Raw genomic sequence first — 60,236 nt, forward strand, 5'->3', positions numbered from 1 at the left:
ACAACTATAGGTCACCGTACAGAATTAAACTATGAACAACACCCATTCTGTTAACAACTATAGGTCACCATACAGCCTTAAACGATGAACAACACCCATTCTGTTAACAACTATAGGTCACCGTACAGCCTTAAACGATAAACAACACCCATTCTGTTAACAACTATAGGTCACCGTACAGAATTAAACAATGAACAACACCCATTCTGTTAACAACTATAGGTCACCGTACAGCCTTAAACGATAAACAACACCCATTCTGTTAACAACTAAAGGTCACCGTACAGCCTTAAACGATAAACAACACCCATTCTGTTAACAACTGTAGGTCACCGTACAGCCTTAAACGATGAACAACACCCATTCTGTTAATAACTATAGGTCACCGTACAGCCTTAAACGATAAACAACACCCATTCTGTTAACAACTGTAGGTCACCGTACAGCCTTAAACGATGAACAACACCCATTCTGTTAACAACTATAGGTCACCGTACAGCCTTAAACGATAAACAACACCCATTCTGTTAACAACTGTAGGTCACCGTACAGCCTTAAACGATAAACAACATCCATTCTGTTAACAACTATAGGTCACCGTACAGAATTAAACGACGAACAACACCCATTCTGTTAACAGCTATAGGTCACCGTACAGCCTAAAACGATAAACAACACCCATTCTGTTAACAACTATAGGTCACCGTACAGCCTTAAACGATAAACAACACCCATTCTGTTAACAACTATAGGTCACCGTACATAATTAAACGATGAACAACACCCATTCTGTTAACAACTATAGGCCACCGTACAGCCTTAAACGATAAACAACACCCATTCTGTTAAAACTATAGGTCACCGTACAGAATTAAACGATAAACAACACCCATTCTGTTAACAACTATAGGTCACCGTACAGCCTTAAACGATGAACAACACCCATTCTGTTAACAACTATAGGTCACCGTACAGCCTAAAACGATAAACAACACCCATTCTGTTAACAACTGTAGGTCACCGTACAGCCTTAAACGATAAACAACACCCATTCTGTTAACTACTATAGGTAACCGTAAAGAATTAAACGACGAACAACACCCATTCTGTTAACAGCTATAGGTCACCGTACAGCCTAAAACGATAAACAACACCCATTCTGTTAACAACTATAGGTCACCGTACAGCCTTAAACGATAAACAACACCCATTCTGTTAACAACTATAGGTCACCGTACATAATTAAACGATGAACAACACCCATTCTGTTAACAACTATAGGCCACCGTACAGCCTTAAACGATAAACAACACCCATTCTGTTAAAACTATAGGTCACCGTACAGAATTAAACGATGAACAACACCCATTCTGTTAACAACTATAGGTCACCGTACAGCCTTAAACGATAAACAGCACCCATTCTGTTAACAACTATAGGTCACCGTACAGCCTTAAGCGATAAACAACACCCATTCTGTTAACAACTATAGGTCACCGTACAGCCTTAAACGATAAACAACACCCATTCTGTTAACAACTGTAGGTCACCGTACAGCCTTAAACGATAAACAACACCCATTCTGTTAACAACTATAGGTCACCGTACAGCCTTAAACGATAAACAACACCCATTCTGTTAACAACTATAGGTCACCGTACAGAATTAAACTATGAACAAAACCCATTCTGTTAACAACTATAGGTCACCATACAGCCTTAAACGATGAACAACACCCATTCTGTTAACAACTATAGGTCACCGTACAGCCTTAAACGATAAACAACACCCATTCTGTTAACAACTATAGGTCACCGTACAGAATTAAACAATGAACAACACCCATTCTGTTAACAACTATAGGTCACCGTACAGCCTTAAACGATAAACAACACCCATTCTGTTAACAACTATAGGTCACCGTAGAGCCTTAAACGATGAACAACACCCATTCTGTTAATAACTATAGGTCACCGTACAGCCTTAAACGATAAACAACACCCATTCTGTTAACAACTGTAGGTCACCGTACAGCCTTAAACGATAAATAACACCCATTCTGTTAACAACTATAGGTCACCGTACAGCCTTAAACGATAAACAACACCCATTCTGTTAACAACTATAGGTCACCGTACAGAATTAAACTATGAACAACACCCATTCTGTTAACAACTATAGGTCACTATACAGCCTTAAACGATAAACAACACCATTCTGTTAACAACTATAGGTCACCGTACAGCCTTAAACGATAAACAACACCCATTCTGTTAACAACTATAGGTCACCGTACAGCCTTAAACGATAAACAACACCCATTCTGTTAACAACTATAGGTCACCGTACAGCCTTAAACGATAAACAACACCCATTCTGTTAACAACTATAGGTCACCGTACAGAATTAAACGATGAACAACACCCATTCTGTTAACAACTATAGGTCACCGTACAGCCTTAAACGATAAACAACACCCATTCTGTTAACAACTATAGGTCACTGTACAGCCTTAAACGATAAACAACACCCATTCTGTTAACAACTATAGGTCACCGTACAGCCTTAAACGATGAACAACACCCATTCTGTTAATAACTATAGGTCACCGTACAGCCTTAAACGATAAACAACACCCATTCTGTTAACAACTATAGGTCACCGTACAGCCTAAAACGATAAACAACACCCATTCTATTAACAACTATAGGTCACCGTACAGCCTTAAACGATGAACAACACCCATTCTGTTAACAACTATAGGTCACCGTACAGCCTTAAACGATGAACAACACCCATTCTGTTAATAACTATAGGTCACCGTACAGCCTTAAACGATAAACAACACCCATTCTGTTAACAACTATAGGTCACCGTACAGCCTAAAACGATAAACAACACCCATTCTATTAACAACTATAGGTCACCGTACAGCCTTAAACGATGAACAACACCCAATTTGTTAACAACTATAGGTCACCGTACAGCCTTAAACGATGAACAACACCCATTCTGCACAGTAAGAAAAGACCAATGTAAAACATATCAAAAGAGAAAACTAACAGCCTGATTAATGTACAAAACAATAAACTAAAACAAATTTGAAAACAACAGCAAACTACAACCACCTAATTACAGGCCCATGACTTGGGACTAGCACTTTAAATACATACTGAGTGGGGTAAAACGTGTTTACTGGAGTCCAACCATCCCCTATCCTTGGATAGTTGTTTTTCAGTGCAACATTAGAACAAACTATGAAAATCGATGTGTTACGTGTTTTTGTTTGAAGTTTAGGTAAACATTTTCAATACCTTCAAATATACAGAATGGGCATTAAGCTGAGATGTGGAAATGAAAAGAGTGTTTACTTTAGAATTTCTGTGGAGTACACGGACCTCAATGTAGAAGAATCTCTACTTTTTATAAACTTCCGTATAGTAGATAAATTTCGTAATACCACCACCACATTATATATCTGTTTTGTCGGCCGGTATGAACACAGCGGCTTTGCGAGTACTCGTTGACGTTTGCTTATTATTCTAGAAGTATAAACTTATTATGCACCCTTTAATTTATTTCTAAATTATTTCCAACATGTGATATTCGAATATCTACAATATGCATACATTTATCTAAATTAGAATTAAGATATTCAATGTTTAACCGTTTTTCCCCGTTTACACCAATTTTACATTACGATGACAGAACGTGTTTAATTATGTAAATAAACCGTATATGATTAAAAAAAATCTTTGACTGGATTTTATACGTCCGCGTTGTCCACCGACATTTCTTTTCCGGTCAAAAACTTTAGTCAATGTAAATAAAAACTTTGAAATTTAAACACAAGGTTTATAACCGCAAAAGGAAGGTTGTGATTGATTTATAGGGTTAAGGTCCCAACAGTTGATAAGGAATAAGGAGCAAAAAGGTGCCCAAAATAAGCATTTTTCTAGTTTCCAGACAATAACTTGTGGAATGGTGTGTGGGTCTCTCTGAAATTTACAACAGCATATTGTATTGCACAAAAGCAAGAAATTGAAGACAAATTATCATCCTATAACAAATTCTTAGTTCCTGGACAACAGTCAATCTGTGTCAGAAACTTATTATGTGTCAAATATTTATTACAATTCAAATTTAGACCTGTATAAAACGTGAATATTGTGTCCGTTTTTTGCCCCAACTGTATGGTTGGACCTCTACGGTCGTATCCAGCTGCGCTCAGCGAAGTTATTTATTCAATTGGTGATCCTGTGTTATCAAAAACGGGAGTATACAATAAGTTTTAAATGGTAGAATCATTAAATATGTTAGATATGTTGATAAAAAGGAATATCTCTGTTAATGTGTTTAATTTCCACAAAATGTAGTTTATAAATGATCTTCAGGATCGACGATACGTGGGAACAGCATATGCTTGCTGCCTCACTTAAACTTTCATTTTAGTAAGTTGCTACCACATAATTGATAACTTTTGAAAAATGCATTTGATAACAATGATTACAAGTAAATAGCAATTAGCAACATGCAAATTTAAATATATTTGTAAATGATCTTGTTTTTTCCATCATAGATGGCCGACTTTTTGGATGTGCCGACACCTTAGGGAGAGGTGATGGTTATGGTAGTAGCAGTGACGACACTAGTGATTTCTTCAGTGATAGCTGGAGCAATGAATGTCTAGACTAGCTGTCATTGTTATACGTTATGTGATAGGCGGAGAAATGAATGTTCTGACTATATAGCTATTATTATTTTTGTCATTCATAGTGCATTATTCAAATAAAGGTAATTAGAATGAATTTTGGCCACGTCATTTTAACTGAACGTTTTGAAAAGAAGAATGTTTACAATGGAGAGTAAATTATTCATTCTTAAACTATTAATGAATAATAAGGAGCTTTGGTATGATTTACAATGAGACAACTATAAGACCAAAGAACAATGATAGTTTAGTTAACCAATTGGTACGGTAAGGTTTCCGAAATTTCAGTAATTGGAATATTATGTTACTTCATTGTCAGTATATAGAACAATAATCTTGCATCACTAAGGATATAAGGCATTGCAAAGTTTGTAAACAAATATTTCAGAGTAGGAGAAGTTAGATTTCAATTCAGTGCAACAATTGTATCTGATATTAATGTTTGTTATCTGATCAGATTGTTTATGGCTTTCAAACTTTTTACATCTGAACATACTTTTGTGTTGACGTAGCGCGCGTCTGGCGTATAAAAATATTTTTTAACCTGTTACTTTTTGACGACTATTATTCGTTTGTTTCTCTGTCCTATATTTTCTCCCATTTATCTGTTTATTTATTGTAACCCTGTCGTGTAATGTTGTCATTTTAATGTTATAATTTAACACTGCCATTAAAGCGGGAGGTTTGACATGCCACAAAACCAGGTTCAACTCACCATTTTTTTTTATAAAATGCCTGTACCAAGTCAGGAAAATGGCCATTGTTACATTATAGTTCATTTCTCTGTGTGTTACATTTAGCTGTTGTGTCGTAGTTCTCTTATATTCGATACGTTCCCTCAGTTTTAGTTTGTAACCCGGATTTGTTTTTTCTCTGTCGATTTATAAATTTTGGACAGCGGTATATTACTGTTGCCTTTATTTATGTAGTTCAATAGAAAACAATGCACGTTTGATTTCTCATAGGGTTCAAATAAATTCATAAATTTAGGATTCTTTATAGTGGGTTTGTCATCCATAATTTGAATGATTGATTGATTAATTGGTGTTTTATTTGATGATGTTTGCTTAACGTCTAGCTGCAAATATTTCATGCTTAGAAATTTGAAAATAGCTTCGGAGGAAAAGAAATTTGAATTTGATCAGTTTATCTTTAAGAGCCATGTTTCGTCTTATTGGAACACAATTATTAATATGTACAAAAGGCTTCATTGTTCTAATCGTTTGGTTCTGACTTTTCTTGTGTTCCTAGAGAAAAAGGGAACCTGGGTGATACCATTGTCATTCATTACAAAATAAGTTGCTCAGTTTTGTCTGTCCTTTCGTCGGTTTTGTGCATAGTCGTATTCTCTCTTCGACTTATGAAGTTTTGATTGCCCATGTAGCGTCTTCTGCCTGTACACGATCGTCAGTGGAATAAGCAAAAGGATTTTAGTAGATTATGTCGAAGGTCTCTAAGGCAGTAGTGCAGATTTCATGAAATTTAAGTAAAGGTAATTATTCAAATTAGATATTTCAAACTGATATTACTTCTATACATCTATATCGAGAGCGACAGACGAAAGTCGATTAAATTCCAAAGTTATATTGAAGGGGAAAACATGTTATATGGTTTAAGAATTATAAAATTATAATAATAAGGCTGAGTAATACTGAGTTATAGTGTTTTCAGATATAAAAAGTAGACCCACCTATAAAATAAAATAGTTAATATTATTATAATTTGTGTCTATACCGAACGAAACAAACATAATCTCTATTGAGCTTTTTGACTACAATAATAACCATTACAATATATTTAATATCAAAACTTGTATTGTTACAACACTTTTAAAATACAGAAAATCTGACCATTTGATTTTTTTAAAATAGTTAAATTTGGACATAATATATTGCTGATAGTCCTGAGGTTTCATTAACACTGAATATGTGAAACTTAATAACACAACAAGAATCAATCATAACTTCATAAGTCGACGAGAGACATACTAAACTATGCACACACAAAAAAACCGACGAACGGACTGAAAAAACTGAGAACTCATTTCGTATTCATCGGAATGACAATGGTACCTACCAAGTTTTCATTTTCTCAAGGAACACATCATGCACATGAAAAGTCAAAATCAAACGATAAAAACAATAGAGACTTTTGAAAATACTAATTTTTGTGTTCCAATAAGACAAAACATGGACAGTCAATTATCAAATTTCAAAGCTATAGCAAGGATTTGTATCGTAAGACTTACTTTACAAATCCTTGGCTAGAGTGCTAGTATATGTCTTCACTGAAATTTCATAGCATGAAATATTTGCAGTTAGACGTTAGGCAAACACCATGCAATCAATTAATCAAAGCAATAATCGATTAATTAATCGACTGTAATTGAAATATTACTGACAACTACAACAAGAATAACACAACAATTATCTCGCTTAACAAACGGATTGATCAAACCTTAAACCTTTTAGTGGCTTAATAAAGAGCAGTGTAATGCATTTGTTTTCCTTTCATATCACCATGTAGTTTCTTATTTACATTTATTAGTTATACCTGTACTGTTGGAGCAATTGAAGTGTTTTATTTTGGGTCTATTGAAAAATGGTTTATGGTGCTAATGAAAAGCACCTTTCATGTCATATAAGTCAACATTTTATAATTTTTCGTTGAAATTTTGACACATGATCTCGTAAAATGATCCAATCCAGAATAAACACAGGTGAGAATATTCATATTACTAAACCTTGAGAAAATGTTTCAATATGTAAGAGGTCAACGGACTTGCATATTATCAAAAAGTCCTTTTTAGCTAACCTGACCCGAAGAGGCAAGTGAGCTTTTTTCATCACTTTGCGTCCGTCGTCTGTTGTCTGTTGTCCGTCGTCGTCCTTTAACTTTCACAAAAATCTTTTCCTCTGAAACTACTTGGCCAAATTTAACCAAACTTGGCAACAATCATCACTATTGTACCTAGTTTAAAAACGTGTTCGATGACACGGCCCGCCAACCAAGATGACCACCATGTCTAATAATAGTACATAGGAGTAAAATGGCTTATATCTTTGAAGTTAAAACTAGGAATGTCAAAAGATCTGAAATTCGATACTCAGATACTCAGTCATGATACTCGCGAGTACTCGAGTACTCGGGTGAATCTTAAACGTCTATTCAAAAGTTAATATTATAAGTGGGATGCGGCGTTTTTGTTACCATCTTTTATAAACATATTTTAAACAAAAATAACTTGATCCTCGGTTATGTGTATCGGTCCTCCTTTTTTGTGTCAAGTAAATAATGAATTACTGACAGCCGTTTCTACAAATAACCTATTATAAATAGCTATTATTGTTTGTGTACGTGTTTATGAACCAAATCAGTAACATGCCAATAAAACTATAAATATTTGCATATAAAAGTCTTACAAAGTAGACAATATATATCATCTGTTCCGGTTGAGTATTTTTTATATTACGACTTGTCCATTAAATTGTCAACAACAATATTGGACTTCAAATTACTTGTGCTTGTTGGTATTGCTTACTCTTAAGTTTTCTGTCTTTTCTTTTTTGCACTATCGTTTGTCTGTTTGTGTTTTTCCTGTAATTTTATTCTAAAAAGACGCCGATAAGTTTTATATGGTAAATAATTATTGAATAATTTTGTTGTATAATTTTATCATTCATTTTTAATATTTATTATGTACAAACTTATTGTTTTAGTTGATTATCGTCTATCATAAATCTGTACAGATTGGCTGATGTATTCCAAATATATCTTCTATAAACGTGTGGTGTAATTTTATACAGATTCAATATTTTATTAAAGTCTCACCATTTGTATAACATATAATACACACATAAAAAATTGCGTATAACATGAAATATTGAATAACATATACAAAACATATTGTATATTAAAACTAACAGTAAAATATCATTAGCCATTCTATCAAGAATTATGAGAGACCAATATTTAAGGATTAATTATGTACAATATATTAAAACTACATATATCTAAGATTTAAAATACATCATTAGTTATATACAAATAAAAAAATGCTCTTCTACATAAAGTATTAAAGCAGGTTTTAGCAACTACCTGGCATAAAAAAGGACGAAAGATACCAAAGGGACAGTCAAACTCATAAATCTAAAACACACTGACAACGCCATGGCTAAAAATGAAAAAGACAAACAAAAAACAGCACACATGACACAACATAGAAAACTAAAGAATAAACAACACGAACCTCCCCCCCCCCCCCAAAAAAAAAAACACTAGGGGTGACATAAGGTGAGACGTAAATAAAATATTGAATTGAATTTCCCTTATTTTTTAGCTATGAAATTGTCAGTTTATTTTTGACTAATGAGTATGAGTGTTGCTCTCGTATATGTCGCCTCTCTGTAACTTGTAAATTAAACAATAATTAGGTTCAAATAAAGAGTAATTAAATTGATTTAAACGAAAAGATCATATAAATAGCGTTTACATAGAAGTCTTGATTAACAAACAAAGGTAAGTTTACGGCTTTTGGTGTGTTATTAATCCAAGGGGCGATATCTTTTTGCGCCACAACTTGTTTGTGCCAATACTACTTCTGTTCCACTTCATTTAAAAAAAATATAGGTATAATTTGCGCCAATTCAAAAAATCATCGCATTGCGCCAATTTTATCAACTTATTTATATTTATATATATCAACTAAATAATTGACCTTCCTCTTTTTTCTAGGCTTAAGTCCGGCAGTTTACAGACTACAAAAATATGCTGTATTAAAATGCTCACTCACAATATATATACAGTTAAAACTATAAAATGTCTCATTTCAACATTAAACCACTAAATTTTGTTTAGGTTTTTCCGAGATCTACATCGGATTTCTTCGTTTTTCTTTACAATTAAATGCCTGACAGAAGTTCATCTTCTATAACGATTAAAGGTTTCCCTTATCAATGGTATTAAACTGATAACCGTTACTTGAATTACGACTATCCCAATATGCAACGACAGATATAGGTAAAATCTTTTAAGTCATTTTTCTCAAATGTAACATGTTTTTTTCAATAGTTACTCAGCTGCAAGGTTTTATCATATTTGAATCGTAACGGTGAACTAGAATTGTCTAAGCGCTTTGAAAATTGCCATTGAAAAATTCGCCGTGGATGATAATCGTACCTCTATGTTATTTTTCTGGTTTGATAATCTTAATTTTTGTATCAGATAATAGTAACTGAAAAATAATAAATGTGTCTTTCAGCATTTTAATGGTATTTTGTGTGTTAAAATGCAAATGTCCAGTTAAACGATGACGCAAAATAAAAATAAATATCTAGGAAAAATTTACTTATTATATATCTCGATTTATATGTGACAACAATATGCATAACCTTTTAATATATACATGTACCTGTTAGAAATATAAAAAAATGAAGCAGCTGTCGAGTCAGTTATTGTGGTAAGTAGATATTGTAGTTTCTTTCAAAGTTTCATGTTGTTTGCGCGTTTAAGGGTTTTTTTTTGGGGGGGGGGAGAAAAGGGGAAAGAAGCAATATCCCATATCCCCAAACTGCAATCCTTTCAATTCATTGCTCAAAATAGAAAGTCCCGTATACCTCATTTTAAAATGCAATATGTTTTCCCTCCAATATCACGTATATACTAAAGTTTTGCGCGAAAGGAACGTAAAGTTTCCATCAATAACTATACAACTGCATTATCGTATTTAACAGTGGATATTATAATCGGTGGATATAAGTGTTCATATTGCCCTTTTCCTTATATTTTAAAGTCATAAGAAACGAGTGACCGCGACAAATAATGTTCTTCCAATTCTTGAACCAATGCATACATACATCATAAACTTAGTCTTCTGTTCAAGAATTTTTCATGTTTTTCGCATAAATTTCGTATAATCGTCAATTTTTTTTTTCAATCGGTCAGTGTTGTTGTGAAAATATGGCAGGTAATTAAAGTTCGTGTTTTGAAGCCGAAGTTTAACGATTGTCACCTGTTTGTCAACAATCAACAAACAATCAACAAAAAAGAATGGAAATTGAGCACGTGTTTAACATGTAAATTCAGATAATAGTTTATTTTAAGGACATCCATGCATATTGCGATTTTTACGAGATGGGTCACACTGAGGTCACTATGCATACGGAAAATATGTCGGGGAAGGAAGCAATTAAAATAAAGTAAACTTTATCTTAATATGAATAAATTAAAGAATTTTATTCAGAAAAAAGTATATGTACATAAGTTTTATAATGTAAACTATCCATTGAGTTATAAAAAAAACATATGCATTATTTTTTTTAATTTGAGGTTTCTTATGACTTTAATTAAAATGCATATAGTTTAATTTTGAAGGTGAAATGTATAATTCCGGTTAAAATAATCGTTCATATGTTTTCCCGTAGATTCACGTTTTTTCTGTTTTACACTGATATAATATATGATTTTAAAATTAAATTCAAACGCTTTAATCAAATACCCATGTATTTTAGGACGTTTCTTTAAACAGTGTGGATGGTAAAGGATCTAGAATAGTTACAAGTTTATTGTTACTATTGTTTATTGTTATTTTTGTTTATTGTTATTTTTGTTTATTGTTTTTTTGTTTTTGTTTATATTGACGTTACGCACGATATTGCGTCCCAATTGGTAACGTCAAAATTTGACGTTTTACGTCGGTAATCGAGTATACTTTGTTCGTTTTGTTTGTAATCATTTTTGATCGATATGGATACTTCAAAGTCTTGAATATGCATAGGAAATATTTCCTACTGGAAGTTACGCAAGCAAAAATAAACAATACAAAATAGGAATTTGGGTGAGAAAATAGTGCCTATACATGTAGTTTATTATATAATGCGTTAGTCCCGTTAAAATTTAAGAAGAGAGGGAAGAGAGGAAGCAAAGGGTGTGTGTGATTATAAGTGAAAAGATTTTAATGAAAAAGACTTCTCAGAGTCTATTGTTTACAACGGAGTAATTAAATCAAGAAAGAGAATGATTGCGTGAAAAATAATTATATTCATCTGATATGTTTACAAGCTTTTTATAGTATCGAGGTGTAACTCCTCAGGTACAACAATTTCACTGCCTCTTTCAATTTCAGCACAAATGAACCGTATTGCAGATGAAATTCAAATCGCAGTTTTACGCTTCACAAGTTTGAAAATAAACGGTTGATCTTTTATCCTCTAGTAATATAGCCCTTTCACAACTTTAGAATCTTCGTTAAATGAACAACCCCAGTCATCTGAAATATTTTACCTATTTATTGACAAATTACCATATGTTATTTTCTTTCCATTTAAGATAATTATTCATTTTCTATTTGATTATGACTACTATTATTATATTACAGTTCTTATCGTGGTTTCTATGATTCTATCTATTTTCGAAATTTGTAATTTTGTTATTTTGTTTTGTTCTCTGATCTTAAAACATGAAATCGAACCGTACTTGTTGTTTAAAAACAATGAAATATCGTTCATATATCATATGATAATACGAACTGCCTTCAATTTCGATGGCCAAGGAGGGTGATTGACCTAATGAGTTCATATAAAGTGATAAAAAGCCTGCGGCGATTTTAAGATACGCTCGTGGCGAGATTTGTTCGACTCCGATCCTAAACGACAGTTATTGCAAATATTTAAACTTAAGTTCCCTTGATATCCGGCTTCTCCTACCTATGATGACATGTCAATAAAATACAACAAATGTCGCTTATCCATGTAGCCGTGTTTAACACCAAAACAAAGAACAAACTTTTAGAAATAATTTGAAAACATATATATGTAAAGCGTCCCGAATCGGAAACGTTCAAAACGTAAGAAAATTGTTCAGTGGACAAACTTGCAAGACATTTGATTTGTTAAAAAACGAAGGCATTTCGACTTCACAGCTTATCAAAAAGTATGTTATCGTATTGTGGGGTGAAAGCACAATTACGCAAAAGCACTATTTTGTATGCTACAAATTGAACATTTAATATAATGACGTTGAAACTGACAGTGTTTTGGTAAAAAGCGTCGAAATTCGACATTGGACAATCTTGCAAGACATTTTCCCGAAGCCAATGCGTTTTTATTTGTGGTGTGAGTGCTGTAAAATTCCAGATTTGAAATGGTCGATCTGAGCACTTTTGTAGGAATAATTTATGAAAACAAAATTTTATATCTTCTGATATTTTTAAAAGCAGTAACTTTTGATAACTTACCATTTTCCGAAACCTGACCATGGCGAGGATTATTCATTTTTGAAAAAAATCAGCTTGACCGTTCCGTCAACACAAAAAACAGCAATGATGTCATAAATTATATATGACGTTTATCATTCATGCGAATTTTCGCGGATTTTAAACTCTTTTTTAGACCACAAAAATTCCCGCAAAAGTTATTTTGTATCATTATTTGAATCTATTGTGAAAAGTTAAAGAATATTTTTTTATATTTTTGGAAACAGTAATACCTGCCTAATCTATGGATATAAATTTCATAAAGCTGCACTATTTAGATTTCATAGAAGAGTTATTTATCAAATTGCTCTGTCGCATTCCACGGCATTGACGCAATAACGTGCTTAACGTTTCTGTTATTTTTGTTTATAGTTATTTTTGTTTATTGTTATTTTTGTTTATTGTTACTTCTGTTTATTGTTGCTTTGATTTGGCGCGTATAGTCAAACGAAGCATTGGACGGACTGAAAAAAACACTAATATATATTATATATGTATATTGATAAATTATCTTAGAAGGCATAGCATGTAGATCATCACAGTCGGAACTGGTTTAATAACAAAGATTTATATAGATTATAAAACAAATTTTTTGTGCTTCAGAAAAATGCATGACAATTAGGTAAGGCTAATTTTTGTTTTTATTTAATAGAAAAGTACTAAGTATATGGCAAGTATGCAAGTACAAAAATGTTCCTTGTTTAGTACCTTCGATATTTTGTGACATTCCTAGTTCTTGAAGTTTTCTGTATTTTAGCATAGTTCGTGTTCTCCCTATTTAAATTTTTAAAGTGTTTTCCCTATTAAAAAATTTCTTGAAGCTTGTTCACCCTTCCAATTTTATGATATACTAGTGTGTAGCTCTTTTCATAGAACTGAAAATAATATATGGACAAAGATGTTGGAACGTTTTCGTGATTATTTCATCACCATAATTTCATCATATGCTATCAGATATACGTTTTTAGTATCAATATCAATAAAACACTATCCAGTTACGATTATCTTTCTCATTTTTTGATACCATAATTGCGAGTTACGATTATCATCCCGAATTTTTCAATAGCAATTCCAGACACCGTTACGATTCAAATATTACCAATGTTATTTCAACTGATCGGGTGGAGCTTATGATTTAATTTTAATAAGGACAGTCTATTTGAAGATGTGTGTGATAAGAATGATTGCCGTTATAATTATTACTGATTTCTAATCACCTTTCACTGTCATTAAAGGAATTTACAGAACAGTGACTGGACTTCATTGATGAGTTTATCCTAAAACACCTATCTATAGATGAACTGGTTTATTGTGAGCGAATCGGTTAAACTCCGCCCAGTCAAATGAAATAAATCGAGTAATACGATGTAATGGTATATAAAAACATTGCAGCTGAGTGACTATTGACAAAAACATGCTACATTTGAGAGAAAAAAATGACCTCCGACTGGGTTTTATCAGCTCGGAATAGACGTTACAAACTTACAGTAAAATGGACACCCGGGAAGATAGCGGAAAGAGAGAGGTCGACATTACCACCTAATAGTTAAATTGGCTACATTTCGTCAATCTTTTGAAAGCTATGTTATAGGTACATTCCGAAGTAATTTTTGATAAAACGTAAATTACAGTTCCTAAAGTACGATGAAACAATACATACATGACGAAAAAGTGACTTCCGGTTCCAAAATGGCGGCAAAAACGTTAAAAAATTCCAATTTTTTTTCCATTTTCTTCTAATTTACAAGAGATATCACTTACTTTGTTAATGTGAAATACTTTGTTTGGTTAGAAAAGACAGGTTGCGTTTCTTATAATTATCTGACAGTTGCCAATGCACAAACCCGTTCATAGAATGCCAGAACGGTAGCGTTTACAATTAATAATACCGCTGGATTTTCTGCATCAGCATTTCAAAAGTTACTGATATGAGGGTGCAACGGCAGCCAAAGAAGTCCATTAGGTTTTCAACTGTCATTGTTTTCTTTCTTTCATCCAAACCCAGTGTTCATGACTTCGTACGTGTACCTGTGGAATGCATACATCCGGTTGAGTCCACCTTGATATGCTTCTCTTTTGGTGTGCTTTGGAAGAGAACCTCTGGTAGGCGGAATAGCATCATAAGGGCACTGCTTCCTGACAAATGATTCAAATCGTGCCTTGTTAACAGCAAATGTTAATGTTGCCGTACATAATGCAAGCAAATGCTTCAATGATGTCCATGTCTATGTCTTCATTAAAAAATTAAAACAAGCAAAACAATCCGTTACATCTGGAAATACTTCCCATGGCTGCCAAGCTCACCTCTTAATTTTCCCACAAAATGCTGATACTATGTCACATTCACAGAATGCATGAAAGGAAAGAATAGCACGAGTCATATACATGAAACCATCGAAAGTCGTTATTCCTTCAAAAACCTATCCAGAATTTGTCAACACCTTAAACTGCGAGAGCTGCAATACCTAATACCACTAAGTATGTGCCAGTACTACTTAAAACTACTTTTATCAACCATTTTCAGCATCAAGCTTGTCAATTACAAACATACGTGTATCTGCTTGTTTGTGGTTATAATGGGATAGCTGGTAAGTATCCGTATTGAAATTGCAAAGAATATCTGACCTTCAGTTACATAAGCATTTTTATAAGTCTCTAAAGAAGCAATTCTGTCGGCAAAAACTTGAACCAATCTGTTTTGTTGTCATCTTCACAGAGACTACTCCAAACGCTTGGCATTCTACCAGAAACAATAACTTTCCGTCTAGCACCAGTACCTTGCCTTTTCTCGGTTCAGCTTTTGAATTACTCATTTAGTAAACATCTCATGCAATGTATACACTTAAATACTTATCGGTGCAAAATTTTATGAAAGGAAGTATGACCCCTTTTTCTATAAATCATCAAACATTTTTGCACGTATTGGCCTGAAATTAACCATTGTTGTCTCACCAACGATTAGGGCGGCAGAATTTGAATTAGTTGATGGCAAATCGCACAATATTTCAAGTATACCAATTTGCTGCCATCTAATAACACTGTTTAAAGTGACATCATTAAACAAAGACAGAAGAGTAATTTGGGTTTCGTGGATAAAGAAGTCTTTCAAGTCAAGCTGTCAACTTTGACAAGAAATGAAAAGTATAGAATAGAGATTGCAATCATTTTTCATGTTCTTCAGCTTTGTTTTTTGACAAAGATACTTCCAGTTTCATTTTACGGCTATACATTGTAATAGGAAATAGTTCTTTTTTATCTGATTATAAAAAGCAGATTCTCCGTCGTTTTGTATTTGCTTCAAAAGATTTTTGTATTGTTCAGACCCTATATCTTGGAGTTAATATATATATCTCAGCTGCCTTGGAGTCAACAATTTCATTAAAAGAGTCAATTTTGTACAAATCTGGCCACTGTTCTAGAAAAAAGAAAATGGATTTCCAAACTCCTTCATCACTTTAGAAAGCCTTTGATACTTTCAAAAGAAATCCTTGTGTGTTACGTGGAGTCTTCATGATGTCGTTCATCTGTTTTAGACCACCAGATCTTTCAAATTCATCTACCAGTTTACTGACTTCCATCCATCCATCCATCGTCTCAAAGAGATCTTCGGTGGCACCAACATCGACCTTCACAATTTCATTATTCTGTTTTGTGCCTGATCAATTGTGATGTAAGAAAACAACTTGCTGGTCTTACGTTTTTAACATTTGAAAATTCCTTTGCCACCTTGTGAAGGGAAGCCATATTAGGCGAGTGACTTTAACCATAAAATTTAATTTTTAATGCACCTACCTAATACACGGCTAAATTATATATCATTTGAAAGCTACACATCTGTACTATCTGTTTTGCCCGGTCGTAAAAAAATCGTACGGTGCAATTTCCGTCAAATCAAGATGAAAGGCCAAGGACGAATAAGTGCATATTTTCTAAGATTTCAGCCTGATTGCATAATATGACTTTTATATACTAAATTCACATATGCAAACAATTTAAACTTTTAGCAGAGAGATTAACAGTCATTATTCAATCGATTTTTAATATTTAAAGCGTGTTTTTGACAGAGAGCACATGTTTTCTGAAATTCGAGTAAAAGTTAACAAAATGTATGAAAACCCAAATTTTTCTTTCTGGTGCAAATGCTAATCAATTAAAACTAAGTAAAACCCTGTAATGACTATCAAAGAAGTTTTTGACATCATAAAATTTCCTAAAATTATGCTTACTTCTAATCAAACAGCAAATCATATCAACTCATACAGTTGCCCAAAATACCGCCATCTGCGAAAAAAACAGCTTTTAAGCATTTTTTCCTATTTAAACATTGTATATGGTCAATATAAGATTTAATAAACAAATTCTTAAGAATCTGAAAAATTTAGAGTAAAAAAATATGTGCGCGAATCATCTTATTGCTTGAAATAAAGGGGGTGAAACTAAGAGATTGCACTCTGCATTGTAACTACCAGACTAGTTTAACGACAAAAGAGATGAGCATAAAACAACCCATAAAAACACCCCTTACTACCAAATTATAAACTTTTCATTTCTATGTAACAACATTATAGCAACGCCTGCATATCTATACTACTAAAGGAGGAGACCCATTTCATTGAGCCTCAACTCCTCTGAAATAAAGGCAACTATAGTATACCGCTATTCAATAGTCATCAATCGATTTACTAGTAACTGAAATTAATCCAGGTTACAAAGCAAAAACTAGGAAAACGCATCAACTATAAGAGGAACACAACGATATAACAGAAACACAGAACTGCTACAAAAACAAACGCCAACATACAAAGAAACAGATTGTTCGATACCAACTGCCATATGCCTGACTTGGTACAGGACATTTGAAGAAAAATGGTGGTTTAAACATGTTTTAAACCAGAGTTCAAATGCAAAGTTGAAATCATCCCTTTGAAAATTTCATGGACGTCACTACGAGTTGGTTGACAATTATGAGATATCTGTTTCGCCAGATGACGACCGATAAGTTCCATCGACGTAACCAAATTGCCGTCATTTTTGCCGTGAATGTCACCAACCGAATAAGGCTTGGCACCGAGTTAGGAAATACATGAGCCACAAAACGGGTAAAAGAGTGCCGTGGTGTAGTGGTTAGTGCATCGGACTGAATTTTCGGCTCTTCCTTGACATCAATTGTGAGTATGGTCTTGAGGAAACGGTAAAAGTCCGTCGGAAGGGGACGATAAATGGCTGACCCGTGTTAAGAGAGAGCCATATCTCTTGCACGTTAAACACACTTTTGTAGATTTCGAAAAAGAGCAGGCTAATGCCGCTACAAGGCAGCACTCGCACCCGCAAAGTGGAAAGCGATTAATTTAAGTTGCAAAACTGTAGTTTTATATGTTGTTTTGTATACGGTTGCTTGTCTTGTTTGTTTTTTGCCCGGCTTTGTCAGTTCGTTTTTAACTATGAGTTTGATGTCCCTTTGATATATTTCGTCACTATTCAAGTAGTAAAAAGTTTAAAAATTATAGATCAGTGTAGCTAAATGTATCATGATAACGATTTGGTTCTATATATATATCACCGTGAGCAAATTAAGTTATTTTCGCGGATATTTGTCTTATTGCGTTAATCTTCTTCACTTCAATTTGAGGTGATTTTTTGGCCGATTTTCATTACTGCAAGTTAATGTCTTTAAAGTAAAATAATACCAAAGGGACAATCAACATCACAAACCATGAATCAATGTCATTGTGTATGTAGAACACTATAAAAGCAGTTGTGAAATAACAAAATGAAAAAGTCAAATACCCTTCCTGACCTCATAAGATCATTCGCTGTTAGGAGTGTTCGTTTTCATGGTATGCTGTGTTTTTTGGACTGGTGTTCGTCTCTTGGACTTTAATTTTATTTTGTTCATGGTTTTGATTAACTTTATTTGTTTCTTACGGAAGCTTATAGGGGCCTTATGCTAGTTACTTAAGGCCCCTATAAGCTTCCGTACATTTGTATTTTTAAAGCTTATGTAGAAAATACTCAAAGCATCTTTTATTCAAATAATTAAAGCGATTAAACTTCTAAACACATTGAATATGACTTACTATAACACGATTTTAAACTAAATAGGAAGCAGCCGCATTTTATTAAGTTCGTTTACATCCCGCTTTAGACAACCAAGTGTTTCTAAACAAGTTTACTTATTTCAATGTTGCCTACGATTTAGTCGCAAAGTAATGTTTGCATTTAAACATGATTATAAAAAGTAAAAAAGTTTGACTTCGTAAAAAACATATTTTAACCTCAATTACCCTGCATATATTCTTTTCTTACGTTAAATACCCCTTCTTTTATTATGGAAAATCATTCTCCTCCCTGATATTCACAATTAGCGATGTGCTATTTTAACATAGGTTAACAAAATGATCGCTATTTGCAGATGGCAGATTTTTGGGCAACTGCAAACACTTCAATAGAAGGCTTACCATGAACAATAATTAATAATTGCATCTTAAAATTACAAAACAAATATTCCATGACCTAAAACATATACATTTATTCATTTTTTTTGCATACAAATATCGATTCCCCAAGATATATTTTGCTTTTTGAATAATTTTTTAGTTTTTTAGGATTTGTGATAAATTTCAATTTTCGGGAAATTTTGCGCATCGAATCTCTTATTTTTTGTTTGATTTGGAAATTATGTATCATGTTCCATAAAGTTCATATGATCTTTTGGAAAATTTTATGGTACAAGAATTAGAAAATGGCGTTTTATTTAGTAATCGCAAAAATTGGAATGTTTTTCCATGACCTTTGACCTTGATTTAACAAAAATTGCACCGTACGATTTTTTTACGACCGGGCAAAACAGAAAGTACAGATTAACAGCTTTCGAATGATATATGATACAGCCGTGTGTTAGGTGGGTGCATTAAAGTCGTTAACTAAGCGTCTTTTTGAAATAAATCACTCGCCTTTATCTCGCAGATGGATCAGAAACCACCGAGAACAATTAATACCATCTGGACCAAACAATTACGGTATCATGCTTGGTATGTACTGTTCGTGAGGTACTTTATCTGACTCATTAAATGCGTGTACGACTGAAAGCACAAGAAGTTCTTATAGATTAATAATTGAACGCCAAAAATTAAACTGTGGTGAGATGACTCTCTTTCCTTACACCTGTCTACCAAATAATCGAAAGACACAGATTCATGAGCTATATTTTCTGCGTTTAGATATTCAGATTGATTCAAGCAAAGCGCATGCAGTTATCTGATGAGCATTTCTAGTCCTTGGTACATTTGAATATGCATGAAAATAATATGACGTTCTATGTGTTGCAATATCGGCTTCAGTTAGGGCACAAGTCCATCCACTTTCATGCAATATATCACCAAAAATATTAAAACAAGCAACTTCAATGTATTATCCACCAAACATAACGATAAACTTATCTTCTCGGTACAAATTTGTCCATTCCCACGGAATATGCTAAGCCAATACTTAAAGTGGTTGATCTTCAGCTACAATTTCATTGGCCGGGGAATTTTAAAGTTGACCACTTTTTTCATCCTTATCCATCGAATGCTTGATCAATTCAACTAAATGGGCATGTTTTCAAACAGTGGCATCATAGAAGTTACACTTACTTCGATAGAAGAGCATGATTTTTAGAGGAATTAAATGACGACCAAGATATGTTTACGAAATTCAAATCATTGTTAGCGAAATTCAAATCCTTGTTAGATGAACTACGATTTACATCATAAAATTGTCCCCTGGTAGTGGGTACAAATCACTCTGTATGTCTATAAATAGTTTGCGCATGCGTAAAGTTGATAAACGCATTTGTTTCCAGTGGCGGATCCAGAACTTTTCCTAAAGGAGGGGGGCGCTAAATGACCTAAGGGGGGCCGCTCCCGTCACGCTTCAATGATTCCCTATATAATCAATCAAATTTTTTCCACGAAAGAGGCCCCCCTCCCCGGATCCGCCTATGGTTTCATAACATAAAAAAATGTTATCAAACCAATTCATAATATCATTAAAGATCCAAAAGCACCAAGAAAATAGTAAATAGTTCAAATGTGTATGTGTGAATTTTGTTACATTTTCGCGCATGCGCAAACCCTGAGAAGTCAAAGATTTATTTCTATTAAATACGTCAAACGCAAGGAATTAAGCCACCAAACTGATAATATTTTTTACAATTGACCCTTTAAGGAATTATTGCCCTTTAAAGTCAGGTTTTAACAATTTTTCGTAAATATTTCTAGTCTTTTACAAAAATATTCTCCTCTGAAACTACTGAAACAAAGGCCACAATCATCATTAGAATATCATGTTTTTGAAAATGTCCCTCATGACCCCGACTGCCAACCATGGCTGAGATGGCTAAAAATAGAACAGAGGGGGAAAAATGCAGTTTTTGTCTTATATCTCTAAAACTAAAGCAAAAGTATAATAGTTGCATTATTCCATACATCAATTGTAAACAAAACTATCACGTGAGCGAAAAGGCTCTTTAGAGCCTCTAGTTAATTATTTTCACAGATGAAAATCACACGATTTTTTTTACTTTATCGCAATGTGTTTCGTTTTTTTATTATTATTTCTGATAACACAATTCATCATAATTTGTTTTCATGCGAAGAATAGATCAAAGGTAAAGTAGTAAGTTATGTTTTCTTATGACAATTAAAATGTGTTTGTCCAAGAGACATTAATTAATGTGACTTAGTGACTTTACCTTGACCTCCAATTAATAGACCAATCTAAATGTGGGTCTAGCACTTATTGTTCAAATGTATATTGCCAGATTCCGTTATTAATAAAACAAGGTTATTATATCAATCAAAAATGTCAGACTGTGATGTTTTGTTACTAGTCGTATCTAAATTCGACATTTAATAGATTTGTCCAAACCATGAGGTATTTATATAAAAGGAAACCATTTCGGTGTTAAACAGGATCGTCTTAACGTGACTGTATCAGTATTAGCAGATTCGTCTAGAAGCCCGAAAGGCAGCGCAAGATGAACAAACAATTATTGCTTGGAGTATTGGTTGTTGCTGTACTGTTGCAGTGTGCACAAGGTAAGATGCTGATAGTTATATAAGAAAAAAAAAACAACATTTAGATAAAAAAAAAAAAAAGATAAACCATTAAAAAAAAGCAAATATCACAAACAACAGTATAATTTATGTAGGCAGGATCAACCTGCTTCGTGGTCGGAAACATCTTTTTATCAAGATAACCTTAAGCGTTTTTATTATTTTTACAAAAAAATATATTTGCAATAAAATATATTCTAGATTCTCATCATCTATATATCCCGATATTTGAAATGTTTTATTTGGTCACTAGAAATAAACATGTTTGACCTAAAAGGGTAATTTTACAATTTATTACTTTTTTCTAATAGATATTTCATGCACTATTTAATATCTTATATAAAATTTTCATGTACCATCATTTCTTTAAGTGAAAGGCTTTGGCTCACAAACACTCAAATTGATGCTATCTTAGCAGTTTACGAGTGGGAAGCATGGTTCCCGTAATAATCTATTTATCACATATTTTCCAGCTGGTAAAAAAGGAAGCATAAATATTAAATTATTTTTTTAATAATTTCAACGAAAAGAAAAAAAGAAAAAAAAACATTTGAGGAAAATTAAAAAAAATATATATCACAGTGAGTTAAATTAATGATGGTGTTATTGATTGAAAGGTTACCGGGAGTGAAAGTCGGGGGCACGATATATATTTTCGAGGGCTCATATGGATTTTCCAGGCCAGATATCGATATTGGCACCGAGGGACAAATAACTTATCTTAACTTACGATTATTATTGGCCATGCAAAATCGTACATAGCATAATACTACGCTATAGCCAAAAAATAATTTGTAATATAAAAAAGAAGACGTGGTATGATTGCCAATGAGACAACTGTCCGCGAGAGACCAAAATGACACAGACATTAACAACTATAGGTCACCGTACGGCCTTTAACAATGGGCAAAGCCCATACCGCATATTCAGCTATTAAAGGCCCCGATAAGACAATGTAAAACAATTCAAACGAGAAAACTAACGGCCTTATTTATATAAGAAAAACAAATATGTAACACATAAACAAACGACAACCACTGAATTACAGGCTTCTGACTTGGGACAGGCACATACATATATAATGTGGCGGGGTTAGACATGTTACATGTTGTAACACCGTTTAAGAAATGAGTATACTTGATTTATGTCTTATAAATATGTGAGGGTGTTATTTCGTAATTTTTATTCTTTTTTTTTATTTTGAATTCATTGGATTAAAATAGTAATATTACTATTCATACTCTCATCTATCCAAAGATTGCTTTAACTTTAAATAATGTTATTTGATAGACTTGAACGCTATATATATCACCCGTAACTTATTGTTTACTATAAATATGTATCTCTTTTGTAGGCGTGCCACATGGAGAAAGACCTTTAATTGAAATTAGTAAGTTTTACATTTTCGTTCGATAATCACAACAGCACAACATTATAATAAACGTTATGAATCATTTGCCGAGACATGTTACGTTTTGTGTGTGTGATTTTGATATCCAATACTTGCAAACATTCAAAAGAATCCTAAAGCATTGATGTGCTAAGATGATAAGATTGGTTAATATGCGGTTTTCAGTGGAGTACTCGAACCTGAATGTAGAAGAAATTATTTCATTCTTGTATACTTCCGTATATAGTAATTTCGTCATACAACCACCAGCCTATTATATCTGCTTTGACAATTACGAACACAGACCGCTTTTCGAGTACTCGTCGAAGTTTGTTAGACGTTTGTTTATTACTCTGAAAAAATAGGCGTATTATGTACCATTTCGTTTTTATCTAAATGTCATATTCGAACATTGAACACAGGGATGACACTGTTTTATGGTCCTCAGCCTTGTCGTTACAAGTGCACACAATTGGTGACGAAAGGTCAGGATGCAATTATTTAAACGCGTACATTGATAGAATTTGTATATTATAGATCATATACCGGTATATCATATGTACATCGTCGACTTCTCAGAACAAGTGAAGGGGGTCCAACGCCCTCATTTCTTAAATAGCTTTGCTTTATATTATAATAGAATTCATGTTCATGCACCAAATTAATTCATTACTTAGGAACCAAAACTAATGACTTTTAAAGGTGTACGTTTAACAACATGCAAATCTAAATATATTTTTAAATCATCAGTGTTTTTTCTTCTCCATTGTAGATGGCAGACTATTTGGATGTGCCGACACCTTAGGGAGAGGTGATGGTTATGGTAGTAGCAGCGACGACTCAAGTGATGACTTCAGTGATAGCTGGAGCAATGAATGTCTAGACGACTAACTATTTTCGTTATTCGTTCAGTGATAACTAGGGTAGTGAATGTCTAGACTAGCTGTTATTGTTATTCAAAGTGCATTGTTCAAATAAAGGTCTAATACGTGAGTTAATCTCATGGAAAATATTCGCAGATTGTTTCTGACAATTGGGAGTGTGAATAATAAGGAGATTTGGTATGATTGCGATAAGACGTGTCACGGTACTTGTCTATCCCCACCACAAAACCAATATCAATTGTGTTACAATAAGACAAAACATGGTCATTAGGAAAACTGGTAAATGTTCTCCTCTGAATAAACTCATCATAGATACCAGGACTAAATTTTGGATATACGCCAGGCAACCATGTATTTGGTTTTGATGTTATATTTGTTATTCTCGTGGGATTTTGTCTGATGCTTGGTTTCTGTGTGTGTTACATTTTAGTGTTGTGTCGTTGTTCTCCTCTTATATTTAATGCGTTTCCCTCGGTTTTAGTTTGTTACCCCGATTTTGTTTTTTGTCCATGGATTTATGAGTTTTGAACAGCGGTATACTACTGTTGCCTTTATTCCAATGAGACAATGATAGTTCAGTTAACCAAGTGTGAAGGTTAGGTTTCTTAAGAATCAGTTATTGGAATCTATGTTGCTTAATTGTCAGTATATAACACATTAACCATAAACCATTAATAATATAAGGCATTGCAAAGTTTAAAGAAAAATTCAGAGTACCAGAAGTTTGAAATATTTCAACTCACATCAACAATTGCCACTGGTGTTAATGTTCCTCATCTGATCAGAATGTTTATGTAGTTTTATAGAAAACCTTGCCCCTGTAATTCCTATCATAGGGTTCCAATTTATAAATATAGTATTCTTTATAGTGGGTCTGTCGTTATCATTTGATTGATTGATTGCATGATGTTTGCCTAACGTCAAGCTGCAAATTGTCATTCCATGAAATTTTAAAAAATATATAGTATAGCCTCAGGCATAGATTATCTTAGCTGTATTTGGCAAAACTTTTAGGAATTTTGGTCCTCAATGCTCTTCAACTTCGTACTTTATTTGGCCATTTAACTTTTTTGGATTCTAGCGTCACTGATGAGTCTTTTGTAGACGAAACGCGCGTCTGGCGTATATCCAAAATTTAGTCCTGGTATCTATGATGAGTTTATTCAGAGGAGAACATTTACCAGTTTTCCTAATGACCATGTTTTGTCTTATTGTAACACAATTGATAACAAGTTTAAAAGGCTTTATTATTATAATCGCTTAGTCCTTACATTTCATATGTACCTAGAGGAGGGCTTTTATGGTACCATTGTCATATAGTACAGAATAAGTTGTCCAGTCTTGTCTGTCCTTTCATTGTTCTTGTATGTCTCTCTTCGACTTATGAAGTTTTGTTTGTCCCTGTAGTGTCTTTTGCATGTGTCCGATCGCCAGTGGAATAAGCAAAGTGTTTTTGTTGATTATGTCAAAGATCTATCAGGGAATAGTGCGGATTCTACGAAACTTAAGTTAAATATAAAAAAAGAAGATGTGGTATGATTGCCAATGAGACAACTTTCCATAAGAGACCAAAATGACACTAAAAAAATAACAAACATAGGTCACCGTACGGCCTTCAACAATGAGCAAAGTCCATAACGCATAGTCAGCTATAAAAGGCTCCGAAATGACAATGTAAAACAATTCAAGCAATTCAAAGAAGAAAACTAACGGCCTAACTTACATGTATGTACAAAAATTGAAAGAAAAACAAATATTTAACACGTAAACAAACGACAACCACTGAATTACAGAATGTGGTGGGGTTAAACATGTTAGCAGGATCCCAACCCTCCCCTTACCTGGGACAGTGGTATAACAGTATAATATAAGCAAAAACTATAACCAGGTGCTCCGCAGGGCGCAGCTTTATACGACCGCAGAGGTCGAACCCTGAACAGTTGGGGCAAGTATGATACAGCTTTGAATTTGGATTGTGATCAAATAACTGACATAATATGAGTTTCTAAAGCCTCGGTCACACCTTACCGGATAAGACGAACGGACGCCTAACGGATGAAAATAAAAGTTGTCCGTTGACAAAATTGTTATCCGTTGGGCGTCCGTTGATGTACTGACCAACTAAAACGGACGCCTAACGAATGCATAACGGACATGCAACGGATATGCAACGGACGAGAAACGGAGACGTAACGGACAGAACGGATGTCGAACGTACATCCAACGGACGAGTACCGCATAAAACGGACACCTAACGGAAGCGTACCGGATAAAACGGATAAACAAGATATACGAAAAAATTAAAGGCGACAATATTAATACATGTCAATCGCATTAATATTGAAAATGTTCCAGTTAAGTAATTAAGTAAGTTGATTTTATTTCGAGTCGGCATATATATACATAATAACAGACAAAACATGAGCTCTGATGAACTTTTTAACCGACTATCACATAAAAAATCATGCAAATCCTACCAAATAAAACTGAAAAAACATGCAATATAATGAAAGCAAATCTATTTGTCAAAGTTCTGTGTAACTGGTTTTTGTTTGTTCTTCAAAATGCCGCTAAGGGTAGTGTCTGACCTGAATAAGTTTAACAGCTGATTGATTGTGAAGATGTGCCCTTACTCTAAGATCGATTATGAATAATAAGAATTCATGAACCTTAAGAAATATTTTTGGCATTTCTGACGAGAAATTTTCAATTGGCATCAATTTTATCCGTTTCAGATCCGTTCATCATCCGTTATGTCCGTTATACGTCCGTTATACGTCCGTTTCTCATCCGTTTTATCCGTTAGACGTCCGTTAGAAGTCCGTTGGTGAATTTATCTGCCAGACCTCCAACGGATGTATAACGGACACGTAACGGATACAAAACGGAAACGAAACGGACGAGTACCGTACAAAACGGACGCCTAACGGACGTCTAACGGACGTTCAACGGACATTTTATCCGTTAGACGTCCGTTCAAAGTTTTGAACATGCTCAAAATTTTCCACCGGACAGAACGGACGTCGACGGATAAAACGGACGCTTAACGGACATGCAACGGATAAAACGGACGCTTAACGGACATGCAACGGATATGGACGGACGTCTAACGGATTGAAAAAAAGTTATCCGTTAGGCGTCCGTTCGAGCTATCCGGTAAGGTGTGACCGAGGCTTAACACAAAACAAATGTCAAGATCTTACAAAAATATTATGCAATATTGTGCAATTAAAGATTTCTTCTTCAAACTTTTAAAAGATTTGGAACTTGAGAAACCTGGAAAAAAATGTGAAAACTACTACAACCCCCCTTTTTAGCTCACCTGACCCAAAGGGCAAAGTGAGCTTTTCCCATCACTTGGCGTCCGGCGTCCGTCTTCCGTCGTCGTCCGTCGTCGTTAACTTTTACAAAAATCTTCTCCTCTGAAACTGCTGGGCCAAATTAAACCAAACTTGGCCACAATCATCATTGGGGTATCTAGTTTAAAAAATCTGTCCGGTGACCCGGCCAACCAACCAAGATGGCCGCCATGGCAAAAATAGCACATAGGGGTAAAATGCAGTTTTTGGCTTATAACTCAAAAACCAAAGCATTTAGAGCAAATCTAACATGGGTAAAATTGTTCATCAGGTCAACATCTATTTGCCCTTAAATTTTCAGATATATCGGACAACCCGTTGTTGGGTTGCTGCCCTGAATTGGTAATTTTATGGAAATTTTACTGTTTTGGGTTATTATCTTGAATATTATTATAGATAGAGATAAACTGTAAACAGCAATAATGTTCAGCAAAGTAAGATTTACAAATAAGTCAACATGACCGAAATGGTCAGTTGACCCCTTTAGGAGTTATTGCCCTTTATAGTCAATTTTTAACCATTTTTCGTAAATCTTAGTAATCTTTTACAAAAAATTTTCTCCTCTGAAACTACTGGGTTAAATTAATCCAAACTTGGCCACAATCATTTTTGGGGTATTTAGTTTTAAAAATGTGTCCGATGACCCGGCCATCCAACCAAGATGGCCGCCATGGCTTAATATAGAACATAGGGGTAAAATGCAGTTTTTGGCTTATAACTCAAAAACCAAAGCATTTAGAGCAAATCTGACATGCGTAAAATTGTTTGTCAGGTCAGGATCTATCTGCCCTTAAATTTTCAGATGAATCGGACAACCCGTTGTTTGGTTGCTGCCCTTAAATTGGTAAGTTTAAGGAAGTTTGGCTGTTTTGGGTTATTATCTTGAATACTATTAGTCTTATGTAGACGAAACGGGCGTCTGGCGTACTAAATTATAATCCTGGTACCTTTGATAACTATTATAGATAGAGATAACCTGTAAACAGCAATAATGTTCAGAAAAGTAAGATTTACAAATAAGTCAACATGACTGAAATGGTCAATTGACCCCCTAAGGAGTTATTGTCCTTTATAGTCAATTTTTAACAATTTTCATAAAATTTGTAAATTTTTACTAACATTTTCCACTGAAACTACTGGGCCAAGTTCATTATAGATAAAGATAATTGTAAGCAGCAAGAATGTTCAGTAAAGTAAGATAAAGTAAAGTACAAACACATCATCATCACCAAAACACAATTTTGTCATGAATCTATCTGCTTCTTTTGTTTAATATTCACATATACCAAGGTGAGCGATAAGTCCAAAACCTGACAATTTTTCATACATTATTTACAAGTAGTGTCAGGGAGGTAAATCCAAACATACCAAACATTGTTTTTTTAATTACCTCCCTTATACTGCTTTTAAATTGTCTTAATTGTCCATTGACCAGAAAAATCTTGTTTCCTCCTTGTTTTGTCCCTAATTCCAAACCATTTTGAGCAATAACCACCCAAAGTCATTACTTACCATTTAGAGCTTATTTTGGGTCCCTTTTTGGTCCCTAATTCCTAAACTATAACTCCCATAATCAATCCCAACCTTCCTTTAGTGGTAATTAACCTTCTGGTAAAAATTTATAGAGATCCATTTACTAAATCTAAAGTTATTGTCCGGAAACTAAATACGTCTTCGTACGACGCAGACGACGACGACATGATACCATTATACGACGCAAAAAAAAAAATTGGCGGTCGTATAAAAATCAGTTGAAAAAGGCTTAACTCATCAGATGGATAAAAATACAAGTGGATGTGGACGGGTACTTGACCTTCATCCAAACAAACTAGAGGCTCTAAAGAGCCTGTGTCGCTCACCTTGGTCTATGTGAATATTAAACAAAGAAAGCAGATGGATTCATGACAAAATTGTGTTTTGATGATGGTGATGTGTGTGTACATCTTACTTTATTAAACAGTCTTGCTGCTTACAATTATCTCTATCTATAATGAACTTGGCCCAGTAGTTTCAGAGGAAAATGTAAATAAAAATTGGCTACAAAGGACAATAACTCCTTAGGGGGTCAATTGACCATTTCGGTCCTGTTGACTTATTTGTAAATCTTACTTTGCTGAACATTATTGCTGTACACAGTTTATCTTTATCTATAATAATATTCAAGATAATAACCAAAAACAGCAAAATTTCCTTAAAATTACCAATTCAGGGGCTGCAACCAAACAAAGGGTTGTCCGATTCATCTGAAAATTTCAGGGCAGATAGATCTTGACCTGAAAAACGAATTTACCCCTGTCAGATTTGCTCTAAATGCTTTGGTTTTTAAGTTATAAGCTGCATTTTTCCCCTATGTTCTATTTTTAGCCATGACGGCCATCTTGGTTGGTTGGCCAGGTCACCGGACACATTTTTTAAACTAGATGCCCCAATGATGATTATGGCCAAGTTTGGATTAATTTGGCCCAGTAGTTTCAGAGGAGAAGATTTTTGTAAAAGTTAACGACGACGGACGACGGACGCAAAGTGATGGGAAAAGCTCACTTGGCTTCGGGTCAGGTGAGCTAAAAAAAGACACTAGGTACAGATCTGAGAGTACTCGCAGTTTACTGACAGCTAGTTCAAAGCCTCTCACAACTAATCAAAAATATCATGCATCTAAGACTAAATTATCAATCGGTACACATCCAACATTAAAGTCTATTATTCAAATTAGCTATTTCAAATTAGTAGTTTATTTTTATTTATCATATACTTAGCATTGATGTGATATGTAATTAGTGGAAGGACACAAGCCATAATTTCCCACCCGGTCTGATAACCCATATCAGCCCGGGCTGATAACCCAGATCAAGGGCGTCTCGTGCAAAAACCCATAACAGTGCTTTTCGTGCAAGTTACTTCCGTTGTTTCTGGTATCGATTGTTTACTTTTCCATTGTGACGTCAGATATTTTTTATGACGACGTCAAAATTTACGGGAACTTTCAAGAATCATTTTATAGTACAACAAACATGGAGTAATAATGATCATAAAACTCTTCCAAATTTTCAATGTTTCAAAATGCCTCTATAGGAAATGTTACCATACATATATATGGATGTAGTGATGCTGTTGTTGGACAATTATAGTAAATTTGATTCATAATTTAACTTCTTTATAAAGTTTTTGACTGTTTTAGTTATTGCATTTGTTTATTTGCCTTATCTAGTCCTGGTATCTATGATGAGTTTATTTACATAAAACTATTGTCGGAAGTATATGATAAAGCGATTAATCCGTCTCGGGCTGATATTGGGGTCTCGGGATGATACCCAGGCTGATATGGAAAAGGCCATGTATTAATCTCTATACATTTTCATGCTACTTAGTTGTTACATGTATAGCGAGAGCGACGGACGAAATTCGATACAGTTCCAACATTGAGGGCATCAAGGTAGATTAGCGAAAGCTAATTGAGTCACCCTCTTTAAATAAAGTCATTACTTACTTACTTACATTATCAGAAATTAATCATAATAAAGCTGAACACACCTGAGTTATAGTGTTTTCAGATATAAGAGGTGGACAAATCTCTAAGAATAGAATGGGAAAATTCATTTTAAGTCGGATGTACATGGAACATGACAAACATATATAAGCTCTGTTGAGTTTTTTACGAAACATTAATAACAATAACAATACATATAGATATACATGCAACTTTAAAACTTACACTGTTGCAACATAGAGATGTTATGTTAAATTTGCAGTTAACAGACTATCTGTGCATACAATTTAAATAGTTAAATGAACAGGACATTTTACATTGATGATAGTCTAGGTTTCATAAACACTAAATATTTCGATACTAAATAACACAACAAGAATGAATAAAAACGTCGAAAGGACAGACAACATTGATACCCGTGACCAAAGTTCTCATGTTCTCTATGAACGCACATAGACGGTCAGAACCAAACCGGACAAGATCCATTAAAAGCCTTTTTATGTACATATTATTTATAGTGTTCCAATAAGATAAAACATGGGCATTAGAGGCAAATAACTCATCATAGATACCAGGACTAAATTTAGTATATACGCCAGACTCATCAGTGACGCTCGAATCCCAAAAAGTTAAAAATGCCAAATAAAGTACGAAGTTGAAGAGCATTGAGGACCAAAATTCCTAAAAGTTTTGCCAAATACAGTTAAGGTAATCTATGCCTGAGGTAGAAAAGCCTTAGTATTTTAAAAAATTCAAAAATTTGTAAACAGTAAATTTATAAATATAACCATATCAATGACAATTCATGTCAGCACAAAAGTGCTGACTACTGGGCTTGTGATACCCTCGGGGAAATAAATCTCCACCAGCAGTGGCATCGACCCAGTGGTTGTAAATAAACTCATCATAGATACCAGGACTAAATTTAGTATATACTTCTGACGCGCGTTTCGTCTACAACAGACTCATCAGTGACGCTCGAATCCCAAAAAGTTAAAAATGCCAAATAAAGTACGAATTTGAAGAGTATTGAGGACCAAAATTCCTAAAAGTTTTGCCAAATACAGCTAAGGTAATCTATGCCTGAGGTAGAAAAGCCTAAGTATTTCAAAAAATTCAAAAATTTGTAAACAGTAAATTTATAAATATAACCATATCAATGACAATTCATGTCAGCACACTGAAAAGTGCTGACTACTGGTCTTGTGATACCCTCGGGGAAATAAATCTCCACCAGCAGTGGCATCGATCCAGTGGTTGTAAATAAACTCATCATACTCGGATACCAGGACAAAAATTTGTAAACAGTTAATTTATAAATATAACCATGTCAATGACAATTCATGTCAGCACAAAAATGGTCAGATTTCTCCTAAGCTATAGCTATACATTTTTTTTTTCGAATTTCACAGGCTGCATAAAATATTTGCAGCTAGAAGTTAATCAAAAATATCGCCGGGATCATCCAATCAATAAATCAAAGCAAAAATTGATTAAAAGGCGATCAATCAAATGACAGACCCACTATGAAGAAATTTATTTGGACCAGGGTATTTCTATACCGAATTTAGATAAAAAAAAACAAAAAAAAAAAACTTTAAAACAGACTGTTCCTGTTAAAATTCATATATGCAATTTTTTTTTTTTTTTTTTTTTTTTTTTTTTTTTTTTTTTTTTTTATAAAACTACATAATCGGCTGTCACTGACTATTTGCATAAATATTGTTTTCAATAGTTCATAAACTTCTCAAAAATTTAATTTGTCTCTCTATCGCTTTGATGTCGTTTTCTACATAAAAAGCACATTAACGCGGGAAAAGTTGTTATCTCCCTTGGAATAATCCGTTCGAGTTACTGTTCTTATTGAATGGCGGATGTCCAAAAAATGTTTACATTGACGACCTTGAAAGAAAGTGCGATGATATTTATTTGATTAATTGTTGGATATGTTGCATTCAGACCAAAACATAGTATAAAGTATATATTTTACAAAATACAATCATTCATTCATAACACCATTGTGTGACGCCAATCATTACATGATTATGGTTCACTAATATTTTGCGCACCTGAAAAAATTATATACTATATAGTCTGTAGTATAAATGTGAGTTCGTGGTTTAGTGGTTAAGACCGATAGCTTCAGTGATGAAGGTCCCGAGTTCGATTCTCACTAGGGGTGCTAAAAATATCAGTACGGTGCAATACACCTTATCGCTAATCCCGGCTGACCCGGCTGCTTGAACAGGTCAGGAATAACCACCAATTGGTGGATTATACCTCAATTGACGTATAATCCACCAATTCGTCAATTGAGGTATAATCCAACAATTGACATATAATGTTTTTCAAAGCAAATTATTCCACCAAAATGGAGCATTGTTTTCTTAAAACCATATTATAGTATGAAATTAAACTTGTCAAATATTCTTAGTTTATTATAGTCACATAACATATTGTATTGAATCAATAATTGTATTTGCAGTTTCTTCTATTGTTATCTTGTCAATTCTTGATTGGAAAGTTAACCACTAATCACCTGTCAATGGACATCAATACTGTGTGCAGTCATATGACCATGAGTACAACTCCACAGGTGAATGGAGCTCTTTGTTAATACTTGACTTTCATTATCAAAAGTCAATCATGGTCAATAGTACAAATGTTTCAACAAAAGAATTGTTGTACCCATGCATTCTCAAGAGATGCAGCAGGCTTTGACAAAACTGAAACCTTTGGAGGACTTAATAGGGGTCATAAAATAGGTTGCAAGTTGCAAAATCATGCTCCTATCTCACACTAGCATTTTATTACAAAAAATTATACGTCAATTGGTCTATACCAATATACCTCAATTGGTGGATTATACGTCAATTGAGGTATAATCCATCAATTGGTGGTTATTCCTGACCTGTTGAACTTTTGATGCACACAACAATCACTTTTCAAATGTGGCGTCAGATGTTTTGCTTTATGACGTCAAAATTTAACGGGAACCTGTGTGATTTCTAGTAATGGTGGACAAATAGCTATAAAGTGTATCCGGTGTATCGCGCATGACTCTACTTCATTCAACTGATAAAACCAATAATTAGATGATATTGTGTGAAAACACTCAAAACATATTTTTATTTCATAAAATCTTCTGTTTGTATGGTTTCTTCCCTAGATTTCGTGTAATGTGTGTCCAAATTTACGGAAATCCCTGTTCTGAGAGTTCCCCCAATGTCCAGTGATTTTGCGCATGCCTTTTAAAAATAGCTTATTTTGATTAACGGAAAGTTTTTGTACTACGAAATATAGCTGAGTTTGAACCAAGCACACTGCCAAGGATGCAGAGAAAAAATAAGTTCAATCTGATATAAATTTGAATTAAATAAAACAAATTTTATCTGATGATGTATTTTTTTTTAATGGAAATTGGTCAAATAGGGTTAATCACGGGATTGCAGTTATTAATTAACTCTTGAACTTATCAATTTTATTCTTTTTTATCCCTTTGGAAGGTTAAAACAATAACAAGATCGATTTTATTCGTGTTACTGTGTTGATATGACGAAATCAGATAATACGCGATATCACGGGACGCGCAGACACCGGGGACTCCACTGTACATCAGAAGGGTAATTTTCATCCTCTCGCACACATTTCTGGTACCCAGACCTGAGTTTTAACTAGAATGGATACTTTGAGAATCTCTGTAGGTTAAAGTTGCTCCCAACTTTGGCCTGGAGATCAATTTTCCGATACATTGTATCTCTCCGGTTTGTCTGTTTCTGCCGAGTGGTCCATAATCATAATTTAACAGAAACTGTCCAGTGTTCGAGCACTTGTAGAAATGCATAACTTTTTTGTTTTAAAAAAGATAAACACAATTTGTTTTTTGTTAAATTATTTGTAAATTTATGTGTTACATGTTTATAAATAGTGCATAAATTTGTACATTATTTTTACAAATAAGGCCAAATAAAAAAGTATGTGTGGTTCCAGTTACATCTGAAAAAAAATTAGGGTAGGTAGGTAGGGATTTTTTTTTATTTTATGTTTTTTTTTTACATTGAGTCTATGGGAGCAACATTCTGACGTTAACAGTGCTTAATGAAAAATGACAATAAAATCTTTAGGGTAGGCTATTTTTAAGCTGAAGAAATAGGGACGGTAGGGTTACTGGAACCACACATATATTTTTATTTGGCCTATCTCAAATTTATCAAATGATCATGAATGTAGAAAAAAACGGTCATTTTTTGCTGTACATACATATATATTAATCAAATTTTAAAAAATTGCACTATTCACATTTTCATGAAAATTGGTACACATAATCTTCTAACGTAATCAAACCAAATGTCATTTTAAAAATGAGGTGTCCATGAACTTGTTTTCAAGTTACAAAAAAAATGTAAATCAGTTTGAATGATAAAAATCAGCTGAAAACTGCATCTTTTCCCAATAAGTCTACGTTTGACGTTAGCAACGACATTACCTCCCCTGTAACCATGGTAACTGTATCGTATGCCCTTATGGATGTTTTGGAATTTTTGTCAGATTTTCCGAATCCTCTGGTTTTATGATCCACATGAATGCCTTAAAAAATTGCCCATTGACCCCCATTTTTCTTTTTATAAATCTTTTACATGTCTAATTATAAGCCATCTGTAAAAGTCTTAAAAAACTTTGTTGTTTTTTAATAGTTTTTGAGAGCTTAAAGTTGTCACTGATAAAACTAAGAAAAGTCGAGAGAGAACATTCTCCCACCTAAATTTCAATGGCTAATATCTCGAAAACAAGCAGATTGACCTATATATTTTTTTTGCTCTTTTGGTTCCTTTATTTATCCTCTATCAATACATTGGCGGATCCAGCCATTTTAAAAAAGGGAGGGGGGTCCCGACCAAGAACAAAGTGGGGGGTTCCAACTATATGTCCCCATTCAAATGCATTGATTGTCCATAAAAAGAGGGGGGTTTCACCCCCGGAACCCTCACCCTGGATCCTCCACTGCAATATATATTAGTGTTATGAAAAGCTAGTTATTTTGAAACTGAGTAGGGAGCTTCTTTAAATGTTCATTGTATCTGTCATATTTTCTTCAAAAGCAAATAAAAGCATTTTACCAAAATGTTCCATTTTAGGCATAGTGTTTATGTTTCTTGGTGTACAAGGAAATAAAATACAAAATTCATACAAGATTCATTTGTGAAGATTTTTAAAGTTAAAAAACCACAAAACAACATGTGTAAAATTGTCCTTACAGGGCAATAACTCCTGAAGGGATCAATTAACAAATTTGGTCATGAATTTTTTTTTGTAGACCTTACTTTGCTGAACACAATTTTGCTGATTACAGTTTATCTTTATCTTCAATAATATTCAAGAACTGCAAAATTTCCTTAAAATAACCAATTTAGTGGCAGCAACCAAACAATGGGTTGTTCAGTTTGTCTGAAAATTTCAGGGCTGATAGATCATGACCATTTGAACAATTTAACTCCTAGTCAGATTTGCTCTAAATGTTTATATATGATTAAGTTTCTGAGATACAATGTATAAGCCAAAAACTGCATTTGACCCCTATGTTTTATTTTTAACCATGGCGGCCATGTTTGTTGATGGATCAATCATTCAAATACATTTCATAAACAAGATTCCTTAAGGAACATTCTTTAAAAGTTAAAAAGTATTATGCATAATACATAAAATAGTTTCAGACAAGAAGATTATTAGCTCACCTGGCCCGAAGGGCCAAGTGAGCTTTTCTCATCACTTGGTGTCCGTCGTCCGTCGTCGTCGTCGTTAACTTTTTACATTTTGAACTACTTCTAGAGAACCACTGAATGGAATAAAACCAAACATGGCATGAATGTTCCTTATGAGGTGCTGCCAAGTGTTGTTACTTTGTAGCCCATCCATCATCCAAAATGGCTGCCAGCGGGGGACTTAGTTTAACATAGGACCCTATGGGGAAATGCATACAAATGACTTCTTTTAGAGAGACACTGGAATGAAACCCATCATGGCATGAATGTTCCTTATAAGGTGCTGACCAAGTGTTGTTACTTTGTAGCCGATCCATCATCCAAGATGGCCGCCAGCGGGGGACTTAGTTTAACATTGGACCCAATGGGAAATGCATACAAATGACTTCTTTTAGAGAGCCACTGAATGGAATGAAATCAAACATGGCATGAATGTTCCTTATAAGGTGCTGACAAAGTGTTGTTACTTTGTAGCCGATCCATCATTCAAGATGGCCGCCAGCGGGGGACTCAATTTAACATAGGACCCTATGAGAAATGCATACAAATGACTTCTTTCAGAGAACCACTGAATTGAATGAAAGCAAACATAGCATAAATGTTCCTTTCTTAATGAGGTGCTGGTCAAGTGTTGTTACTTTGTAGCCAAATTTTATCTTTTTATATGATTCCAAAAACCCATCAAACTTGATGAACAAATTTTGTAAAATTGTCTTTAAAGGGCAATAACTCCTTAAGGGGTCAATTGAAAATTTTAGTCTTATCAACTTTTTTGTAGATCAAGAACACTTTGCTGAACATTATTGCTGTTTACAGTTTATATCTATCCATGATAATCATATGATCATGATAATATTCAGGATAATAACAAAAAAATGCAAAATTTCCTTAGGATAACCAATTTAGTGGCAGCACCCCAACAATGGGTTGTTCAATTTGTTTGAAAATTTCAAGGCTTATAGATCCTGACCATTTAAACAACTTCACCCCATGTCAGATTTGTTGTAAAAGCTTTAGTTTTTGAGATACATTGTGTATTTATAAGCCAAAAAGTGCATTTTACCCCTATATGTTCTATTTTTAGCCATGGTGCCCATGTTTGTTGATGGATCAAAACTCTGATACAACTTATAAACTACATGTATATACCCTAAGAAACATTAAGATAAAGTTTGAAGGTATTTGGCCCCGTAGTTTCAGAGGAGAAGAATTTTAGAAGTTTATGACAACGGACAACGACAGATGCCAAGAGATTGCATAAGCGCACATAGGGCTTACATGTAAATGTACTCAGGTGAAATTGTTCCAAGTGCTCTTTATTTTGATTGGCTAACTTGTTACTTGGGTATAGGAAGCTCATATATATTTCTTTGTTTCCGGATTATTAGTACATTTGAAACCTGTAGGAAGACAAACCGAACAACCCATTGTTAGGTTGCTGCCACTAAATTGATGATTTTCAGGAAATTATGAAGTTTTTAAATATTATTGAAGACAAAGATAATCTGTAAACAGCAAAATTGTTCAGCAAAGTAAGACCTACATACAATTTTTATGACCAAATTTGTCAATTGACTCCTTAAGGAGTTATTGCCCTGTAAGGACAATTTTACACACGTTCTTTTGTGTTTTTTTAACTTTAAAAAGCTTCACAAATGAATCTTGTATAAATTTTGTATTTTATATCCTTGTACGCCAAGACTCATAAACACTATGCCTAAAATGGAACAACAAAGTTTTTTAAGACTTTTACAGATGGCTTATAATCAGACATGTAAAAGATTTATAAAAAGAAAAATGGGGGTCAATGGGCAAATTGTTTTAAGGCATTCAAATGTATAAAACCAGAGGATTCTGAAAATCTGACAAAAATTCCAAAACATTCTTAAGGGTATACGAAACAGTTACAGGGCAGGTAATAACGTTGCTAACATAAAATGTTAATTTCGAGACATCAAACGTAGACTTAGTGGGAAAAGATGCAGTTTTCGGGTGATATTTTACCGGATTTTTGTGTCAAAAATGTCGGTTATTGATTTGGGGATGTACGGCTGGCGGCCGGGCGGGCGGCAACCAAATGTTGTCCGTGCATTTACTCATGAAGTGTTCAACCAAACTTTTAAAATTTTGATATGTTGTTACTGACAACAAAATGGAGGTCAAGTTCAATAATGACGATTTTGATTTTTACCGTTCAGGAGTTACGGTTCTTGAAAGTTAAAAAAATGTTTGCCATGCATTTACTCATGAACCATTCAACCAAACCTTTTAAAATTTTAATATGTTGTTACTGACAACAAAATGGAGGTCAAGTTCAATAATGACGATTTTGACTTTTACCGTTCAGGAGTTACGGTTGTTTGTCCTGCTAGAGGGTCATTTTTGTCGAGCCTGCAACTTTTGTTGCAGAAAGCTCGACATAGGGATAGTGATCCGGCGGCGGCGGCGGCGGCGGCGGTGTTAGCTAACTTCTTAAAAGCTTTATATTTTAGAAGATGGAAGACCTGGATGCTTCATACTTTGTATATAGATGCCTCATGTTACGAAGTTTCCGTCAGTCACATGTCCAATGTCCTTGACCTCATTTTCATGGTTCAGTGACCACTTGAAAAAAAAGTTCAGATTTTTTGTAATGTTGAATTCTCTCTTATTATAAGTAATAGGATAACTATATTTGATATGTGCGTACCTTGCAAGGTCCTCATGTCTGTCAGACAGTTTTCACTTGACCTCGACCTCATTTCATCGATCAGTGAACAAGGTTAAGTTTTGGTGGTCAAGTCCGTATCTCAGATACTATAAGCAATAGGGCTTGTATATTCGGTGTATGGAAGGACTGTAAGGTGTACATGTCCAACTGGCAGGTGTCATCTGACCTTGACCTCATTTTCATGGTTCAGTGGTTATAGTTAATTTTTTGTGTTTTGGTCTGTTTTTTTCATACTATATGCAATAGGTCTACTGTATTTGTTGTATGGAATGATTGTAAGGTGTACATGTCTAGCGGGCAGATGTCATGTGACCTTGACCTCATTTTCATGGTTCAGTGGTTATAGTTAAATTTTTGTGTTTTGGTCTGTTTTTTTCATACTATATGCAATAGGTCTACTATATTTGTTGTATGGAATGATTGTAAGGTGTACATGTCTAGCGGGCAGATGTCATGTGACCTTGACCTCATTTTCATGGTTCAGTGGTCAAAGTTAAGTTTTTGAGTTTTGGTCTATTTATCTTATACTATAAGTAATAGGTCAACTATATATGTTGTATAGAAGCATTGTTAGCTGTACATGTCTGCCTGGCATGGTTCATCTGACCTTGACCTCATTTTCATGGTTCATTGGTCTTTGTTTAGTTATCTTGGTTAATGTTAAGTTTATGAGACAGTTGTAATAAAGCTTTATACTTAGGACTATCAACATAATATCAATGATTAGTATAGAAGGCGAGACATTTCAGCGTGTGCACTCTTGTCTATCTAGTTTATATGTTGTTATTGTTGACAACATGGAAGTCAAGTTTGATATTGATAATCATAAATTTTACCTATTAGGAGTTTTGGTCCTTGTAATATTGATAAATGCCAGAACACAAATAAATGTTAAAGAATCCGGTTTACTGTCATTTTGACAACTCTTGTTATCATTCAAACTGATTTAACTTGAAAACAAGTTCATGGTCCCCTCATTTTTGAAATGACATTACGTTAGAAGATTATGAGTACCAATTTTCATGAAGACGTAAATAGTGCAATATTTTAAAATTTGATAAATAAACAGCAAAAAGTGACATTTTTTTCCTACATTCATGATCATTTGATAAATTTGAGTTATTTGTAAATTTAAAATGTACAAATTTCTGCACTATTTATATAACACATAGATTACAAAAAAATTAACAAAAAAAACAGATAGTGTTTATCTTTTAAAACAAAAAAGTTATGCATTTCTATCAAAAGGAAAAATACGTCCACAAATCTGTATTTTGAAGAAATATCTGAAATTTGAACCTCAATTTACTCAAAAAGTAACACATGAAGGTATATTTTTATTACATATTTTGATTTAATCAGGTAAAAAATAGCCTACATGCAAATTTTCATTAAAATTTAAATACGGAATAAAAACGGTATTGTATGCCCTTAAATGACATTTTTAAGCCACTCATTAATATATATTGAAAATCAAAAATAATCATTAATGAAATATTTAAGCAAAATAATAACAGGTGAGCAATTCAGGCTCTTGAGAGCCTCTTGTTTTTGATGTTCATCAAATGTCAGTTGATTTTGCATTCTGTGCATACCTTATTAAAATAGCTTATTTTGTGAAAAGAAAGGATTTAGTACTTTAATCAGGATAAACATAATTTGTGAAAAGTATTGATGGTAAATGACAGTTCAGGTATTAGACAAAAAATACTTAATACTCTAATGTTAAAGGCCAACTTTTTTACAGTTATATATTATAAAATTCATAAACATTTATGAATGACATTGAATACCTTTATATCTTTATTTTATTCCTTATGAACGTTTTTATATTGGGGACAGAACGACTTTAAATATGGGGCCTGATCAACTTGGGCAAGAACAACTTGAGATGGATTAACTTCTGGCTTGATTGACATGAAAGCGTAACACAGGGAGATTAAGTGGGTCAGACAAGGTTTTACTTCCAATTACTTGTTGCGTTTGTGGAAACTTTTTATTTATAGCACATGCTGAGGCTTAAAGATAGACATGATAGATCTGAGCATAAATCTTTATAGAAATCATGGAAATCGTCAACCCATGGGGTGGCTAATTTTTGTCTTAGAATAGTTATATGTTATATATCCATTTACGATACAGTGCTTCAGCTAGAAAATGAAAGGACAAGATGCCAGTGGAGGACAATTTGTTTGATTCCTCATTCATTAAATTCTATATGAATAAGTTACATACATGTATGTACATACATGTACTTTCTTTTGTACATTTATGGTATTATGTAATAACATGTACATGGGGATTTTATTCCATTATGTTGTTTATGGTTAGTTTGCTGTCTTAGTAATTTTTATCTTTATTTTACTTGAAGCTTTTTTTAACCAATGGCAAGTGGAAGCTCTAACAACCGACCCTATAGTTTATCAAAAGATGAGGCTCTAGCTCGCATGTTACAAGAGGAAGAGTATAATGCAGCAAACCATGAAGATGAACAGTTAGCTCGAAGATTACAGGTATTGATTACAAATTGAATAAATTAAAATTTGGAGTTTCGATCCAAATTTCAAGAACAATAAGCTTTGTTTACTTTCGTATAGGTCTTCTGAAGTAGGATAGCAATTAGTGTATTGTCCAAATCCCAATCTTTCACCCGTTCCATCCTTGCAGAACCTAACTATTGTATTAGTTAATCATTATTTTTTGTCGAGCCTGCAACTTTTGTTGCAGAAAGCTCGACATAGGGATAGTGATCCGGCGGCGGCGGCGGCGGCGTTAGCTAACTTCTTAAAAGCTTTATATTTTAGAAGGTGGAAGACCTGGATGCTTCATACTTTGTATACTTTGTATATAGATGCCTCATGTTACGAAGTTTCCGTCAGTCACATGTCCATTGTCCTTGACCTCATTTTCATGGTTCAGTGACCACTTGAAAAAAAAGTTCAGATTTTTTGTAATGTTAAAATCTCTCTTACTGTAAGTAATAGGATAACTATATTTAGTATGTGCGTACCTTGCAAGGTCCTCATGTCTGTCAGACAGTTTTCACTTGACCTCGACCTAATTTCATGGATCAGTGAACAAGGTTAAGTTTTGGTGGTCAAGTCCATATCTCAGATATTAAAAGCAATAGGGCTAGTATATTCGGTGTATGGAAGGACTGTAAGGTGTACATGTCCAACTGGCAGGTGTCATTTGACCTTGACCTCATTTTCATGGTTCAGTAGTTATAGTTAAATTTTGTGTTTTGGTCTGATTTTCTCATACTATATGCAATAGGTCTACTATATTTGTTGTATGGAATGATTGTAAGGTGTACATGTCTAGCGGGCAGACGTCATGTGACCTTGACCTCATTTTCATGGTTCAGTGGTCAAAGTTAAGTTTTTGAGTTTTGGTCTTTTTATCTAATTCTATATGCCATAGGTCAACTATTTTTGGTGTATGGAAATATTTTATGATCTTTATGTCAGTCGTGCAGGTTTTATTTGACCGTGACCTCATTTTCACGGATGATTGCACAGTGTTAAGTTTTTGTGTTTTGGTCTATTTTTCTTAAACTACAAGTAATAGGTCAACTATATATGTTGTAGAGAAGCATTGTTAGCTGTACATGTCTGCCTGGCATGGTTCATCTGACCTTGACCTCATTTTCAAGGTTCGTTGGTCTTTGTTTAGTTATCTTGGTTAATGTTCTGTTTGTGTGATAGTTGTAATAAAGCTTAGCTTTATAATTAGGACTATCAACATAATATCAATGATTAGTAAAGAAGGCGAGACATTTCAGCGTGTGCATTCTTGTTTTATCAAGAAAAGAAGATTCGAACAGTTTGTATGCCGCTCTGGGTTACAAAATTATGACTTGAGTAAGGATGCCAAGTCTGGGGTTCAAGATTATAACTTGAGTAAGGATGCCATTCTAGGTTTTAAGATTATGAATTGTCCTGTTTGCTACTCTGAGTACCAGGATTATAAATTGTCTTGACTGTCACTCTGGCTTTCACTATGATTATCAAGATTCTGACTTGGTCTGGCTTCCACTATGAATACCAAGATTATGACTTGGTCTGGCTTCCACTATGATTACGAAGATTATGACTTGGTCTGGCTTCCACTCTGATTACCAAGATTATGACTTAGTCTGGCTTCCACTCTGATTACCAAGATCAGGGACTAAACTTAACTGTTTTCCTCTAGGGGCCAGCTGGGCCCCTAAACTATTTTTTTCAGGGGCCCAGTTGAAATTTTTGGAGCCCAACCAATTTTTATGCATTGTTCTAATAAAATAAAACTGAAGTGTACATTTTATTTATAAACTAATAAAGCCATATTGTGTAATCCTACTTGTAGGTTTTGAGTCTTGAAAATGTTTTGTGTTGTAACTTTATAATATTTGAATTATTGCCACCAGAAATATATCCTAAGATTTGACAATATTTATTTTAGGTTATTTCCTACCAAAATTGTCTCCCTTCATTAAGTTCAATTTCATATTCTGGGCCTACTTCGATTCGTCCAACTCAGGTTGACTCTAGTTAAAAGGTCAGTGATAATGCGCATATGCACAACCGTTCTGAATCGAAGTCAAAACTCTTCCATCGAGTTGACCATTATAAGGGAAGTGAAAAAATTGTTTCTGCTGAGCATTAAAATAAAAAAAAAAAAATACATTGTGTTTCACAAAGGAAAGTCCTGATCCTGTATGCTTTTGAAAAATAGTTTGTTAGTGAGTTAAAAAAAAGTTGAAAAAAAAAAAATCATTCAAAGAAAGAAAAAAACATCTATTTTATATCTAACCACCACCGACAGCTGATATACACATAAACACCATTTGTTGATTCCGAAATACAGGCAATAATAAATTTCCCTTGTCAGCTTTATTCTTTGGCTGTATTTTGTCAAATACCAATTTATTTGTATCACTTTTATTTGTTGCACCTTCTTGAAGCCATCTTGAAACTCGACTAAACCTGCCCCGACCTGGGGTTGATGTCGAGTTAACTCGGGTAGGTTCAAAAGGTTAAACTCGGGGTGTTCAATTGTCAGTAGAGTAAACTTGATAGACTCTTCTAACCTGAGTTGGACGAATCGAAGTAGGCTCTGTTGACCTTTAGACAATATAGCTGTTTCTTTGATCATTAGATACTCTTTAAAATCCAAGCCATCCTCTAATAGAATTGATCAAAATATATTATTTAATAAGTTTTTATTGAAGATTGGATATTAAACTAGATATCTATTTACGAGATTTTGCCTTTAGTTTTTTCATTAAATATTTTGTAAATAGCGATTCAGAGACAAGTTGCTGTCTATTACAGGTTAATGACTCCCAGGACAGGTGAAAATCATCCTTTTCACGATGCTTATTGAACAGTTGAGAAGAAATCACTAAACAATAATGAAATAATCGTAAAGGATTTAACAGGAGTTAAGAACATGTGCTGAGAGAAGAGCTATATATATATATGGTACATGTATATGCCATATCGTGACTTTGTATTGAAAACATAGATGTCCAACTTGGTTTCAGTTATTGAAATGAATTTACTGGTTTTCAGAAATATTCTCTATTTTACTAGCACGCTTGATAAGAGAAGCAGGTTTCCTTTAAAGGAACAGTTTTTGTTGATATCGTGGGGAAAGGGTAGAAATGGGTTTCACTCAAAAAATTTTAACAGTCACCAGCTGGGCGATTAGGATGATTATATATATTCCCCCAGCTGAAAATCTGGTTGCCTTGGGTGACTGGGCAGGCATCAAGTTTAGTCTCTGAAGATTATGACTTGGTCTGGCTGCCACTCTCAGTACCAAGATTATGACTTGGTCTGGCTGCCACTCTCAGTACCAAGATTATGACTTGGTCTGGCTGCCACTTTCAGTACCAAGATTATGACTTTGTCTGGTTGCCACTTTGAATACCAAGATTATGACTTGGTATGGCTGCGACTCTCAGTATCAAGATTATGACTTGGTTTTTCTGCCACTCTCAGTACCAAGATTATGACTTGGTCTGGCAGCCACTCTCAGTACCAAGATTATGACTTGGTCTGGCTGCCACTCTCAATACCAAGATTATGACCTGGTCTGGCTGCCACTTAGAGTACCAAGATTATGACTTGGTCTGACTGCCACTTTGAGTACCAATATAATGGCTTGGTCTGGCTGCCACTTTGGGTACCTAGAGTATGACTTGTTTTTATTGTCTCTTTTTTTTCACAAATTTATGACCTATTCTGATTGCTATTACCAATGTTATTTCAACTAATCGGGCGGAGCTAACGTTTTAATTTGCATAAGGACAGTCTATTTGAAGATGTGTGTGATAAGGATGATTGTGGTTATAATTAATACTGATTTCTAATCACCTATCAGTGTCAACAAAAGAATTTACAAAAGAATGACTGGACACTTCATTGATGAGTTTATTCTAAAACACCTATTTATAGATGGACTGGTTTATTATGAGCTCACTGGTTAAACTCCGCCCAGTCAAGTGAAATATATGGAGTAATATCTTAGAGTAAGAAGTTGTTGTACATGCAGTTAATGAGTCATTTTGCATATCAAAATAGAAAAAAGACTTTCAGCACTGAGAAAAACACAAATTAATGTATTTTGATTCAGTTTGATGGAATAAATCTTTTGCTTAAAGAACCAAACATGTTATTGTCCTTTTTCTTACATGGATAAAAAAGATTTATTGTGGTCTTTTGTTTTAGGGAAACATGATGTTTGGTTCAGATGAAGACCCTCTTAGTGCCAGAGGAGGGAATACAAGACCTCCTATGAGGGCCATGACTCCAATAACACAGTTATTTTCTAGTTTGGTTAATGCCAGCTTACAACACAATCCAAGGCAAGCTAGACGATCTCTTGGGTTGCTTCAGGTAAGATGAAACAATCCCAGGCAAAGAAACTCATCATAGATACCAGGACTAAATTTAGTACATACGCCAGACGCACGTTTCGTCTACAAAAGACTCATCAGTGACGCTCGAATCCAAAAAAATTAAAAAGGCCAAATAAAGTACGAAGTTGAAGAGCATTGAGGACCAACATTCCTAAAAGTTTTGCCAAATACAGCTAAGGTAATCTATGCTTGAGGCAGAAAAGCCTTAGTTTTTCAAAAAATTCCAAAATTTGTAAACAGTTAATTTATAAATATAACCATATCAATGACAATTCATGTCAGCACAAAAAGTGCTGACTGCTGGGCTTGTGATACCCTCGGGGAAATAAATCTCCACCAGCAGTGGCATCGACCAAGTGGTTGTAAATAAACTCATCATAGATTATACCAGGACTAAATTTAGTATATACGTCAGACGTGCGTTTCGTCTACAAAAGACTCATCAGTGACGTTCGAATCCAAAAAAGTTAAAAAGGCCAAATAAAGTACGAAGATGAAGAGCATTGAGGACCAAAATTCCTAAAAGTTTTGCCAAATACAGCTAAGGTAATCTATGCCTGAGGTAGAAAAGCCTTAGTTTTTCAAAAAATTCCAAAATGGGTAAACAGTAAATTTATAAATATAACCATATCAATGACAATTCATGTCAGCACAAAAAGTGCTGACTACTGGGCTTTTGATACCCTCGGGGAAATAAATCTCCACCAGCAGTGGCATCGACCCAGTGGTTGTAAATAAACTCATCATAGATACCAGGACTAAATTTAGTATATATGTCAGACGTGCGTTTCGTCTACAAAAGACTCATCAGTGACGTTCGAATCCAAAAAAGTTAAAAAGGCCAAATAAAGTACGAAGTTGAAGAGCATTGAGGACCAAAATTCCTAAAAGTTTTACCAAATACAGCTAAGGTAATCTATGCCTGAGGTAGAAAAGCCTTAGTTTTTCAAAAATTCCAAAATTTATAAACAGTAAATTTATAAATATAACCATATCGATGACAATTCATGTCAGCACAAAAAGTGCTGACTACTGGTCTTGTGATACCCTCAGGGAAATAAATCTCCAACAGGCAAGTAAGACAATCTCTTTGGTTATCTTGAGGTAAGATGACATAATCCTAGGCAAGCTAGACAATCTCTTGGGTAATCTTCAGGTAAGATGAAACAATCCCAGACAAGCTAGACAATCTCTTGTGTTACTTCAGGTAAGATGACACAATCCCAGGCAAGTTAGACAATTTTTTGGGTTATCTTCAGGTAAGATGAAACAATCCCAGGCAAACTAGACAACCTCTTGGGTTACTTCAGGTAAGAAGAAACAATCCCAGGCAAGCTAGACAATCTCTTGGGTTATCTTCAGGTAAGATGACACAATCCCAGGCAAACTAGACAATCTCTTGGGTTACTTCAGGTAAGATGACACAATCCCAGGCAAGCTAGACAATCTCTTGGGTTACTTCAGGTAAGATGACACAATCCCAGGAAAGCTAGACAATCTCTTGGGTTACTTCAGGTAAGATGACACAATCCCAGGCAAGCTAGACAATCTCTTGGGTTACTTCAGGTAAGATGACACAATCCCAGGCAAGCTAGGCAATCTCTTGGATTATTTCAGGTACGATAACACAATCCTAGCCAAGCTATACAATCTCTTGGGTTACTTCAGGTAAGATAAAACTAAATATGGGCTTTTACAATCAAAGATTCCACACTTTTTATATCGCCAATCCTAACTATGTACACACTGAACAGAATGAGTTATCTCTCTTTGCCTGAAAATCATGTATATACCAAATTACTAATTCGGAAGGACATAGATTTTCATTGATTTTTATTGACAAAGAAAAGCTAGATGAAAAAGCAAACTTATCTGTGCACAATGTGTAATCTTTTATGTTATTCTGATTTTTAATTACTTTTAATAATATCTTGATAATCTAACACTTTTTAATACCAATATTTGATATTCATTTCAAAATGCTTAATAGCTACATATGACTTTCAGCTTATTATGCTTTGAAGGAACAGCAGCCAATTTGTCTGGTTTAGACCAGTTTAAAATTGGCAAAGGGGGACAACTTGAATTAATAGTGTGAAATTGAAGAAGAATCAAATCCGTGATTGGCAAATAGACTATAAATGATTTAAACAAAAGTGAGATTTTATTAAAAGGTCAAATTATAACATATTACATAAATAACTTTCTTGTTAAAACAAGGTAAAAAGCATCTGAAGCTGTCTTCTTTTGTAGTTATCTTCAGATGAAGAAGACCATAATGATTCTGATAACTCAGATTCTACTGTAGAAGATGAACAGGGACTCAGTACATCAAGAACTGGTGTCTCATCCTCTAGTAATGTTGTTGGCAGAGGTGCACCAAGGGGAGGACTAAGAGGTGGGCGGGGGCGTCTGGGATTTCGGCCTTCAGAGACTTTAGTTCATGTATCTACAGAAAACACAGTGACACCTTCAGATACGGCAAGATCAATGTTTTCTGTGGGTTCAGACAACCAATCATCAAAATCAACAACTTCAGTAAGAGGGAGGACAACAAGGGGTACAGTAATTAGAGGGAATAGGAGGGGAACTACAACGAGAAGAGCTTCCAACACAGGAACAAATAATTCAGAAACTGGCGAGCCTCGTTCTAATGCTGCAACAAGTCAGACAAGAACAACTGGGCGGACTGCTCCACCCAGAAGTATGGAACCTTCAGGTAAATATTTCTTATTAATTGATACATTTTCTAATATAGAGTTATACTCCACTAACAAGTTTGGAACCCTCAGGTTAATATTTTTCACAAATTGATACATTTTCTAAAATAAAGTTATACAAGTAAATAATATGTGTTAATTTTTTTAAATTTTAATGACTTGATAAACTTATATTTTACTGAATTGATGAACTTATATTTTACTGAATTGATGAACTTATATTTTATGACATGCTGAACTTTTTCTGACTTTAGTTCCCCCTCTTTCTTTGGCAATCAATCAGCCTGAGTTACCTGATGGTGAAGTAGAACCAGAGATATTAATATTAGACAGAGGAGGAACAGGAAGTGATGCTAGATTCTTACATATCATGGTATGTTTAAAATTGTAATACGTGTAATACCGATTCATTATTTATGTGTGAAGTTTAACCACAAACTTAATGTATAATGAAGTATAAATTTCTATATGTTGAAATGCAGACTTTGGCAAACCAACAAAATCAAATATAAGTCCACAAAAATAAATGAATCCAGAGTCTGTAGGAAAATCAGCTATTTTTTGCAGCCAAGGTAATTACAAGAAAAGTTTATTTGTTTTATACATGTATAAGGAAAAAATCAACTGGGATTTTTCTTTTTTAACTGCTATTTGATTAAATTTAGCCCACAAATTATTGTGAGCCTAACAGTTTCATGAAGAAGAAAACTTGATTTTTTTTGTGAATATTGTGTACTATAAAATATAATCTGTTGTAGACAGGAGGTACCTCTTAACAAACTTCAATCATATTTATTGTAGCATGAAAGGCTAATATTTTTGCATGTCATCCAAACAGCATCATATAGAAAGTGTAATATGTCCTGTACAGATTTATTTTAATATATTTGTAAGCAGAAACTCACAAAACATTTTGATTTACATTGATAGCACATACTTTGCTTTAATATATATATATTATAACATAATTCTAGTTTATGTTTTAATTATTTCAGAGAGACCCAATGCTTCTGTTGTTATTTTTAATGGGTAGAACACCACACCTCCTTGTACCAGATGACATAGATCCTACGGATTATGAGGTTTGTTTTACACAAAGTTACATTTCTCTTGTATTATACTTCTTTTATTAAATGGTTAGATCACCACAGCCAGATAACAAATAGTCTACTGTTTAACTAATAAGTCCATAAGTCCACTTATCTCTCTCTAGTTTCCTTTTTAACCTTTCTATCACTTCACACAACCTCATTTATGTATGATCAGTGTTTTTTTCCTATCTTTATATTGTTCTGAAGACGCAAATCTCAGTGGCGAAAAATGTTGACCGTAATAAAGAATTTCCTTGTCGTAACCCAGATGCTATATTTGGATATATGAGGTTTTAGACAACCACAGTATCCTGATTACTATACCAACTTGTAACCCAAGAAGGTGTTACTTGACTTATTGGATTGCATTTTAATATCAAAATTAAATAAAGGAAGACATATCTCTGTGTCAACAGTTTATCTGTTATTGTTTGTGCTTAATTCTTGATATTACATCTCTAATTTACACATTTCTATTATTTGTGAGATTTTAGAAAACTGGAGCATACTTTAGTCTCCATTCTGTACTTACCAACTTGTACCCAAAGCCTAATTCTTAACATTATATTTTCCTTTCACAAATTTCTATTATGTTATATTTTATATCTATTATTTAATTTATGAGTTTCATCATATATTTCAGGCATTATGGGAATTAGCAGAGAGAATTGGAGAAGTAAAAACTCGAGGACTAAGTGAGAAGGATCTGGAAGCCTTGTCAACAAAGAAATTCAAAGGAATAAAGAAATTTAATCAGGAAGGGCCTCAGTGCCAAGTTTGTTTATCAGAGTATAAGAATGGAGATGCCTTAGTAAATCTTCCCTGTAAACATGAATATCATGATAAGTGCATCAAAGAATGGCTTAAGGTTAGTTAGGTCAATTTTTGCATAATTTCATGATTTTCATTGTTGAGCAATGAACAAAAGAGCAAGATAAATTATTGGGATTTATTCTCTTGTAATTTTTTTGTCGAGCCTGCAACTTTTGTTGCAGAAAGCTCGACATAGGGATAGTGATCCGGCGGGGGCGGCGGTGTTAGCTAACTTCTTAAAAACTTTATATTTTAGAAGGTGGAAGTCCTGGATGCTTCATACTTTGTGTATACGTCATGTTACGAAGTTTCTGTCAGTCACATCTTCAATGTCCTTGACCTCATTTTCATGGTTCAGTGACTACTTGAAAAAAAAGTTAAAATTTTTTGTAATGTTATATTCTCTCTTATTATAAGTAATAGGATAACTATATTTGGTATGTGCGTAAGTTGCAAGGTCCTCATGCCTGTCCGACAGTTTTCACTTGACCTCGACCTCATTTCATGGATCAGTGAACAAGGTTAAGTTTTGGTGGTCAAGTCCATATCTCAGATACTATAAGCTATAGGTCTTGTATATTCGGTGTATGGAAGGACTGTAAGGTGTACATGTCCAACCAGCAGGTGTCATCTGACCTTGACCTCATTTTCATGGTTCAGTGGTTATTGTTAAGTTTTTGTGTTTTGGTCTGTTTTTCTTATACTATATGCAATAGGTTTTCTATATTTGGTGTATGGAAGGATTGTAAGGTGTACATGTCTAGCTGGCAGATGTCATCTGACCTTGACCTCATTTTCATGGTTCAGTGGTAATTGTTAAGTTTTTGTGTTTAGGTCTGTTTTTCTTATACTATATGCAATAGGTCTTCTATATTTGGTGTATGGAAGGATTGTAAGGTGTACATGTCTAGCTGGCAGGTGTCATCTGACCTTGACCTCATTTTCATGGTTCAGTGGTTATTGTTAAGTTTTTGTGTTTTGGTCTGTTTTTCTTATACTATATGCAATAGGTCTTCTATATTTGGTGTATGGAAGGATTGTAAGGTGTACATGTCTAGCTGGCAGATGTCATCTGACCTTGACCTCATTTTCATGGTTCAGTGGTTATTGTTAAGTTTTTGAGTTTTGGTCTTCTTTCTAATACTATATGCAATATGTTAACTATATTTGGTGTATGAAATATTTTATGATCTATATTTTAGTTGTGCAGGTTTTATTTGGCCTTGACCTCATTTTCACGGTTCATTGCTCAGTGTTAAGTTTTTGTCGAGCCTGTAAGTTTTGTTGCAGAAAGCTCGATATAGGGATAGTGATCTGGCGGCGGCGGCAGCGGTGTTAGCTCACTTCTTAAAAGCTTTATATTTTAGAAGGTGGAAGACCTGGATGCTTCATACTTTGTATATAGATGCTTCATGTTACGAAGTTTCCGTCAGTCACATGTCCAATGTCCTTGACCTCATTTTCATGGTTCAGTGACCACTTGAAAAAAAAGTTAAAATTTTTTGTAATGTTAAATTCTCTCTTATTATAAGTAATAGGATAACTATATTTGGTATGTGCATACGTTGCAAGGTCCTCATGCCTGTCAGACAGTTTTCACTTGACCTCGACCTCATTTCATGGATCAGTGAACAAGGTTAAGTTTTGGTGGTCAAGTCCATATCTCAGATACTATAAGCTATAGGTCTTGTATATTCGGTGTATGGAAGGACTGTAAGGTGTACATGTCCAACCGGCAGGTGTCATCTGACCTTGACCTCATTTTCATGGTTCAGTGGTTATTGTTAGGTTTTTGTCGAGCCTGCAACTTTTGTTGCAGAAAGCTCGACATAGGGATAGTGATCCGGCGGCGGCTACGGCGGCTACGGCGGCGGCGTTAGCTAACTTCTTAAAAGGTTTATATTTTAGAAGGTGAAAGACCTGGATGCTTCATACTTTGTATATAGATGCCTCATGTTACGACGTTTCCGTCAGTCACATGTCCAATGTCCTTGACCTCATTTTCATGGTTCAGTGACCACTTGAAAAAAAAGTTCAGAATTTTTGTAATGTTGAATTCTCTCTTATTATAAGTAATAGGATAACTATATTTGGTATGTGCGTACCTTGCAAGGTCCTCATGCCCGTCAGACAATTTTCACTTGACCTCGACCTCATTTCATGGATCAGTGAACAAGGTTAAGTTTTGGTGGTCAAGTCCATATCTCAGATACTATAAGCAATAGGGCTAGTATATTTGGTGTATGGAAGGACTGGAAGGTGTACATGTCCAACTGGCAGGTGTCATCTGACCTTGACCTCATTTTCATGGTTCAGTGGTTATAGTTAAGTTTTTGTGTTTTGGTCTGTTTTTCTCATACTTTATGCAATAGGTCTACTATATTTGTTGTATGGAATGATTGTAAGGTGTGCATGTCTAGTGGGCAGATGTCATGTGACCTTGACCTCATTTTCATGGTTCAGTGGTCAAAGTTAAGTTTTTAAGTTTTGGTCTTTTTATCTAATATTATATGCCAAAGGTCAGCTATATTTGATGTATGGAAATATATTATGATCTATATGTCAGTCCCGCAGGTTTATTTGACCATGACCTCAATTGCACGGTTCATTGCACAGTGTTAAGTTTTTGTGTTTTGGTCTATTTTTCTTAAACTATAAGTAATAGGTCAACTATATTTGTTGTATGGAAGCTTTGTTAGCTGTACATGTCTATCTGGCATGGTTCATCTGACCTTGACCTCATTTTCATGGTTCATTGGTCTTTGTTTAGCTATCTTGGTTAATGTTAAGTTTATGTGACAGTTGTAATAAAGCTTTATACTTAGGACTTTCAACATAATATCAATGATTAGTAAAGAAGGCGAGACATTTCAGTGTGTGCACTCTTGTTGTGTTTTGGTCCGTTTTTCTTATACTATATGCAATAGGTCTTCTATATTTGGTGTATGGAAGGATTGTAAGGTGTACATGTCTAGCTGGCAGGTGTCATCTGACCTTGACCTCATTTTCATGGTTCAGTGGTTATTGTTAAGTTTTTGTGTTTTGGTCTGTTTTTCTTATACTATATGCAATAGGTCTTCTATATTTGGTTTTTGGAAGGATTGTAAGGTGTACATGTCTAGCTGGCAGGTGTCATCTGACCTTGACCTCATTTTCATGGTTCAGTGGTTATTGTTAAGTTTTTGTGTTTTGGTCTGTTTTTCTTATACTATATGCAATAGGTCTTCTATATTTGGTGTATGGAAGGATTGTAAGGTGTACATGTCTAGCTGGCAGGTGTCATCTGACCTTGACCTCATTTTCATGGTTCAGTGGTTATTGTTAAGTTTTTGTGTTTTGGTCTGTTTTTCTTATACTATATGCAATAGGTCTTCTATATTTGGTGTATGGAAGGATTGTAAGGTGTACATGTCTAGCTGGCAGGTGTCATCTGACCTTGACCTCATTTTCATGGTTCAGTGGTTATTGTTAAGTTTTTGAGTTTTGGTCTTTTTTCTAATACTATATGCAATATGTTAACTATATTTGGTGTATGGAAATATTTTATGATCTATATATTAGTTGTGCAGGTTTTATTTGGCCTTGACCTCATTTTCACGGTTCATTGCTCAGTGTTAAGTTTTTGTCGAGCCTGCAGCTTTTGTTGCAGAAAGCTCGACATAGGGATAGTGATCCGGCGGCGGTGGCGGCTACGGGGGCGGCGTTAGCTCACTTCTTAAAAGCTTTATATTTTAGAAGGTGGAAGACCTGGATACTTCATACTTTGTATATAGATGCTTCATGTTACAAAGTTTCCGTCAGTCACATGTCCAATGTCCTTGACCTCATTTTCATGGTTCAGTGACCACTTGAAAAAAAAGTTCAAATTTTTTGTAATGTTGAATTCTCTCTTATTATAAGTAATAGGATAACTATATTTGATATGTGCGTACCTTGCAAGGTCCTCCTGTCTGTCAGACAGTTTTCACTTGACCTCGACCTCATTTCATGGATCAGTGAACAAGGTTAAGTTTTGGTGGTCAAGTCCATATCTCAGATACTATAAGCAATAGGGCTAGTATATTCGGTGTATGGAAGGACTGTAAGGTGTACATGTCCAACTGGCAGGTGTCATCTGACCTTGACCTCATTTTCATGGTTCAGTGGTTATAGTTGATTTTTGTGTTTTGGTCTGTTTTTCTCATACCATATGCAATAGGTCTACTATATTTGTTGTATGGAATGATTGTTAAGTGTACACGTCTAGCGGGCAGATGTCATGTGACCTTGACCTTATTTTCATGGTTCAGTGGTCAAAGTTAAGTTTTTGAGTTTTGGTCTTTTTATCTAATGCTATTGCCATAGGTCAACTATATTTGGTGTATGGAAATATTTTATGATCTTTATGTCAGTCGAGCAGGTTTTATTTAACCGTGACCTCATTTTCACAGTTTATTGCACAGTGTTAAGTTTTTGTGTTTTGGTCTATTTTTCTTAAACTATAAGTAATGTGTCAACTATATATGTTGTATAGAAGCTTTGTTAGCTGTACCTGTCTGCCTGGCATGGTTCATCTGACCTGGACCTCTTTTTCAAGGTTCATTGGTCTTTGTTTAGTTATCTTGGTTAATGTTAAGTTTATGTGACAGTTGTAATAAAGCTTAGCTTTATACTTAGGACTATCAACATAATATCAATGATTAGTATAGAAGGCGAGACATTTCAGCGTGTGCACTCTTGTTTCAATAATAAAACAGTGAGCAAAACCTATTCTGCATAGCAAGCTATAAATGACTTCAAAATGACAAATTTACAACAATTAAAACAGGAAAACAAACAGCCAGCCTAATCTACAAAACAAAAAACAAAAAATAAATATGATGAACAGCATCAAACAGCAACCACTGAATTACATGATCCTGACTTGGGACAGACATATATATTGAAATTCAGAATGTAGCCTGATTCAACATGTTAGCCGGCCCCTTACCCTCCATTGACTTACCAAAATGGTGTAACAGCATTAAAATTATAAAAAATAAGTTGGAAAAGGCTAAACTTTAGAGATCAATTCAATGTACAAAATCAACATATAATATCAACACCAAATACACTAAAAGGTGCAGATATGAGAGTAGTTACAGTTACTAAAAACTAATAACAAATGATAAAAAAAAAAATTTACAACAAAAATATCAATTCTTACACATCCAACAGATTTCAGTAACAGTTGTAGAAAATAAGATCTTGTGCGATGCCAAAATAGGTATCAACAGAATGTAGTATCCCTTGAGGCACCAAGTTCTCAATAAGTATAAAAAAAAAGTTTAACCCACCTCACCTTAGAATGTTTATTTAATATAATTATTTTGATTGCAGAGAAATGCTTCCTGTCCTATCTGTCGTCATGAAATAAAATCTGAGAGTCCATGAATATGAAGATTTATAAACACAGTCAAAGGGAGATAATTATAAAGAACAATACAAAGAAAGAGTAATTATAAAGAACACTGTTGTTTCAGGTGATTTCATATTGTCTTTAGATTTTTCATATTGCAAAAAGTGGACAAAGGTTAACTTTTAGATTTTATTTTTGCCAGCATAAGATGATTTGAAATTGAATATATCCTATTTTCCCAATTTTTATAGCTATCATAGGAACCATGTGTTTATGGAACCTAAACAACATTCAGCAAGAAAATAAAGTGTTACACAATGATTTTGTATAAGAAAAATCTAAATGAAGTTTTATTGATACACAGTCAGTGGTTGTGAGATATATCTCCATCCTCTTGTAATTGAAAAGCCCATATTTTACAATGAAAAACCCCAATTACCCAAATAAATTAAAGATGCAAAATATGATTAGGTACTCTCGATTCTCTAGTTGTTTCATCAAATTCCAGTCTTTGGTTTCAAAAGATGTTTAGATACAAAGTGTGGATAGATGAAAAGTTCAAAAGTTCAAATTTATGAACAAACAAATAAGATGATTATATACAATTTACCTCCACTTCAGTAAGGGTATTATGAAAAATCTTTGATGAACTACATCTTAATACCTTACAAGAAACAATGTTTGGGAAAATATTTCTTTTGATAGACTAAGTCATTAAAACTAATTAAGCATTCGTCCTTTAGGGAAATCCATTCACAAATAGTCCCTTTCATAGCCATAAAATATACCTTAATATTGTTCCTATTTATCTGTCGCACAAGAATATGCCATATTACAGAAGATAAGATGTAGGTCAGTAAGGGCTGTCACACAAGAATATACCATATTACAGAAGATTAGATGTAGGTTAGTAAGGGGTTTTTCATTTGTGCCAAATTTGTTCCAACATTTTAATACTAATCGTCCATCAAAAATCCAGTCCCATATACCACATCCAGTATTTTCTTTTTAGTGAAAGAAGAATTATGTTAAGATATACAAAATGTTATCATGCAATCATGTGAATTTGACCTTTTAAATCATGTGAATTTTACCTTTGAAATCATTAACCATTTTTATATATCATGATATCCAAAGGGTAGAGATCTACACATGTAATTAGACAAATGCCTATCCAGGGTTGGTTTAGACATAGGCTGGCTAAATATTTTTGAGCTACTGTGCTGGTTTTTGCATTCAAAGTTATATGATTCTTTTTCTTAGAAGAAACTGAAAAATGTTTTACAGATAAGATTAACTGTATTAAATGTCAGTTAATTTGTAAACACAGTTTTCTTCTTTTTTTTTGTTATGATTTATGAGATGCAGTTTCATAAATTTTGTTGCATTATTTATCTAATCATGCATATAGGTTTTACTTCCAGAAAGTTTCCTACTTTTCTTAATTCACCCTTTATAAGGGAGTATAGTTTATTAAATACTGCTCCTTCATTGTTAAGTGTGGGATACACATTTTCCTGGATTTTATGGACACAAGTTAATCACAAATTTAGATGTCCCTAGATACAAATTTTCTGTTGGTTCAAAATGCAGACATTAGCAAAATAATGAAATCAAATATCCATGAAAAATATCCTTGAAATATTCTGATATGCTAGATATACTGTTAATTCAGTTTTATTTTTGTGGAGTGTGCAAAAAAATATTTTTCTTGGAGAATGGTATTCATTTCCCACAGTTTGTATACAAGCCTCAAGATAATTTAAACTTTCTTGTACATTTAAATATAGAAAAAACTATCCCACAAATAATCATGATTCCACAGTATCCTGGTATACTGTTATTTCATGTGTTTAAACTTTTCATTTCAACAAATTATATATCAATCTTGTACATATACATTGCACTTTTACAATATGTGTGAGGCTTTCAATATGTTATAATTATATTGTTAATTTACTGTTATTTTAACTTCTATTTCTTACTTGAGGGTAAGAATGACCTGTTTTGTCAAGCTTCAAACGTTTGTTTAAGTTTATGATAAACGTCAAATGAGCCTTAATCATTTATAGTCATTCAACAAATCTGATTTTGTGGGTGATGTTAGCATCAAATGGAGTAAAGTGTTTAATTGATAAGTTATTATAACATTTATTTTGCTGTCATTTGTCATGATTGGTACCACATTTCTACTCTCTTAAATAGGCTAACATCACATATGTGAGCTTTGCTAAGGTATTACCTATTTGTTGGGAATTAGCACTATAGACAAAACACAACAGAAAAGGCTTTTGAAAGTGGACATATATGATATATGTATTTTTTCTTATTCCTCACAAATGTTTTGGTTGGCTCTGATAAGGTAAATGCCTTTAGTGTTGGGGGTGATAGAATCTGTCATGGATCAGGAAAAACAAAGGATTCAACATCTCATTTAAGCCAATTGCATAAGAGCATAGATGTTGACTCATCACAGTAATATTTTATGAGAAGTAACAAGTACCTGTGGTCTGTTTTAAGTGAACCAGGTCATCATGTCGATAATATCCTACTTTGTTAACCCTCATAGTAAAACCCAAATTCAGCATTTTCTCACATTCCAACCAATGTATCCTCATAAGAAATTAACATAATATTAGACAGGTGACAAATAAGTCTTAAAATAATACAGATTTGGTTTTTGATGATTTATTGTCATTATTCTTTTTTTTATACAAAGAGGGAAATTGTGTACTATTTTGTCTCCTTTTGATATAAATATCACTCTCCTGCTATAGCAACAAGCCCAATCATAAAGCAGATACATAATTGCCTAGAAAGTTAAGAATTAATGATTTACTAGTATTGTCGAGCCTGCAACTTTTGTTGCAGAAAGCTCGACATAGGGATAGTGATCCGGCGGCGGTGTTAGCTCACTTCTTAAAAGCTGTATATTTTAGAAGGTGGAAGACGTGGATGCTTCATATTTTGTATATAGATGCCTCATGTTATGAAGTTTCAGTCAGTCACATGTCCATTGTCCTTGACCTCATTTTCATGGTTCAGTGACCACTTGAAAAAAAAGTTCAGATTTTTTGTAATGTTAAAATCTCTCTTACTGTAAGTAATAGGATAACTATATTTAGTATGTGCGTACCTTGCAAGGTCCTCATGCCTGTCAGACAGTTTTCACTTGACCTCAACCTCATTTCATGGATCAGTGAACAAGGTTAAGTTTTGGTGGTCAAGTCCATATCTCAGATACTATAAGCAATAGGTCTAGTATATTCGGTGTATGGAAGGACTGTAAAGTGTACATGTCCAACTGGCAGGTGTCATCTGACCTTGACCTCATTTTCATGGTTCAGTGGTTATAGTTAAGTTTTTGTGTTTTGGTCTGTTTTTCTCATACTTTATGCAATAGGTTAACTATATTTGTTGTATGGAATGATTGTAAGGTGTACATGTCTAGCGGGCAGATGTCATCTGACCTTGACCTCATTTTCATGGTTCAGTGGTTGTAGTTAAGTTTTTGTGTTTTGGTCTGTTTTTCTCATACTTTATGTAATAGGTTTACTATATTTGTTGTATGGAATGATTGTAAGGTGTACATGTCTAGCGGCCAGATGTCATCTGACCTTGACCTCATTTTCATGGTTTAGTGGTCAAAGTTAAGTTTTTGAGTTTTGGTCTTTTTATC

At 34.0% G+C, this 60,236-nt stretch overlaps 1 protein-coding gene across 1 annotated transcript; it reads left to right on the forward strand.

Moving 5' to 3' along the window:
- Positions 1-33,039: 33,039 nt before the first annotated feature.
- LOC143063093 (uncharacterized) lies at positions 33,040-59,362 on the forward strand. The gene is made up of 8 exons (XM_076235052.1): positions 33,040-33,157; positions 42,021-42,162; positions 46,366-46,533; positions 48,810-49,275; positions 49,531-49,649; positions 50,272-50,358; positions 51,011-51,235; positions 56,539-59,362. The coding sequence occupies exons 2-8, from the start codon at positions 42,034-42,036 to the stop codon at positions 56,590-56,592; spliced, it is 1,248 nt and encodes a 415-aa protein (XP_076091167.1). The 5' UTR covers positions 33,040-33,157; positions 42,021-42,033; the 3' UTR covers positions 56,593-59,362.
- Positions 59,363-60,236: the final 874 nt, after the last annotated feature.

The sequence above is a fragment of the Mytilus galloprovincialis genome, chromosome 2 (assembly GCF_965363235.1).
Source record: "Mytilus galloprovincialis chromosome 2, xbMytGall1.hap1.1, whole genome shotgun sequence".
Lineage (NCBI taxonomy): Eukaryota > Metazoa > Mollusca > Bivalvia > Mytilida > Mytilidae > Mytilus > Mytilus galloprovincialis.

Coding starts and splice junctions, on each gene's coding strand:
- LOC143063093 (XM_076235052.1), top strand. CDS start 42,034: ATGGCAAGTGGAAGCTCTAACAACCGACCCTATAGTTTATCAAAAGAT. Junction 46,534..48,809: donor GATCTCTTGGGTTGCTTCAG/GTAAGATGAAAC, acceptor CTTCTTTTGTAG/TTATCTTCAGATGAAGAAGA. Junction 51,236..56,538: donor GCATCAAAGAATGGCTTAAG/GTTAGTTAGGTC, acceptor TTTTGATTGCAG/AGAAATGCTTCCTGTCCTAT.